The 72,089-nt window shown below is 43.2% G+C and overlaps 2 protein-coding genes across 2 annotated transcripts; both read left to right on the top strand.

The window, feature by feature from the left end:
• Positions 1 to 15,217: 15,217 nt before the first annotated feature.
• On the top strand, positions 15,218 to 37,848 carry LOC140105609 (uncharacterized). The gene is made up of 3 exons (XM_072129604.1): positions 15,218 to 15,387; positions 34,729 to 34,783; positions 35,983 to 37,848. Exons 1-3 carry the CDS (start codon positions 15,357 to 15,359, stop codon positions 37,838 to 37,840), a joined length of 1,944 nt encoding a protein of 647 aa, XP_071985705.1. The 5' UTR covers positions 15,218 to 15,356; the 3' UTR covers positions 37,841 to 37,848.
• A 1,848-nt stretch (positions 37,849 to 39,696) lies between these two features.
• LOC140105610 (uncharacterized) lies at positions 39,697 to 60,026 on the top strand. Its single transcript, XM_072129605.1, has 6 exons — positions 39,697 to 40,800; positions 41,804 to 41,956; positions 49,913 to 50,054; positions 51,265 to 51,401; positions 52,505 to 52,609; positions 53,676 to 60,026. Exons 1-6 carry the CDS (start codon positions 39,700 to 39,702, stop codon positions 53,739 to 53,741), a joined length of 1,704 nt encoding a protein of 567 aa, XP_071985706.1. The 5' UTR covers positions 39,697 to 39,699; the 3' UTR covers positions 53,742 to 60,026.
• Positions 60,027 to 72,089: the final 12,063 nt, after the last annotated feature.

Below are 72,089 nucleotides of genomic sequence, written 5' to 3'. Positions count from 1 at the left end.
CAGGTACAGAGTCGCTGCATAGTGCCCGGCTCTTCTGTACAGAGTCGCTGCATAGTGCCCGGCTCTCCTGTACAGAGTCGTTGCATAGTGCCCGGCTCTCCTGTACAGAGTCGTTGCATAGTGCCCGGCTCTCCTGTACAGAGTCACTGCATAGTGCCCGGCTCTCCTATCGTGCCTTTTAAGTTTTTGCCCAAGCAGCGACTTAGGGAGACCTCTCTGATTTTTGCGTACAGTGCCACATGCCGCAGTATTTCTGGAAGCGAGGCACTTGAACAGTGTAGTGCTGGTGTAGAAATTGTCTAGGTAGAGGTGGTAGCCCTGGTCCAGCAGTGGGGGCACCAAATCCCACACTAACTTCCCTGTAACACCCAGGAAGGGGACGGGGGCATTCTGGGGGCACTATAGTGGAGTCCTTCCCTTCATATACCCTGAACTTGTAGGTATACCCTGATGAACTTTCGCACTTTAGCTTATACATCTTCACGCCATACCTTGTCCTCTTATTGGGCAGTTACTGGTGAAATTGAAGTCTCTTTGAATTGTACCAGGGACTTGTCTATGCTCACATGTTTGGCGGGGGTATATGCCTGAGAAAACTTGGCACTAAAATGATCCTATATGGGCCTGACCTTAAATAAACAATCATAACTGGGGTCTTTGCTTGGTGGGCACTGTTTTTTGTCAGTGTATTGCATAATCTTATGGATGGCTTCACAGCGCATCCTGCTCATTGCCATGCGGGACTTCAGGATGTGGTCCAGAATGTCTGTGCTCCAGTAGCCCCTTCTTTACATGCCCCATAAGAAGTTTTATGCCCCAATACTTCTCCATCTCTGCTGCAGTGACAGGGGTCCACCTGTAGGATTGTACATAAAATGATGAGAGGTTTTGGGCAAAATATTGTGCAGCGTAGAGATTGGTCTGGACTACAATTAAATTCAACCGCTCCTCATAAAAAAAAAGTCCACAGCTCTGAGCCCTGCCGTGTCAAATTTAATTCCAGGTTGGCCCAAAAAGTCAGGGACCTAAGGGGTATAATTATCTGGGGCTACCCATGTGAGACACCTCAATCGCAGAAGTCCCAGGCACAGGAACCCTACGGCACCTTCTCAGGGTCCTTTCAGGTCACTGGAAGATGAGCAGGAGGATGATGATAGGTAAAAGGGGACATCATCCCCACTAGCTGACTCGGTGTCGGCATGCTGTATGCCTCCAACACGGTGTACGTCTTCTGAGGTACTGCACACAAATAAATAAGAATGTGCACCAGAAAAAAACTAGAGAACGTACACAGACAATTGGCATAGATGGCAAACAAAAAAAAATAGATAAGTGCACCCTACTATGGGTACACCTACGGCACTCTGGAAAAAAATAATACCAGGTACCAAAAAGAAAAACCTACGTGCAACGCGCAAAAAGGCGCTACAGGTGCTGCTGGAGGAAGAGGAAGGAGTAAAAACACGTTTTTTAGCCCAAAAACGCTGCAATTGGCCAGTCAGGATTAACTGGGCAATTGCATTGATTGGCGGGCGGGACTGATCCGATTGGTTGGGTGACTGTGGTACTAACTTTTTTATGCAACAAAAAATTCAGTTTCACAGAATACATTTTGTAAATTTTGTATGACGAAATGCATTTTGTGAGACAGAATTAATTCTGTGTAACAGAATGCATTTTGTGAATTTTGTGTGACAGAATACATTTTGTGAGAAAAAATTAATTCTGTGTTACAGAATGCATTTTGTGAGACAAAATTAATTCTGTGTGACACAAAGCATTTTGTAAATCTCGTCTGACAAAATTAATTTTGTATGACAAAATAATATTGTATGTGACACAAAATCGTATTTTGTGACAAAAAATGACATTTTGTAGTCAAATAATTATATTTTATGACACAAAATACTTTCTGTCCACACAAAATAAACTGCATCACAAAATTATTTTTGTGCATTCTGTGAAAGTCTACCGGTAATTGATTTTTTGTACATAAAAATAATTTTTGTAATGACAAAAGGCAACTTGGGTCGATAAATATTACTTTTATAAGCACAAAATAGATTTTGTGATGACAAAATTGAATTCTGTGTCCTGAGTATGAGTTCTGTGATCACTAAATTAATTTTGTGCAACTGAACACATTTTGTTGCACAGAATTCATTGTGAACAAATGGCGCCCCATAAGAAAAGGCTAGGCCCCAGTGGGGGATGTTGCAGATGCAGAAGGGGAGAGAAGAGTGGAGCGGAGTCAGCGGACGCATCGATCATCGCTGGAGCCGGAGGACTTACATTCTGGTAAGTTAACAATTTACTATTTTTTCAAATTGTGGGGGCCCGGCTGCCTAATAATTAATAGAGGCTGCAGCCTGAGCAGGGATGGGCAAGTCAGTGGGCATAATAATTAATAGAGTTCACTGTTAAGGGGCCCACTGAGGCTCTTTCTCCCAGGGGCCCAGTGAAACCTGGAGCCGGCCCTGCAGCCATATGTGCCCATTCTATATCTATATGACATGCATTCTACATTGTTTAGTAGTTTTTCCCTCTGTTGGCTCTATGGGGGACATTGAGATTTTTTTTTTAGTTTTTTCTGCACCATTTTTCTGGCGCAGTTATTGACCTTGGGGCACATTTACTAAGGGTCCGTGGACCGCATTTCCGGCGGGCTTCCCGACTTTTTACGATTTGCTCCGCATTTAAGTGGGGTTTTTGGCGCACGTGATCGGATTTTGGTGCAAGCGTGCCGACTTGCATGCAACACAAATCAGAAAGCGTGGCCGACGGACAATCCGACTGATTCGGACTGAGAGCGGATTTACAATTCCAATTGTGTCGCACGACATGCACTTACATACACCTCATCGGAGAACGCACCTCGGGGATCTGGACAGGACCGGGTAAGTAAATCTGCCCCTTTGTCTCTAATTTGCCATTTTTTTTGGGTGTAAGCAAAAGTCCAGAACTTAGTGGTTTGGGTGTCTGCACCTTATCTGACATAGTGAATGGCTGTTCTGCAGATGTTTGCATGGCATCTACCATTACTTTGTACCTAAGAAGTCGGAAAAATACACTTGCTAAAGCCCAGCACTAAGTTATCACTAGCCCCAAATCAAATAGAGAAGGGGTGGGGGACTGTAGGGGGATTTTATTTAATTTTAATGGATGCAGAAGGAGGCGATTGGCCCCTCTTTTTTTTTGGGCAGTTACTAAAGGAGGTGGGGGGTCGGCTTGCAGAGCATTGGGGGCACGTGGGGGGGTCCTCTTTCCTTCTGCCTGGACAAGCGGCGAGAAGTCACCCACCCTGCCCTCAGGATATATTTCTTTTCAGGTTTTCTCGGCATTCCGGTTTCTGGCTGTTTTCTCTGTCTTTTCAGATGTCACAGCATTGGCGGAGTTACACATGCCCGTAGGCAAAAGGAAGGCCCCCACATGACGTCTGCTGTCCAGCAGCCGACATTTCGGGCGAAGGTTTTTTTCTACAAAGAATGTTTTTTCTCTTGTTTTCAAATGTTTTGCACTTTAAAACTAAGGTTTTTCCAAAAAATAAATGCTGTGGCCTACCCACATACCCACAACAATTTAATGGTCCCTGTCGTTCAATAAAGATTTATTTTGGGGCTTGCCAAATCCCCGGGTCAAGAGCATCGGTTTTTATGGTGCTGGTCTACAGATCCCTACAGTCTTTATAGAGATGAGTGAGAATACTCGTCCGAGCTTGATGCTCGTTTGAGTATTAGCGTACTCTAAACGGCTTGTTGCTCGGACGAGTATTTTGCCTCCTCGAGAACGAGCTTTCACTTAAGGAAACACAGTGAAGAACAGTGAAGAACACAGTGAACACAGTGAACGCAGGATCATTAAGGATCATTTAAGTGAAGAACACAATGAAGAACAGTGAACAGGGCTTTTTTACTATGAGAACGGTCAATCTGTTGAATAGCCTGCCTCAGGCGCTGGTCACAGCAGGGACAGTGGAGTGCTTCAAGAAGGGTCTAGATGCCTTTTTACACCTAAATAACATTGATGGTTATGTTATATAGAATTGTTTCCCCTAAATCTCTTCCTCATCCAATCCCTACCCTTCCTTGGTTGAACTTGATGGACAAGTGTCTTTTTTCAACCGTACAAACTATGAAACACAGTGAAGAACAGTGAAGAACACAATGAAGAACACAATGAAGAACACATTGCAGATCTTTCCGTACATCTGCTAACTTATCAGAAGACATTAGTGCAGAAAGGTGTTCTTCACAATAGTATGTGAAGAACAATATATGTGAAGAATCTTCACACGTATTGTTCTTCAATAGGGTTTGTTATTCGAAACGAGCACTCGAGCATCGGAAAAAGTTTGACTCGAGTAACGAGCACTGGAGCATTTTAGTGCTCGCTCATCTCTAGTTATTTATAAATCTCAGATAACCCCTTTAAAGCAACGTCGGTTCAGCCCAAATAGATTTGGATGCTAGTCGAATATTATGAAAAATTCTGCGATGCTTGATTCATTCATCTCTTCTCCATTCCCACTAAGCTCCAACTCACTCCCCTCCCCCACCTTCTCAATATACTTTTATATAATCTGACATATGACCTGCTAGGTCCGCCTTGCTGTATAAAGATGGACTGAGAGATTTTCAGAGTCAATGGTAAAGAGTCAAATAACTGAAGAACGATTCAGTAAGATGACTATACCTGATCTGGAAACACCTTAGGCTCTTTTTGGCTTCAGGTAGACACCTGTTCAGACCATGCACCTCATATACAGCCATGCTCTCACTATACATTGCAGATAGAGCCCTTTCTGAACTATTAGTGTAGTATTAGTCAGGACGGCTGAATATTATACTGATATTTGATATCACAGTGGCTGAGTGGGTAGCACTTCTGTCTTGCAGCGCTGGGGTCCTGGGTTTAAATCCACCCAGGTCTCTCCGTGTTTGCATGGTTTTCCTCTAGGTCGTCTGGTTTCCTCCCACACTCCAAAAACATACTGGTAGGTTGTTTAGATTATGAGCCCCATTGGGACAGGGACCAATTTGTCATGCTCTGTAGGTGCTATATAAATAAAGAATTATTATTGACAACCAAAAGGTCTCCTTATGGGTGAATAAACCTACAAGGCTTCACTTTACTTATCAGAAAGCAGAGCATAGCTTTTAATACTTGAATATTGGTAAATTACATAATATCCTGCCCCCCCCCTACTTATAAACGCATTACAAAAAACAAGAGATAAAGTGGCCAACCCCTTCAACACACAAACAGATACATAGGCATCTGTGTATGAAGACTGGAGGAAAACTGTGCAGTCGTATTCATGCAGCACATTTTTCCTTTTTTCAGTATAATATACCATTAACCCTTATGATTCTGTGTCGGACTTCTCAGACAAGCGTTGTTGATTTTTTTTCCTGCTTCTGCCTAAAGTTTTTTTTTTTTAATATGTACAATTAGGATTAACGGACCAGAAGTCTTACCTTGCAGAAGATTAACAGTGATTAATGTTCTGCTGGAGGAATATTGATTGCAGGACTCTGACACCTCGTCTTAGCAGAAGCTGATCTGTGTGTTAGCTGAGCGAGACAGTTTCATCCGGGAATGATGGAGCATGCAAACTAATCATCCTTCTGCTAGAATCCTTCCACTCATACAAAAGGCTTTGAAGACGACCTTTCACCACCTTAAACAAGCCTAACTCATTAAATCCTGTAATAGGCATTATTCCACTGATTCTCACACAGTTGATGAGTAGTCATTAATTTCAACACCTAATATCATAGTATCACAGTAGATAAGGTTGGAAAAAGACATCAGTCCATCAAGTGCAACTTACAAATCCTACAGTGTTGATCCCGAAGAATCCAAGAAAAGCCTACAAGGTTGATGCCAATTGGTCCAAAATAGATAAAAATTCCTTCCCGACCCCAATATTGCAATCAATATAACTCCCTGGAAAAGGGAATGGCAGGGGAAATCCTGGTATACAGTAACCCAAGAAAGACAACAATGATGATAGATGCTTCTGGATAGCGAGGCATAGCCACACAGAAGGGATAGTGTAGTCCAAACTGCTGGCAGGAATATGTCCCAAAACTATTTAGCTCGTGTGTGAAGGGCTTTGTAGCCATTGAACAGTCAGTGGTCATGCTGACTCCAGGTATTCATCCGAATGATACTTTGACATGTACATCCTACCTGAACAATATTGAAGATGAAGCGCAACACCCCTGCCAATGCAAGGGTTAAACCTGTCGTTGCGGAGCTAAATCCCTCTCCATGCCATAGGCTTCTAAGGAGCCTGATCAATTCACTAGGGGTCTCAAGTTTTCGGTAATGGTAATGTAGATGATAATTCTCTGCCTGAGGAGCAATGTTACTGATGATGACCAATCAAATGGCATGTTATGATTGTAATGCAAGGAGAGAGCTGGTGAAAACGAGCTTGCCCCCTCACAAGGGGAGCTTATAAAACCCTTTGTGGGTGAAAATTCCAGGACTTCTAGAGAGAGAGATGAATGGAAACAGAGGTGTCTGTGGCATGCTGCCCTGACACACTTGGCCAGTGTGTAGAACAGGCCCAAGCAGACCTCCACCCTTAGTACTACCTTACTGTTGAAGCAACCAACTATTCCTACCAGCCTGAAACTACCTTACCAGGCTGAGAGCAAACCTGTGGAACCGTATCCAACCAGCCATCTCTATTCAGCTGAAGTTTCTGCTGTTGTGGCCGTTGTGAAGTTCCACTAAAGGACTGTAAGTAGAATGTTTTACAAATGTTGAGTGATCCCTGTGCAGGCTGTTTACCATCAAGGGTGCCCCTTCCTACATCATCAGGGATCCCTTACTATACATCTGGGTTGCCCCAGGAAGAAAGCTATAATAATGCCTTCAGCCTCTCACTCCATTTTCTTATACATACCACATGTCGTAAACCTGCCAAGCTGTGGACAAGGCCTCCGTTTCCTGGTACCAATGGATAACACGAGTCCAATAAAAGGCCAAAAAAGAAAGAAAGTTCATCCAGAACTGTGTTAAAAGTTGAAACAAAAATCAGCTCCTCCATGTGTCCTTTTCAACTATATGAAAACACCCATCACTTGGCTTAGCGACGCCCCCTGCTCCTCTTCGGCCAATCCTGAGTTAGGGGAGGTATTCATATATTTGAAAAGGACACATGGAGAAGCTGTTTCTCAAGGGAAGGGGGAACTGCTCCTTTCCAGCCACTCCCAGGGGACGATTGCCTAGTCACACAGCACATGCTTATGAAAGGTACAATATAACATATCTTTTATTTCTGTGAAACCTATTTTTTATACAAAAATACTTTGGCAGTGTATGTACTATCCTCTGTGGGGACTGGGGGAGTGCTAAAAATGGGTTCCCTGGTGACAGGTTCCCTTTAAGTTTGATACGGTCACTTTAGAATAAACAGACATTTTAATATATTAATTACAGTAATTGGGACAATTGGATAGGAAGGAGGGCAATGGAAGTGGTCTTCAAGCCCCATATTAAAGATGGAGAGCATGAGAATTTGGGAACCAATATTTTTCAGATACTGACTAATAAACTCAATTTATTCCAAACTGTATAGATAAAAAAAATCAACTTAAAAAGTTAATTTATATTGTTTCCTTGTGATCCCACACAGGGCCATCTCTCTCTCTCTAGTCACCACAATTTGTGAAACTACAGAGAAAAGAGAACTGGACCTAAAAATTTCGCAAATTTTCCCTTTCCAGGGAACTCAATCTCATTTCGTGGCTTTTTATCCCCAGTCTGGTTGTATGCTGTGTATCCCTTCCTGGTACATTGTGACCTCATTTTTGATCAAAAAATGCTTACCAACTTCAACGACAAGCAACTAATCAAATATCTGACATTTGTCCTGTCCAGGCGCCTGTACATTTTTAATGGTCTAACAATGTTTTCTGTCGATAGCTTCTCCCGAGTCTCTCGTCCTGTCAGATATAATGCCCTGTCAGGTGTTTTCGCTGATCTCCTGAAAGCTCCAGTGATCAAGCTGACAAATAATACTTTCACACCAATAGATGGGGATTGTAGAAAAGAGAATGGCTACCTCTTTATTTATCGATTATTTATCCCCGATTTATCTGTGTGATGGAAGCAATCCAGCCGCCACAAGTTTGCTACACAGAAAAATACTTTAATGGTGCAGTTTTACAGAGCTCAGAAAGCGGAGTCTTAAAGGATCATTGCCGGGCTGCCGCCAGGATAGATCAGTGTTGGGTAATCTTTTAGAGGCCGAGTGCCCAAACTACAGCCACAAACCATTTATTTATCACAAAGTGCAGATAAGACAATTTAATCAGCAACTGATAGTTTGCTTATAAGATTTCATAACTGATAACATGCTATCCTTACCAATGACAAGGATCAAACACTGATGGCTCAGATTCTTGGTGCAATATGAGCCATGTAACCTACAAATCCTTTCCCTCTTAATATGTTTGGTGTCTTCAGATTTAGACTGGTGTTTTCTGTGTTTTCCATGTAAAGGGCACATTAGAAAGCTGTGGCTTCATTTATTGTTTCATTCATTCATTTCAGAAATGCCAAACTAGGCCAGCTAACTATGATCTGAAGGTCAAGGCAACAAAACTCACCCTGCCCTTCCCTATACAGAAAGGGACTTGTGAGATATTTCTTCCAGAAAACTCATACCTCCCAACCTGGGTTAAAGAAAGAGGGACAAAAAGATCCTTATCCCACCACTTAGTATGCCGATACAGTATAATACCTAGAATAATGGCTCTTAAACTATGTATTCTGACCCTGTACAATGCTCCATTCACCATCCCCTCTTATTGTAGTCCATTTCTCTGCTCCTCCTCTTATTATGAACCAGTCTCTGCTCCCCCTTCTCTGTCATTGGTCCCTGCTTCCCTTCCTTATTATACTCATTCACTACTCCCCTCACTTATTGTGCTCCCCTTCCTTATTGTGCCCTTTATCTGTCCCCCTTCTTATTGTGCCCCCCTTTCTGCTCCACTTTCTTATTATGCCTCTTATCTGTTCCCCATTTTGTGCCCTGCTCTCTGCTCCCTTTCTTGTTATGCCCCCTTCTCTGCTTCCCTTCTTGTTATGCCCCCCTCTCTGCTCCACTTCTCTTTATGGCTCCCACTTCTGCTTCCTGCTCTTATAGTGTCCCTTTCTCTGCTCCCAGTCTTATGGCCTCTCTTTTGTTGAATGAAAATAAACTGTGCTCACCTTTCCTTGTTCCCCTGCTGCTGTCCTGCCTCTTCCGTCAACGCGTCAGTACAACAGCAGTGCTGGGCCTGCGAACTGTGATAACGTCAATGCGTCTGCCAGCTCATTCCTCCTGCCCAGTGGGACAAAGACGGTTAGGAGGTATGAGTAAACTGTCCTGGAAGTCCCACAGAAATCAATGTGGATAGGACGGCGCATCCTGGAGTTCCCAATTTGCATGGGGGAGGTCATAGGGACTTTCAATCCCCTTTCTGTTTATTGCCAGTGGTCCCAGAGATCAGACCCCCAATGATCACATATCTGTGTGGGAAGAACAGACTAGACATGTATTGGTGGATGGTAAACTTAATTTTAGTGACCAGAGCCAGGCGGCTGCTACTAAAGCAAATAAAATAATGGGATGTATCAAGAGAGGAATAGATTCTCATGATAAAGACATAGTTTTGCCCTTATACAAATCCCTGGTCAGACCACACATGGAATATTGTGTACAGTTTTGGGCACCAGTGTATAAAAAGGATATAGTAGAGCTGGAACGGGTGCAGAGGAGAGCAACCAGGATTATTAGGGGAATGGGGGGATTAGAATACAATGACAGATTACAAAATTTGGGATTATTCAGTTTAGAAAAAAGACGACTGAGGGGAGACATCATTACAATGTACAAATACCTGAACGGACAGTACAAGGATCTCTCCAAAGATCTTTTTATACCTCGGCCTGTGACCAGGACAAGGGGGCATCCTCTACGCTTAGAGGAGAGGCGATTTTACCATCAACATAGACAAAGGTTCTTTACTGTACGAGCAGTGAGACTATGGAACTCTCTGCCGCAGGAGGTTGTTATGGCGGACTCTATGTACATGTTCAAGAGAGGCCTGGATGCCTTTCTGGAGAGAAAAAATATCACAGGTTACGGGGATAAAACATTTATTTAATTCTTAAAGGTTGGACTTGATGGACTTGCGTCTCCTTCCAGCCTTATACACTATGATACTATGATACTATGTATTTCAGGATTTATAACCCAAATTTTTGAGAGCGCGTGTGCGCAGGCTTAATAGCGGACGTGTTCTGCTGAGCTCAGCTCCCTCTGACTGCCCCATGGGCAACAAGAGCTATTAATAGCGGCGAACAGCATCCACAAGCTGTTCCATGGGTAAGGGATATCAGCGGGACAAAAACTATACCCGGGAGAAACCGGGAGACAAAAGAAACGGACCCGGTATTGCACCACCGACTTTGGCGCGAGAAGAGACCATGCGCTACAGCCAGATTACGCGAGCGGCACAGCCACAACCCCTACAAGGAGAGATGCATAATACAGTCTCATAGCACCCGGAGGAGGACTCATTAACGGGTACTGGAGGGACACCGGACCCGCAAGGTATACAGACAAATTTAGAGCCTCCTTGGCCTCCTCCACTGACCACACTATGGCGGCAGCCATTTTTAGTCAGAAGACCCCCAATTCCATAGGGGATCAAAGGCAGACCTCAGAAGCTCTACAAGCCCTCCTATATTCGGGCGACAGTGTGCTACTAGCCCGTTTTTCACAAAGTGAAATCAAAGTGAATTAGCAAAAGCGTGCTCACAAATTACATCACATAGGGTCCAGAATGGAGGCAATTAAGAACAAAGTAGATGAAACTGGAGCAAGGGTGAATCAGAACTGTGATTGCTGATACATATACCCAGCTGGAGGAAGCGCAACTTAAAATAGAGGACCTAGAAATATAGCAACACTGGGCTCCTAAATAATATATACCCCTCACAACACAACTGACCACACACTCCACATGTATAAAACATCCCTTCATTATATATATTCTACTGGAATTATAGCATGTACAGCACCAATCAATGTACAACACCCCCAATTTATAAATACAGACCCCCACCAACATTTGTTTTACATGATGAAAAGTAATCTATTGTATCCTATAACTAATATATCCCACCCTGTTATTATGTTACATGCATGCTACCCCGACCAATGTAAATATACAGCACCCCCAAATGAGTATATATATGAATATATATATATAGTCTTTATTTCTATAAAGCCCTGCTCTCATATATTTAAAGGCCTTGTTATTCACCCCCCCAATTATATACAGCTCCCATATACAGATCCCCTCTAGCCCCCAATTATATACAGCTCCCATATACAGATCCCCTCTAGCCTAGTAAAATACTGTATCCCTTATACAGCCCCCAGCTTAGTAATATACTGTATCCCATATACAGCTCCCCAGCTTAGTAATATACTGTATCCCATATACAGCTCCCTCCCAGCTAAGTAATATACTGTATCCCATATACAGCCCCCCCAGCTTAGTAATATACTGTATCCCATATACAGCCCCTGCAGCTAAGTAATATACTGTATCCCATATACAGCCCCCCAGCTTAGTAATATACTGTATCCCATATACAGCCCCCAGCTTAGTAATATACTGTATCCCATATACAGCCCCCCAGCTTAGTAATATACTGTACCCCATATACACCCCCCAGCTTAGTAATATACTGTATCCCATATACAGCCCCCCAGCTTAGTAATATACTGTATCCCATATACATCCCCCAGCTTAGTAATATACTGTATCCCATATACAGCCCCTGCAGCTAAGTAATATACTGTACCCCATATACACCCCCCTGCTTAGTAATATACTGTATCCCATATACATCCCCCCAGCTTAGTAATATACTGTATCCCTTATACAGCCCCCAGCTTAGTAATATACTGTATCCCTTATACAGCCCCCAGCTTAGTAATATACTGTATACCATAGACAGCTCTCCCCCCAGCTTAGTAATATACTGTATACCATAGACAGCCCCCCCAGCTTAGTAATATACTGTATCCCATATACAGCCCTCCCAGCTTAGTAATATACTGTATACCATAGACAGCTCTCCCCCCAGCTTAGTAATATACTGTATACCATAGACAGCCCCCCCCAGCTTAGTAATATACTGTATCCCATATACAGCCCTCCCAGCTTAGTAATATACTGTATCCCATATACAGCCCCCCAGCTTAGTAATATACTGTATCCCATATACAGCCCCCAGCTTAGTAATATACTGTATACCATAGACAGCTCTCCCCCCAGCTTAGTAATATACTGTATCCCATATACAGCCCACAGCTTAGTAATATACTGTATACCATAGGCAGCCCCCCCCAGCTTAGTAATATACTGTATCCCATATACAGCCCTCCCAGCTTAGTAATATACTGTATACCATAGACAGCTCTCCCCCCAGCTTAATAATATACTGTATCCCATATACAGCCCTCCCAGCTTAGTAATATACTGTATACCATAGACAGCTCTCCCCCCAGCTTAGTAATATACTGTATACCATAGACAGCCCCCCCCCCCAGCTTAGTAATATACTGTATACCATAGACAGCTCTCCCCCCAGCACCCCACCCCCCACAGTATAAAAGGATTCTGGCCCCTTATAAAATACACAGCACCCCCTCCCCCCTGCAGCATCAGTATTGCAGAGTATTATCATGAGATGATTGCTTGTTCATGTCCCATGGTGGAAAAAGTAAAAAAGTTAAAAAAAAAATGTTATTCAATAAAAAATAAGTTTAGAAATCAATAAAAATGCCCATAAGCCCCAAAACATATAAAGAGACATATAACGCTCAAAAAAGACTAAATCAGAACACAAACCCCACAAATATAGTATCACCCCGTAGAATAAAATTATATAATTATTGAACCCTGTACGATGAACGCCGTAAAAAAAACTTTTAAAACACGCCAAAAATTTGGATTTTTACCTATTGAATCCCACAAAAAATGCAATTAAAAGTGATCAACAAAACATGATACTGGTGCAAAGTACAACATGTCCCGCAAAAACAAGCCATCAACCAGCTCTGTAGCCAAAAAAGTAACAATGTTATGCCACTTGGAAGACGGCGATGCAAACATGATAGATTTACCCCCCTCCTTTAGGGTTTTATTTGGCAAATTTTGTAAAACATAAGAAAAAATATTCATGTCTGGTATCCCCGTAATCGTATCGACCCATAGAATAAAGATAACATGATTATTAGGCTAAACGGTGAACACGAAAAAAAAACAGTAATAAATCCAGTACAGAATTGATGCTTTTCCAGTACAGAATTGACGGCAAAAAAAGTTCCTAAATTTTCAACAATAGGGGATACCAACCCCAAATTGGTAACACTGAAAAAAAGCATCTCATCCCGCAAAAAAAATGCTATCACATGGCCCCAATAACAAAAAAGCTAACATTTTACAGCCTACAAAATTGGCCAATGAGAAAACTAAAATTCTGGCAGCTGCAGGGTGCTCCTTCCCTTCTGCGCCTTATTGTGCGCCCATAAAACAAGTAACGTCCACATGTGGGGAGTCTCTGTAGTCAGGAGAAATTTCATAACAAATTGTATGGTGGCTTTTCTCTTTTTATCTTTTGGAAATGTGTAAATTTTAGGGCTAAATGAACGTATAACCGACAAAATATGACCATTCTAAATTTCACCTCCATTTTGATTCAATTACTATGAAGATCTCAAGGGGTTAACGATCTTCCTAAAAGCTGTTTCTGATAGTTTGAGGGGTGCAGATTTGAAAATAAGTTGGTTATATAGGGGATTTTAATGCTAAATTGGTAAAATTTCATTCAAAACTGTATTTATCCCCAAAATAGTAAATTCTGAAAATCTGGAAAATCAATAATCTATTTGTAAGCCGCGTGACATCAAAATAAATTATCCAGACATTTCAAAAATGATGAAAATGTAAAGTAGACATATGGGAAATGTTATTCAGCAACTTATTTAGGTGGTAAATCTATCTGCCTGAAAACGTGATGATTTCGAATTTCGAAAATGGCTAATTTTTCAAAAAAATTTTCATCATTTTTCTTTTTATTGTAAATAAATGCAAAACTTATCAGCCAAAATTTACCACTAAATTGAAGGGGAAAAAAACAATCTCAGAATCACTTTAATAAGTAACAAGTTCAAAAGTTATAACCATATAAAGCGACGCATGTCAGCATCCAAAAAAATGGGGCTGAGCCTTAAAGGGGTATTCTCGTCTGGGCACTTACATTCAGTTTCACTAATCTGCCATATATAAACATTTCTTCAATTGGATGTTATTAAAAAAAAATGTTTCTGTGTGGAGATAACTTCTCATAAATGTAGTCATTCTGTCCCTTAGAAACGAGATAGCTTCCTCGGTTACGACCACGTCACACTCTGGCAGCGGTGGCCAGACTTGGGCTATAGAGTCCTGCCGGGCCACCAGGATTTGGCAATCATTACCACAGGACTGATGTAGGACATGCAGTAACTCCCGGACATTTCATATACAAAACCTTTTTGTTTCTTTGTGCAATCACTCCAGCAGAGGTGGCCGTGTCCGAGGAAGCTATCTCGTTTCTAAGGGACAAAATGACTACATTTATGAGAAATTATCTTCACACAGGAACATTTTTTTAATAACATCTAATTGAAGAAATGTTTATATATGGCAGATTAATGAAACTGAATGTGAATGCCCAGACGAGAATACCCCTTTAAGCTACAAAATGGCTGTGTCCTTAAGGGTTAAACAGCTTTTATATGTTCCCCTTTCCCCTCCCTTTTTTTCGGTACCCTACCTGAAAACTTTTAAAAATTCAATAAAAACATTGTGAAACAGTAAAACAAATTTTGTAAGACTCTAGCAATGAATCTAGAAGCATTGATGGGTCATGTGATCTTGCTAACAGGTATGGAAAGGTAAGTTAATGAAATCTTTTATGAAAATGTTATGTTTTTTTTTATAAGTGGAAAGGCTTATAGTTGCCAGATCAGCTGTGTGGTTTCTGTGGGAGTTTAGAGAAGTGACACCAAAGTTTTGTCGAAGTTTCCTTAGTTTGGAGCATGTACAGTGTCCATCTGCACATGCTCACAGGCACTTTCAGTTTCTATGCAGCTTGTAAACAGAGCAATCAGGAAGATCTCTGCTCACTTTAACTGTAATCTCAAAGTTTTGGAGAAGTTAAGAAGGACAAGAAGAATGTTCTAGGAGCTTTGGAGGCGACTCTTTCCTGACCTGGGACCTGGTTCACACGTGATGTCAGTCATGGCGTTCCATACATGTGAAGGTAGGTGCTATCTGTATGTGTTATCTCCTGGCTTCTCGCTGTCCTGTGTAACCTGTTTTATGCAGAGTCCTTGACCATGTTTGGAAGGAGATTTATTTGAAGGATTTGCAGTTTTTACCACCTGTTATAGGACTACAGAACATGCTGAGAGTTGTAGTCCTGCAGCAGTGTCCAGATCAGTGATAGAGTCAGCAATGTTGATGAGTGTATAATATGGATGCTTTATATGTAAGTGTATTCATGAGGTACATTTTGGGTTGCCTTAATATGTCTCCATATAACTGTAGAAATATAATATCACCTTCGGAGACTCCCTATGAATAATATATTCTGGATTCTATACAACTGATTTTGTTTCCTCAACGGATTTTGTTTCACTCACTTCCTTTAATGTTAGGAAGCAAAGCCAAGAGAATGAGACTCACGTCAGAATGAGAAGGGAGTGGTCCTGATCATACTATGTTAGGTGACTGCTTTCTTAAAGGGTTGTACAAGGAAATACTAGTCTAATATATAAAGCTGGATGTATGTGTGTGTATGTATGTATGTATGTATGTGTGTGTGTAAGTATGTATGTCCGCTAAAGGAATCCGCACAGTCGCATTCATAATCACCAAATTTTACACAGCCGCTCTCTGTGACTCAGGGAACGTCATAGACTTGGTTTTGAGCCGAAATTTTCACCCCACACACACTTTCCAAAATCCATTTATTAACCCCCATATACATGAGCCATTGCTGCTGTGGCAGTTAGAAGCTGAGCCGTGATTGGCTGCTGTTCTGCCACAGGTCATTAATATGAGCTCTGAGCTTTGATTGGTTACTATAGGCAATGAGTATAAGATGCTTATGTGTGAGGTAAGATGGATAGGGATACAGAGATAGGGGGAGATGTATCAGAAACGTCTGAGGTAAAACTGTTCCAGTTTCCCAAGGAAACCAATAAGAGATCAGCTGTGAGAAAATTAAACTTGAGCTCTGATTGGTTGCCGTGGCCAACTACAACAATCCTGGTCTCAGACAGTCACAGTCAGAGACAGATAAAAACAGAGTCCTAAACAGACACAGATAAACAGAGACAGACACAGACAGTTGGAGACAGAGACAGTCAGAGACAGACAGACACAGACCGAGACATTCAGAGACAAAAACGGTCAGAGACAATCAGAGACAGAGACAATCAGAGACAGACACAGATAGTCAGAGACCGTCAGAGATGGAGACAGTCAGAGACAGAAAAAGTCAGAGGCAGAGTCACTCAGAGACAGAACCGGTCAGAGACAGTCAGAGACAAAGAAAATCATAGAGACAGTTAAGACACTCAGAGACAGTCGGAGAGAGTCAGAGACAAATACAGTCAGTCATAGAAAGAGAAAGAGACAGTCAGACAGATAAAATATTTTTTGTTAACCCATTCTATTTTGTTATAGCTAAGAGCAGTTACAATATAGCTACACCTAGTATTTTATAAAAGAGTATTATACCACTCCCGGTTTTGGTTCACAAAAACTGATGCAGAAACTTGCCCTTAAAGGGAACCTGTCACCAGGCATCCTTTTTGAGCCTTCGCCATATCGCACAGACAGTAAATAGCTTGTCCCCAAACCCTTTTTTTATAAAACAAAGTTATATTAAAGTTTGCCTGGCTCCCTGACAGCTTGTGTCCTGGGTCCCCGGGGTGTGTTCCTCATGGTGCCAAGTACCTCACCCCACCTCCTCTGGAAAATACTCAACATCAGTGAGTATGAAAAGAAAAAAACTCGTCCCTCCCTCCTCCTAGTCACTCCTTGCTGCCTCCTCTTGCAGATACAGGGGGGAAAGACGGCATATCTTTATTGCTACATACGTATTTGCCGCATCCAGTGCAAAAAGGTGCATGGTGACATGTTCCCTTTTAAGGGGTCACTCCTTGTCCGCGCCTCTGCTGTCATCTTTCGCAGATACAGTGGAGCACATCTTTACTGATATCTGCACATGTGCCATATCGAGTAGGGAACCACACTACCACAACGCGCAAGATTTAACATTTAGAATTGTGTCGCAAGACATGCACTCACATACACCGGGAAGAAGAAGGTGAGCTCCGGTGGACCTCAGCGGGGAATCGATGGCTGCCGGAACTCGGGCGTATGATCTTCATGAATCGCGCCGGACTTCATCCTCGTTGGACCGTCCGAATCGGGGGTTGCGACAGGACAAGGTAAGTAAATTTGCCATTCAAGAAAAAGAATTCGATGCAAACAAGGCGGGTGCCGTGCCGACTCCAGTGTGTACTTAGAGATGAGCTGGGATTCTTTTTCATTTCTTGCTTATTTAACAAGTAAATTTGCCCCATTATGATAGATAACCCTCAGTGTCTCTATACCCTAACATAAGAGTAAAGAGAAAAAATACACAATGTCCCAGCGGTCCCACCAACCTACATTCAGTCTTGCCAAATTGAGTATACATTATAATAAGCTATTGTTAGATTGTTAAATTCAGATAAATGTGCACCTCTGTACAGGCAGTTACACATTTGTCAGAACTAGTCTGTACTATGTGCAGTTTGCCTGTGTATAGTGCAGAGTGCGCAAGACTCATGAAAACTGGCGCACGGTCTCCATGAATATGGCGCCCCTTGCACTGCTCAGGAGCTCAGGTCTCACCATTTTTTTTGGTGCACTTTGTTCACGCTGCAGAATTCTGACGCACATCAGTGATAAATGTGGCGCAAACTTCGAGTAAGCAGTAGTTTTTAGGTGCACATTTTTTCTGTCTTGTCGGACAAAAAACTGGTGCAGACGCTTTATAAATACACGTGCAAGCAGTTTCCATGTTCTTTTCAGTGCAAAGTCAGACAGAAAACTGGTGCAAACACTCTAAATCTGGGCCACTGTGATTTGCCAGCTATAAAAAATATATATTTTACAAGGCTCAGTATGGCGACCCCAACAGTCAGATTTATTAAAAACTTGTCTCCGATCCCTCTTAATCCTTACTTCCTGTTGTCTTTCAACACAGGCAGAAGAAGCCTTTGAATGGCTGTATCACAAGCTGTAGCAGTGACCCAACATGGCCAGCGATTACTTATAATAATAATAATAATAATAATCTTTATTTATATAGCGCCATCAAATTCTGTAGCGCTTTACAAATCATAGGGGACATATACAGATATAATATTACATTACAAATAGTCATATGGAACAATAGGAGTGAGGGCCCTGATAAGTTTACCTAAAGAGATGGGCCCCCCACCAAATGTATATAAACAAAGATGGCGGCACCCAGCCACTAGCGGCGCAGCCATCTTTGTTTGCAGCAGATATCCACCGCGAGGGAAGCTGAGTACGACGCGCATCGGGGGTACGCTGGAACGTGAGTATAATTTTATTACTTTACCTAGGACTGTATATATTTATTTTAGGGGGATTGTATATATTTACTATGGGGGACTGTATATAGTTGTTATAGAGGGATTGTATGTAGTTAGTTATTGTAGGGGGACTGTATATAGTTATTAGAGGGGGTGAATATAGTTATCATATGGGGACTGTATGGAGTTATTATAGGGAACTGTATATAGTTATTATAGGGGGTGTATATAGCTATTATGGGTGTCTGTATATAGTTATTATAGGGGGGTGTATATAGTTATTATAGGGAAGGTGTATATAGTTATTATAGGGGGTGTATATAGTTATTATAGGGGGTGTATATAGTTATTATAGGGAGGGGTATATAGTTATTATAGGGAGGGTGTATATAGTTATTATAGGGAGGGTGTATATAGTTATTATAGGGGAGTGTATATAGTTATTATAAGGGGGTGTATACAGTTATTATAAGGGGGTGTATACAGTTATTATAGGGAGGCTGTATATAGTTATTATAGGGAGGCTGTATATAGTTATAGGGAGGCTGTATATAGTTATTATAGGGAGGCTGTATATAGTTATTATAGGGAAGGTGTATATAGTGTAGGAGATTAGCTCCGGGGATCGTCGTCTCCTAAGCAGACGACCAGCACACACAGGGAATTCACACAATGTGAGTAAGGTAAAGACTGGCCTCAGCCAGCTTTATTTGGCAGTACACAAACTCAAAACATAAAAATAATACCTAAGCCTCTCCGGCACTAACTAAACATCGAGGTTCCCTACCTCACCAGGTGCTGGCCTACTGCCAGCCACCCCAAAAACACAGCAACAGTTCACTGCCACCGCTCCACAGGCCTTTGCCGTAGCCTGTCTCTTCCCCAGGGTGGAGCCCAGTGTGAAGTCTGCCCCATGTATTAGTGCAGCCCCTCCAGCTGAAAACTAATTAACTTAATTAGACAGACCCAACTTTTCCAGGTCTGTCTTCTACTCAGCTTTTCATAAGGCAAAATGCACATTTTATGCCCAAAAGCTTCTCTAGTGGCAGACACCCTGCCACATATCCTCCCCCTGTGATCAAGGCCGTAGGCCTGATCAATAAGCTTAATTCTCCCTCCGGGGTCAAAGCTCCTATATTGGGGTCTAATCCCTACGGTTCCTAAAAGCACTGCAGAGACCCTACTATCTACTACATCTTCTATACCTGGAAAATGACAGCTTTTTTCCTTAACTGCAGGAGACACAGACAGCTCAAAATTAGTCCCAGCATCTCTTCCTTCACACAACTGATCATCTTCAATCATGTCTCTATTAACAATGATAGATTTTCTTCTCCTCTTTCTCTTGCCTTTTACTGGAGACTCCACATACCCCTCAGGGCTTGGCATGGTTAGGCCCCATCTCTTCATCACCTTGTGGATGCCGTCACACCGGTTACCATCCACTGAGGCATATGCACTGTGCTTATTCCCCTTAGCATTGCACACGACACGCACGGGTTTGCCCGTTTTCCAGTCTTCAGCTTCGGCACCTTCTTTGGCATTGAAGGGGGCATTACCGTTCAGAACCAGGGCACGATTCACATTGGTGAGCTTCTTGTCACATGTCTGCAAAGCTGTGCGCTTGCTACCTCTGAGGTCACAACCTCCGCTCTCGGTGTAGGTGAAACTCATCTCAACATCAGCATCATCCTCATCACTTCCAGCTAACACTTCGGACTTCGGACCCAAGTCCTGGCATGGACTTTCCACAATGGCAGCCTTAAGCTCTTCATGGCTTGCACTAGGTTCCTGGCTGACCTCTTCCTCGGTCAGTCCTTCATACGCCTTGCTGGCCTTCACCGAGTCTTTCCTGTGTAGGAATTTCGAGGGCTCTGCTGACATTATATCAGACACCGTCTCCTCACATCCACTGCAGTCATCACCCGGTATATCTTCAAGGCACTTCTCACCATCCAGACCATCTTCACTTTCGCTCTTCTCCACAGGTTCAGCAGGCTGAGACAGCTCTTCACCTGTCTTCGGGAGGTAACCATCAACCCATTCTTCGGATTTTCCCAAGACTGTATTCAGGCTACTGGTTATAAGCGATCCCACTTGGGTGGCCATCACGGTTGAGACTACAGACTTAGTCACACCCACACCGCCTTGTCCTGCACCAGCTTCCCAGCCCAATATACCGGACATCGCACCTGTAATAGTGTCTCGGGCACCAGTCACTGTATTTGTCTTCAAAACGGCTTTTCCAGCTGGCTGCTGAAGAAAAGCCAGGTTGGACTCCTGTTTCCCCAAACCTTTGCAAGCAAAGTCATTACTTGTGGCAACCGGTGGCTCCAGAATGCCTATGAGAGGCCTTGATCCAGTCACTGTAACGTCAGTCAAGGGCTTCTCCTCCTTCTCAGCAACATCACGATCACTGCGGATGCATGGGCGACCTTCCCTCACAGAGTTGTAGACTGCACTCACCACACTGCAGGCAGAACTACCAAAGGGCTGGTGCATCACATGTTCCACCACCTTCTGGGGATCTTGGGTCCCCTCATCCGTAGGTGTATGATTAAGAGTGGCGCTTCCACCCTGTTCACACACAATTTCAGTCAGCACGCCATCATGCGTATTCTGCGGTTCATCAGCAGGTGTACAGGGGTCTGGTTTACGCCTGGTCTCCTTCCTAGGACACTTCTGGTGCCACATCACGACAGAACACACCTGGAGGTTGGCATCACCATTTTGGCACTTTCTTTTGTTCCCCGAACACGTACACATGTGAACCTCCCATTCACTTTTCTTTGCAAACACTGTATCACAGAAAGGACAGTACGAGATATCAATCTTCAACTCATGTTTCTGTAATATATGTCTCTTTAGGTCATCTTTTCTTCTATAAGACACGTGACAATTGTAGCATTTATACCAGTTATTCCGCAAACCAGTATTCACATGACGCTTCAGTTTATTGATGCTTCTTCTGGCCTTGTTCACACACGAACTCAGTACATCAATCTCCTCAGAAGCCTCAGGTGTATCAGATGTCTGGTCTCCCCCTGACATTTCCTGAACACTGATGTGAGACTCCTCCACAGGTGACTGACACAGGCTATCCCCACCTCCTGCAGGTTCTGAGCGAGTAGCTGCTTCTCTAGGGCTCTGTTCACACTCACTGTTTGTGTAACTCTGGGCTGAAGGGAAACCACTAACAATCAGGATCTCATTATCTTCACCTGCCCTTGCTATGGCGGTATCCCTATCTGAACTGCCATTAGCTACATTACACCTCTCAGGCTCGCTACCTGTGTCATTACAACTCACAACCTCTAGGGGCACCTCTGAGCTAACTCTCTCAGTATCTAGGGCTGCACCTAGTTCACACTCTGCATAATTCTGAACAGACATTGTAACGCTATCAGATGTTATCGGCATTGCAGAATTGTCACATGTTACAGGTAGTGTCATATAATCACAGTTAACACTATAATCACAGGTTAGAGGCAGATTATGCACAACATTACACTTTTCTGGTTTAACTTCAGAAATTAAGGCATCACAAATATTATCATCATCACATAGTCCATCAGACTTTATCAGTCTCAGTGGCAGAGTCTCCTTCTGTGGGATTAAGACCCCTTGGTCACAGTTCAGACTGCAACCTGTTGAGACTCCACCCACCAACACCTCAGGTCGCTGAGACTTCTCCAGATCGTCCTTTGGGGAGATTGGGACTGTACCCGATGTCAGAGGGGTCTCCCAGGAAAAGCAGCTATTCCCACTACTTGGAATACTTTCCCACAAGTCCCAGAAAAAAGGGAGGTTTTTCCCCAGGATGAACTCCACCTCCAGATCTGCACAAATCTCCAGCTTATGTGTCACAATCGCAATATCACTTTCAAAGTCAATCCAGACAGTCTTACCCTTCCCTGGCTGGTACTTCAGGAACAATAAGATGTCCGGTTTAACTCTGGAGACATCCTGAGAACAGTCCAGTTCCACCGTCAGCGGGATTCCACCCACTATCATCTCACAGGTCTTGACTGGCAACTTCTCTGGTCTCCTGACCAGAGGACAATGAGGTGCACTGACCTCACATGGCACAGCCGCATGCTGTCGCCGTTGGTTGCCCCTAGCAACCACATCTTTGCGCTGCTGCATACACGCTGCAACACGTGGCCACTTGGCCGCAGGACATTCCGCCACACACCGGTTCATCCGTAGACATCTGCAAGGCTGCTCCCGTCGTTTGCCCCCGGCAACGGCACATAGCAACCTCTCCTCAGGAACTGCAGACCGATCACAGACATCTCGAACCATCGGCTGGGATCCGCTCGGCTTGGCAGTTGGGGTCTCCATAACCCGAATGGCTTCTGGCATTCCAAGGTCCTCCCACATCATCTGCCGGCAGCGTCTCTGGAACTCATCCATCGGACCCATGGCGATTACTCCCACAGCAAACAAGCAGTCTCTGTATATCTCTCACACCAAGACAAATCTTCCCGTGACCACAGCGCCTCCAGCAGCAGGAACAACAGTCTCTCACATGAGGGTTACTGGCCCTTTAAATCTCGCTGTGTGTGCTGATTTCCATGCCACAGCATACCGCCACCATATGTAGGAGATTAGCTCCGGGGATCGTCGTCTCCTAAGCAGACGACCAGCACACACAGGGAATTCACACAATGTGAGTAAGGTAAAGACTGGCCTCAGCCAGCTTTATTTGGCAGTACACAAACTCAAAACATAAAAATAATACCTAAGCCTCTCCGGCACTAACTAAACATCGAGGTTCCCTACCTCACCAGGTGCTGGCCTACTGCCAGCCACCCCAAAAACACAGCAACAGTTCACTGCCACCGCTCCACAGGCCTTTGCCGTAGCCTGTCTCTTCCCCAGGGTGGAGCCCAGTGTGAAGTCTGCCCCATGTATTAGTGCAGCCCCTCCAGCTGAAAACTAATTAACTTAATTAGACAGACCCAACTTTTCCAGGTCTGTCTTCTACTCAGCTTTTCATAAGGCAAAATGCACATTTTATGCCCAAAAGCTTCTCTAGTGGCAGACACCCTGCCACAATAGTTATTATAGGGAAGGTGTATATAGTTATTATAGGGGGTGTATATAGTTATTATAGGGAGGGGGTATATAGTTATTATAGGGAGGGTGTATATAGTTATTGTAGGGGGTGTATATAGTTATTATAGGGGGTGTATAGTTATTATAGGGGACTATATAGTTATAGGGGGTGTATAGTTATTATAGGCAGACTGTATATAGTTATTGTATATATTGTATATATATACTGTATATAGTTATTATAGGGAGGATGTAAATAGTTATTTTAGGGGGCTGTATAGAGTGATTGCTGGGGGAGCTGTATACAGTGATTTCTGGGGGAGCTGTATATAGTGATTGCTGGGGGAGCTGTATATAGTGATTGCTGGGGGAGCTGTATGTAGTGATTGCTGGGGGAGCTGTATACAGTGATTGCAGGGGGTGTTTTAAATAGTGATTGCTGGGGGAGCTGTATATAGTGATTGCTGGGGGGCAGTATATAGTGATTGTTGGGGGAGCTGTATACTGTGGTTGCTGGGGGCATTATATAGTGATTGCTGGGAGAGCTGTATATAGTGATTGCTGGGGGATCTGTATAAAGTGATTGCTGGGGGAGCTGTATAAAGTGATTGCAGGGGGAGCAGTATATAGTGATTGCTGGCGGAGCTGTATAAGTTATTGCTGGGGGAGCTGTATACAGTGATTGCTGGGGGAGCTGTATATAGTGATTGCTGGGGGGCTGTATACAGTGATTGCTGGGGGAGCTGCATATAGTGATTGCTGGGGGAGCTGCATATAGTGATTGCTGGGGGAGCTGTATATAGTGATTGCTGGGGACGATGTATTTAGTGATTAATGGGGGAGCTGTATACAGTGATTGCTGGGGGCAGTATATAGTGATTGTAGGGGGAGCAGTATATAGTGATTGTTGGGGGAGCAGTATATAGTGATTGTTGGGGGAGCTGTATATAGTGATTGCTAGGGGAGCTGTATATAGTGATTGCTGGGGGAGCTGTATAAAGTGATTGCTGGTGGAGCTGTATACAGTAATTGCTGGTGGGGCTGTTTATAAGTATTGCTGGTGGAGCTGTATATAGTGATTGCTGGTGGAGCTGTATATAGTGATTGCTGGGGGAGCTGTATACAGTGATTGCTGGTGGGGCTGTTTATAAGTATTGCTGGTGGAGCTGTATATCGTGATTGCTGGTGGAGCTGTATATAGTGATTGCTGGGGGAGCTGTATACAGTTATTGCTGGGGGAGCTGTATAAGTTATTGCTGGGGGAGCTGTATACAGTGATTGCTGGGGGAGCTGTATATAGTGATTGCTGGGGGGCTGTATACAGTGATTGCTGGGGGAGCTGTATATAGTGATTGCTGGGGGAGCTGCATATAGTGATTGCTGGGGGAGCTGTATATCGTGATTGCTGGGGACGATGTATTTAGTGATTAATGGGGGAGCTGTATACAGTGATTGCTGGTGGAGCTGTATATAGTGATTGCTGGGGGAGCTGTATACAGTTATTGCTGGCGGAGCTGTATAAGTTATTGCTGGGGGAGCTGTATACAGTGATTGCTGGGGGAGCTGTATATAGTTATTGCTGGGGGGCTGTATACAGTGATTGCTGGGGGAGCTGTATATAGTGATTGCTGGGGGAGCTGCATATAGTGATTGCTGGGGGAGCTGTATATAGTGATTGCTGGGGACGATGTATTTAGTGATTAATGGGGGAGCTGTATACAGTGATTGCTGGGGGCAGTATATATTGATTGTAGGGGGAGCAGTATATAGTGATTGTTGGGGGAGCTGTATATAGTGATTGCTGGGGGAGCTGTATATAGTGATTGCTGGGGGAGCTGTATAAAGTGATTGCTGGTGGAGCTGTATACAGTAATTGCTGGTGGGGCTGTTTATAAGTATTGCTGGTGGAGCTGTATATAGTGATTGCTGGTGGAGCTGTATATAGTGATTGCTGGGGGAGCTGTATACAGTGATTGCTGGTGGGGCTGTTTATAAGTATTGCTGGTGGAGCTGTATATCGTGATTGCTGGTGGAGCTGTATATAGTGATTGCTGGGGGAGCTGTATACAGTTATTGCTGGGGGAGCTGTATACAGTGATTGCTGGTGGAGCTGTATACAGTGATTGCTGGGAGAGCTGTATACAGTGATTGCTGGGAGAGCTGTATACAGTGATTGCTGGGGGAGCTGTATATAGTGATTGCTGGGGGAGTTGTATATAATGATTGCTGGTGGAGCTGTATATAGTGATTGCTGGGTGAGCTGTATACAGTGATTGCTGGGGAGGTTTATATAGTGATTGCTGGGGGCAGTATATAGTGATTGCTGGGGGGCAGTATATAGTGATTGTTGGGGGAGCTGTATACAGTGGTTGCTGGGGGCAGTATACAGTGATTGCTGGGGGATCTGTATATAGTGATTGCTGGGGGATCTGTATATAGTGATTGCTGGGGGAGCTGTATACAGTGATTGCTGGTGGAGCTGTATATAGTGATTGCTGGTGGAGCTGTATATAGTGATTGCTGGGGGAGCTGTATACAGTTATTGCTGGGGGAGCTGTATACAGTGATTGCTGGTGGAGCTGTATACAGTGATTGCTGGTGGAGCTGTATACAGTGATTGCTGGTGGAGCTGTATACAGTGATTGCTGAGGACGCTGTATTTAGTGATTAATGGGGGAGCTGTATACAGTGATTGCTGGGGGAGCTGTATACAGTGATTGCTGGGGGAGCAGTATATAGTGATTGCTGGGGGAGCTGTATATAGTGATTGCTGGGGGGCTGTATACAGTGATTGCTGGGGGGGGCTGTATATAGTGATTGCTGGGGGAGCTGTATATAGTGATTGCTGGGGGAGCTGTATATAGTGATTGCTGGGGGAGCTGTATACAGTTATTGCTGGCGGAGCTGTATAAGTTATTGCTGGGGGAGCTGTATACAGTGATTGCTGGGGGAGCTGTATATAGTGATTGCTGGGGGGCTGTATACAGTGATTGCTGGGGGAGCTGTATATAGTGATTGCTGGGGGAGCTGCATATAGTGATTGCTGGGGGAGCTGTATATAGTGATTGCTGGGGACGATGTATTTAGTGATTAATGGGGGAGCTGTATACAGTGATTGCTGGGGGCAGTATATATTGATTGTAGGGGGAGCAGTATATAGTGATTGTTGGGGGAGCAGTATATAGTGATTGTTGGGGGAGCTGTATATAGTGATTGCTGGGGGAGCTGTATATAGTGATTGCTGGGGGAGCTGTATAAAGTGATTGCTGGTGGAGCTGTATACAGTAATTGCTGGTGGGGCTGTTTATAAGTATTGCTGGTGGAGCTGTATATAGTGATTGCTGGTGGAGCTGTATATAGTGATTGCTGGGGGAGCTGTATACAGTGATTGCTGGTGGGGCTGTTTATAAGTATTGCTGGTGGAGCTGTATATCGTGATTGCTGGTGGAGCTGTATATAGTGATTGCTGGGGGAGCTGTATACAGTTATTGCTGGGGGAGCTGTATACAGTGATTGCTGGTGGAGCTGTATACAGTGATTGCTGGGAGAGCTGTATACAGTGATTGCTGGGAGAGCTGTACACAGTGATTGCTGGGGGAGCTGTATATAGTGATTGCTGGGGGAGTTGTATATAATGATTGCTGGTGGAGCTGTATATAGTGATTGCTGGGGAGCTGTATATAGTGATTGCTGGGGGAGCTGTATACAGTGATTGCTGGGGGAGCTTTATATAGTGATTGCTGGGTGAGCTGTATACAGTGATTGCTGGGGAGGTGTATATAGTGATTGCTGGGGGCAGTATATAGTGATTGCTGGGGGGCAGTATATAGTGATTGTTGGGGGAGCTGTATACAGTGGTTGCTGGGGGCAGTATACAGTGATAGATGGGGGATCTGTATATAGTGATTGCTGGGGGATCTGTATATAGTGATTGCTGGGGGAGCTGTATACAGTGATTGCTGGTGGGGCTGTTTATAAGTATTGCTGGTGGAGTTGTATATAGTGATTGCTGGTGGAGCTGTATATAGTGATTGCTGGGGGAGCTGTATACAGTTATTGCTGGGGGAGCTGTATACAGTGATTGCTGGTGGAGCTGTATACAGTGATTGCTGGTGGAGCTGTATACAGTGATTGCTGGTGGAGCTGTATACAGTGATTGCTGGTGGAGCTGTATACAGTGATTGCTGGGGGAGCTGTATATAGTGATTGTTGGGGGAGCTGTATATAGTGATTGCTGTGGGAGCTGTATACAGTGATTGCTGGGAGAGCTGTATACAGTGATTGCTGGGAGAGCTGTATATAGTGATTGCTGGGAGAGCTGTATATAGTGATTGCTGGGTAAGCTGTATATAGTGATTTCTGGGGGAGTTGTATGTAATGATTGCTGGTGGAGCTGTATATAGTGATTGCTGTGGAGCTGTATATAGTGATTGCTGGGGGAGCTGTATACAGTGATTGCTGGGGAGCTGTATATAGTGATTGCTGGGGGCAGTATATAGTGATTGCTGGGGGGCAGTATATAGTGATTGTTGGGGGAGCTGTATACAGTGGTTGCTGGGGGCAGTATACAGTGATTGATGGGGGATCTGTATATAGTGATTGCTGGGGGATCTGTATATAGTGATTGCTGGTGGGGCTGTTTATAAGTATTGCTGGTGGAGCTGTATATAGTGATTGCTGGCGGAGCTATATATAGTGATTGCTGGGGGAGCTGTATACAGTTATTGCTGGGGGAGCTGTATACAGTTATTGCTGGGGGAGCTGTATACAGTGATGTATGGGGGAGCTGTATATAGTGATTGCTGGGGGAGCTGTATATAGTGATTGCTGGGGGAGCTGTATACAGTGATTGCTGGGGGAGCTGTATATAGTGATTGCTGGGGGAGCTGTATACAGTGATGTATGGGGGAGCTGTATATAGTGATTGCTGGGGGAGTTGTATGTAATGATTGCTGGTGGAGCTGTATACAGTGATTGCTGGGAGAGCTGTATACAGTGATTGCTGGGAGAGCTGTATATAGTGATTGCTGGGGGAGTTGTATATAATGATTGCTGGTGGAGCTGTATATAGTGATTGCTGGGGAGCTGTATATAGTGATTGCTGGGGGAGCTGTATACAGTGATTGCTGGGGGAGCTTTATATAGTGATTGCTGGGTGAGCTGTATATTCTGATTGCTGGGGAGGTGTATATAGTGATTGCTGGGGGCAGTATATAGTGATTGCTGGGGGGCAGTATATAGTGATTGTTGGGGGAGCTGTATACAGTGGTTGCTGGGGGCAGTATACAGTGATTGATGGGGGATCTGTATATAGTGATTGCTGGGGGATCTGTATATAGTGATTGCTGGGGGGCAGTATATAGTGATTGCTGGGGGGGCAGTATATAGTGATTGTTGTGGGAGCTGTATACAGTGGTTGCTGGGGGCAGTATACAATGATTGCTGGGGGAGCTGTATATAGTGATTGCTGGGGGAGCTGTATACAGTGATTGCTTGGGGAGCTTTATATAGTGATTGCTGGGGGAGCTGTATATAGAGATTGCTGGGGAGCTGTATATAGTGATTGCTGGGGAGGTGTATATAGTGATTGCTGGGGGGTAGTATATAGTGATTTCTGGGGGGCAGTATATAGTGATATAGTGATTGTTGGGGAGCTGTATACAGTGGTTGCTGGGAGCAGTATACAGTGATTGATGGGGGACAGTATATAGTGATTTCTGGGGGGCAGTATATAGTGATTGTTGGGGGAGCTCTATACAGTGGTTACTGGGAGCAGTATACAGTGATTGATGGGGGACAGTATACAGTGATTGCTGGGGGAGCTGTATATAATGATTGCTGGGGGAGCAGTATACAGTGATTGCTGGGGGAGCAGTATACAGTGATTGCTGGCGGAGCTGTATATAGTGATTGCTGGGGGAGCAGTATACAGTGATTGCTGGGGGAGCTGTATATAGTTATTGCTGGGGGAGCTGTATACAGTGATTGCTGAGGACGCTGTATTTAGTGATTAATGGGGGAGCTGTATACAGTGATTGCTGGGGGAGCTGTATACAGTGATTGCTGGGGGAGCAGTATATAGTGATTGCTGGGGGAGCTGTATATAGTGATTGCTGGGGGGCTGTATACAGTGATTGCTGGGGGGAGCTGTGTATAGTGATTGCTGGCGGGCTGTATACAGTGATTGCTGGGGGGAGCTGTGTATAGTGATTGCTGGGGGAGCTGTATATAGTGATTACTGGGGGAGCTGTATACAGTGATTGCTGGGGGAGCTGTATATAGTGATTGCTGGGGGAGCTGTATACAGTGATTGCTGGGGGGCAGTATATAGTGAATGCTGGGGGAGCTGTATACAGTGATTGCTGGGGGGCAGTATATAGTGATTGGTGGGGGAGCTGTATATAGTGATTGCTGGGGGAGCTGTATATAGTGAATACTGGGGACTGGTATGTAGCGATTGCTGTTCCCTGTCTAGACTACATTCAATGGGGGCCCCCACCATATTTTGCGCCCAGGGGCCCCCACCAACCTTAATCTGGCCCTGGTCTGAGATTCTGTGGAAGGGCGTTCCAGAGAATTGAAACGACTAGGGAGAAGTCCTGGAGACGTGCATGAGAGGTTCGAATTAAGGAAGAGATTAATCTAATATCACTGGCAGATCGAAGAGCACGGGAAGGGCGATAGACTGAGATGAGAGAAGAGAGATAGGGAGGTTCAGCATTATTCAGAGCTTTGTGGATGAGGGTTATTATTTTAAAGTGAATACAGAAGGAGACAGGTAGCCAGTGGCACAAACTGGAGGCATCCGTGTAGCGTTTGGCCTGAAAGACGAGTCTGGCAGCTGCATTAAGAATAGATTGTAGAGGAGAGAATTTAGTCAGTGGAAGACCGATAAGTAGGGAGTTACAGTAGTCTAGTCGAGAGTGAATAAGTGCAACAATTAGCATTTTAGAAGTTTCAATTGTTAGAAATGGTAGGATTCTGGATCGGAGATGCAAGCGGCAAGAGCGAGCAAGAGATTGCATATATGGTCAAAAGGAGAGGTCAGAGTCCAGCACAACCCCAAGACAGCGGGCCTGCTGCCTCGGTGCTATAGTGATCCCACAGACCGAGATGGAGAGGTCAGGGGTGGTTTGGTTAGTAGATGGTGGAAAGATAAGAAGTTCAGTCTTAGAAAGATTAAGTTTCAGGAAGAGAGAGGACATGATGTTAGAGACAGCAGAGAGACATTCACTAGTGTTCTGGAATAAGGTAGGGGTGATGTTACGTGCAGAAGTATATGGCTGGGTGTCATCAGCATAAAGATGATACTGGAAACCAAACCTGCTGATAGTTTGTCCGATGGGGGCAGTATAGAGAGAGAAGAGAAGAGGACCTAGGACTGAGCCCCGAGAAACCCTGACACTGAGAGGAAGTTGAGAAGAGAAAGATAAAGAAAAGGAGACACTGAAAGTGCGATCAGAGAGATAGGAAGAAAACCAAGAGAGTGCAGTGTCCTTTAGGCCAATGGAGTGAAGCATCCTGAGGAGGAGCTGGTGGTCCACAGTATCGAACGCTGCCGATAGGTCCAGGAGAATGAGGAGAGAATAGTCACCTTTGGATTTTGCAGTGAGGAGATCATTGGAGACTTTAGAAAGAGCAGTTTCAGTGGAATACATAGAGCGGAAGCCAGATTGCATGGGGTCAAGGAGGGAGTTAGCTGAGAGATAGCGGGTTAGTCGAGAATAGACCAAGCGTTCCAGGAGCTTGGAGATGAAAGGGAGGTTAGAAACTGGTCGGTAGTTAGTAGCATTGGATGGGTCCAGTGAAGATTTCTTTAGTAGAGGGGTAACAACAGCATGCTTGAATGAAGAGGGAACGACACCAGAAGAGAGAGAGAGATTGAAGATTTTAGTGAGGTGAGAAGTGACTGCTGGGGAGAGAGACTGTACCAGATGTGAGGGGATGGGGTCACTGATGCAGATAGTGGGGCGAGCAGTGGAAAGGAGCCTGGACACTTCTTCCTCTGTGACCGGCTCAAAGGAACAGAGTAAACAAGATAAGGTACCAGAAGGAAGGAGATTAGTGGGGTGAGAGGATTGAGCAACTATTTCCTGACGAATGCAGTCAATTTTGTCCTTAAAGCAGGCAGCCAGATCTTCAGCCTCAAGGTCTGTGGCAGGTGGCTGCACATTTGGTGTTAGTAAGGAGTGAAGAGTATCAAAGAGCCTTTTGGGGTTGTTAGAGAGAGAGGATACGAGATTAGTAAAATAGACCTGTTTAGCAAGGTGGAGGGCAGAGTTATAAGTTTTTAGCATAAATTTGAAGTGTAGAAAGTCTGCAGATGTGCACCATTTTCTCCACAGACGTTCAGCAATCCTGGAGTACTGCTGAAGAATACGAGTTGGTTCGGTGTGCCAAGGTTGCCTACATCTGTGTTGAAAATTTTGGATAGTGAGTGGTGCCATCTCATCTAGGGCGCTTCTGACAGTGTGATTATAGTGGTTAGTAGCCAGGTTTGGACAGGTGAAAGAGGAGCTGGGGGACAGTGCAGACTGTAAGTTTTCTGTGAGTTGATGAGTATCTATTGCACCTGGGTTCCGGTATGAATGATGGGTGAAAGGATTCTGAGAAGGTGAAGGATTATTGAAAGTAAAAAAAGGAGGTTATGGTCTGAAAGAGGAAAGGAAGAATTGGTAAAATTAGATATTGAAGATGGTCGGGAGAAGACCAAATCGAGGATGTTTCCCTCACTATGAGTGGGGGAATCGCAGAGTTGTGAGAGACCTAGAGTCGTTAATGCTAAGAGCTGAGAGGCAGTAGGGGAAATGGGAGTATTAACAGGGATGTTGAAGTCTCCCAATGATAAAAGGAATGTCACAGGATAAAAAGTGAGAGAGCCAAGAGGCAAAGTGGTCAAGGAACTGATAGGGTGAGCCAGGAGGACGGTATAATACAACCACACGAAGAGAGAATGGGCGGAAAAGTCTAAGGGTGTGGACCTCAAAAGATGGGAAAGTAAGAGATGGTAGAGGAGGAATGACCTGGAAGGTGCATTGTGGAGAGAGGAGTATGCCTACCTCTCCTCCCTGCCGATTCTCAGGTCTGGAACAGTGTGAAAAGTGTAAACCGCCATAAGACAATGCCGCAATGGAGGCAGAGTCATCCTGCTGGATCCATGTTTCCGTAATGGCAAGCCTGTCAAAAGACTTAGAAAGAAAGAGGTCATGAACTGATTCTAGTTTATTACACACAGAATGGGCGTTCCATAGGGCACATTTAAAAGGGGTTACTGATGGAGGAGGAGAAGAGGGGATACACTGAATCTTTATAAGGTTAGCAGGGTTTCTGTGTGAAGTGTTAAAATAAGCAGAGTGTGGGCTTGGGTTAGGAGAGATGTCCCCTGCAGCAAGCAGAAGGAGAAAGAGAAGAGACAAAATATGCTTTAGAGATTTATAAGAAGTTATTTCTTGCTTCACAGCAGAAGACTGTGATAAGTTAGTCTGGTTACATAACGTATAGAGTGTGTGAGTGGTATAGAAAGGCGAGTGAAGAAGTGAGGCATTGATACGGATAGTTGTTACTGGTGGAATAGATGAACGGTAGGCAAGTAAAACAAGCATAGCAATCAGAGCGAGAATGGAAAACATTTTTAGACAAACATAATTGTTAATTTTTCCCTGCCATTTCCTGCCCTGTCTAACTGCAATGTCAAACTGCACCATACTTGTCAGAATATTACTATACTTAGCAGAATATTATGCTAAGCAAACCAAGAATGCAAGCATCTAAGAATGCAAGCACCCTAAACTACAACTAAATTTATACCCAGAGAAGACAAGAGACCAGGCCCTAATTTAGCTTGTAAAACAATTAATCTAGGAGACTTAACACATGTGGATCAAGTTCTGAACAGAGAAAAAAAAACTCATTGAGGGGCATAGATGGGACATTAAATCAGATAGGACAGAAAAGGGTCAAATGTTACAGAAAGAAACAGACACATGCAATACCAGGGCAATTAATAGCTGTATACCATTGCAAAAAGTGAGACTGGATTCAAAGACACAGTAGATGGGTGAAAAATGGATTCCTTCTCTTGGAATTTCCATTTTGCTTGGAATTATCAGGATGTAACGACCAGCAGGGGCCCAGGCAGTGCCAGGTCCAGACTGCGTTCTGTCTATATGGGTATTACAGATGTTTTTCAGGAAACAAAATGAGTTGCAAGCAGGGAATTCTGTTAAAAATAGGAGTGCTATACACCTCTACTTCATACTACCTAGGAACAAAAACAGGTTTGTTGTTTTGTTGCATCAGCACCTATACCCTTCTGTGCCTCCACATGGCTTACACTTCTCTTGTTGCTAAGGGCTCTCTGTAACGTCATACCAATCGTCTATGGTATGAATATACTAAATTGCCCCTGTAATCCTTATGGATTGTTTGCTGACACTAAATTGTCCTCCTGGTGTCCCATCTGACCTAATATTTTTATAGTTATTTACATAATTTGCAAACAGTCCAGCATTAGCTTTTTTGTGGTTGATGGAATTGGAAACAGAGACTTCAGCACAGACTGTGACCCAGGAGAGCTGACGATGGAATTCATCAGCTTGTTTTTGTCTGGTGCTCTCTTTGTATTGTAATGTCTGGCTGCTCAGCTAAAACCTCAGTTTGTTCAGGAAGCCAAGTGAAATACTTAATGTTATCTGTAATGGGATGTGAATGGTCATCCTATACCTTTCACTGTAAGACACTTTTCAATTACAATCTTGTAAGCCATCTTGTAGGAAGTGTCAGAGACGTTCAAATTTTATGGCATTTTGTGTATGTATTTGTTAGTGTGGATACCTTTAGTAGGACTGTCTTTAGAGTATTATAGAGAATGTTATTCCATTAATGTTATTTAATTAACATAAAAATTGATTTTATTCCTGAAGATCTACCCAGTGAGACAATCACAAGATCTGTGAAGCAGATGACGTCTACAGCCAGGTGAGACCATTATTATACAGCATATGTGAAGCAATAATCATTTTATCGACCCCTTGATACTCCCATTCCAGGACTGATCAGGTCCCCACTAGTAGGTGGTCTCCATTTGATATACAGGTCCCCTCAACCAATCAATGTATGAGGTGACTTACTACTGCAGCCAGATTGATTGGCTGTGTGATCATTTCCTGTACGTTGAGAATGAACAGAAAGTAGTAGGAATTCAGCCCATGACCATGGTATTGTTGGATTGGTAATGTTGGGTGTTCAATGACTCTTTAAAGGCGCATAACTCAAGGGAGTGCAGAGAGCGCAGTCATGTATAGGCGCTGAAGCTGTGGGCTCCTATAAGTGTCTCTTCTCTATATGAAGAGGTCAGTACTGTAAACACTACATTTGGGTGCCTTGTACAAATTTTGTATTAGACATTTCCATTTACACTTCTGCTCAATCTTCATAGTTTTTAACTGATTCTAAGTCCTGTCGGTTCTTTTCCTAGTTTGAAGGTCAACAGTGATTGAAGGGAGGTGGGAGACATTGTAAATGTTCCACCTCTATGTCCTTTCATCCTTACACTGGAGCAACTACAAACCAGGTTCAAAATTCCACTTAACATTCATCAACTGGTTCTATTACTTTAGGTGATATGATGGTGAAAAGTTAAAACTGGTATTTTGATTTCATAGTGTTAGAAGATTTTTTATGCATAATTACGTTAGATCACACACAACTTGAGCTCTTTATAGAATGTCCAGATTAAGCATATAGCACCAGAGGTCACACATGTCTAGTAGCTTAATCCCTCCATTGCGATCAATTTGAATATATGGGTTCAGTGTTTTATATTTTTGTTTACGCAGTGGCGTAACATGAAGCTTTGGGGCCCCAGTGCAAAATGTTTGCCAGGCCCTCAATTATACTGTATTGTTTATAGTAATAGCCTTCTCATATAGGAAAGTAGACCATATGGGCGCCGTAGGTCTCTTGGGCCCAGTTGCTACCACTCTGTCTGCAATCCTCAAGTTATGCCACTGTGTTTACACCAGTCAACAACAGTCAGCAGCCTTGGTTATTCACTGTTCAAGGAGGACCAGTATTGTTCCATACTAAAAAAGAAAGTTTTATTTGCCTGGTCTAAAGACTTGATATGTGTTTATTAACATTTTACTATATTAATAGAAATACTTTTGCATTTCCAGGATTGAATCACCAAATAACAATATCCACAACCATGAATGCAGCCAAATTTTTCATCAGGACTTGGAGGCCCATGAATCAATATCAGAGACTGATATTGACAACACTGCTGAACTTTTGCCATCTGGAAAGATACAAAGTCACCTTAAGGGCATAAAAACGGCAGTCAGTGAGACATGTTTGGTTTTGAATCCAAAAGTCAATGTTGACTTAGCTGAAAACAAGCTAAGTTGTTCACCACTTAAATATTCTCACGGGGAACACTTTTCTCAAGCCATCAGTCCAGAATCAACACACAAGTTGGTTCGGCCAAGTTTGGAAGGTTTACTGGACATGCGTAAAGCAGACTCTCAAGATAAAGTCACCATTGATCTCTACAGTGATGGAACGTATGAAGAAAGTATGGAAACTTCAGAGACCTTTCAAAATCTTAAGAGAAAATCAGATGATAACGATGATGAAGATCTTTACACTGATTCATCTCTCTACAATGCTAAACACAAAAGCAGAGGAGTCCAGAAACAAACTGGAGTTATTGGAATTTCACTGTACAAAAAAGTATGGAATGTAGATTGGATTAAATTAGAATCTGGGAACCACTACCAGATGGGATCTACTGAAAGAAATCATGGAAAGACTGATGAAGAAACCGTGATGTTCAAAAATACAGAAAATGGACAACATGCAACTAGTTCCCAAAAGTTTCAAAGTGCTTTCACATTATATGAAAGTGATGTGTGGGATGACATAGAAGGGAAAAGCAAAATACAAGACAATATGACAAGAGATAATAATATTACTGTAAAAGATGATAATTGCTATGAAGAGTTAACACAAAAGGACGACTTAGAGTGTAAGAAAATAAATTGTGAAGGAGAAGCAGTGAACAATGAAACACAAAAGGAAGAAGTTTACAGTAAAATAGTTAACAACAATCAGAAATTAGAAATCAATGCAAAATTTGAGGAGAGCACAAGTTCCATAGAAAAAGATTCCATTTGTGGTATTACAAGTATGTGCTTTCTCAATGTCAGCAGAGTTCCTTCAGCCCAATTTACATTCATTTCTAAAGTTAGCAGCAATGACAGTAGGGACAAAGCTCCACAAAGTGTTTCCAAAGAACCTTATGATGGGGAAAACCAAACATCTACTCAACCCAACTTAGCAATTTTGTCTTCACAAGAAGATAAGGCATTGTCTTTAAAAAAAGACACAGCATATAAACCTCAAATTTGCACAAAGAAGGAAGATGACAGCTTAGAACATGGTGGTGACAACAACAGTGCTAGAAAAAAGAAAGACTCAATTGAAATCCAAAACTGTAGAGAAAATTTAGCCATGTATCTTGAAAACGTAGATGCTACACAGTCAACACCTGAACTAAAAGAACTAATAACTTGTCATTCAGATGAAGTTGATGGCATTTCTCCAGAACTAACGTCTACTGATTTTGGGACTGTCAATAGTGGAATCACAGTGGACAGATGTAGCAAGAGTATAAAAAACTACTGTGCCGGCACAACGCAAGTGAATTTGACTGATGAGTATCATGTTAAATATGAACCCACAGACAGATACCAGGTACCTTATTTTGAAGTCTGTGACCCTCGTGACCAGGGCTCCTCAAATAAGAAAAAGCATGCTAGGGGAAATGAGAATGCAATTATAGAAGGGGGCAATAAATTATTGCATATACATGACCAAAACATGGATAAACACTCCCCTGAAAATACTCCCAACAGGATACTGACAACCAAGTCAAGCAAAAACAACAAGGATATTGGTTCAGGTCTTAAAATAATGACTAATGAAACACAAATCACAAACAGGTATCCACCAGATCTTCTGAGCCATCAATAGAGGCTTCTAAGCTGCCCAACAATTCCGCATATAATTTAACTAATTCAAAGAATCTTTTAACAAGTGTCATACCATATTCATCACACCCAGTCGAAACTTTTGCATCAGGCCATTCCTGTGAAGACACAGCTATGTTTTCTACCTTTCCCAACCTGAAAAAAAATACTTTTCCTGAATGCACAAATTTTACTTCTCTTGACTCTCATGATCACAATCAAACCACCCTCCAAAATTCAATATATCAGTCAAACAGCAATTCATCTGGTTTATCCTGTGGGTCTAAAATTACTTTGCACAATTCACCTAGCGAATTTACAGCCACCATTTCATCTGATTCTTCCTTCCTGTGTTCAAATGCCTCTTCAGATGTATCTGATCTATGCAATGAAACCACAAAGGATTCTTTTAACCAGGAAACAAATAATTCTCCATCTGAGGAGAGTTCAACCATTATTTTAGATTCAACATCTTTTAGTTCGTCTTACCACGTCAAGAACAGCCTACTTGATTCCTCTATGATATGCACAAAGACCTCTTCCGATCCTTTGGAGCAATGCAAACCTACCACTTCAGATTCACCTTATAGAGGAAAAAATAATTCTCTAGATACTTCTGGTCAATGCTCAATCATGATTCCAGATTTAACATCTCATAGTTCAGCCCACCAGGGGGAAAACAAATCATCAGATTTCTCTACCTCTGCAGAGTCATATAATCAGGGAAAAACTGTTCTATCAAATTTACCATATGAGGGCAAAGATTATTCTCTAGATACATCTGATCAATGTTCAACCATGATGCCAGATTCATCTTTAAAGTACAATACCACTTCTCTTGATCCATCTGCTCAATGCAAATCATATTGTTCTGATACAACCAACAAGTGCAAAAATAATTCTTTTGATTTGTCATTTGTTTCCTCTACCCAATGTATAATGACTTCTTCAGGCCCATCTTATCAGTGCAAAACTACACTAGCAGAATCATCTGACCATGGCAAAATCAGTTTTATGTATACAAATACTACAGATAAGTGTACAAACATAATTCCAGATAAAACAACCAGTGTCACTTCTCTAAATCCATTGGATCAATCCATCGGATCCTTTACTGATTCAACCAGTTATTGCAGAATCAACTCGACCGATGTGACCTATCATGTCCCATCATTTACTAAGTGCACCACTAATGATCCAGATGCCTCTGGTGAGTGTACACCATGTATCCTTGATTCAACTCACAAAAAGAAAAATGACCCATCTACAATGTCATACACCTCTGATTTCTCTCATTGGTTCACAGTAGCCTCTTCAGACCCTTCTGATCAATGCAACTCAACCATACCAGAATCACCTGTCCATGACAAAATTAATGTTTTAGATACATCAGATGATTGTATAGCCATGATTCCTGGTGCAACACTCCAGAGGAGTGTCACTTCTCAAAATTCATCTGATCAATGTACAATTTCCATTTCTGATACAAGTGCAATTACTTCTTCAGACCCTTCGTATCAATACAATACAACCATGGCAGAAATATCAGACCAGGTCAATTCTTTATATATATCAAATCAACATGCAATGATGATACGAGATGCAGTACTCCAGAGTACTGATGCTTCTGGAAATTTATCTGATCAATGCACAACTTGCTTTCCCCATTTATCCAACAAATTCAACAGCTCACCTAACTTATCCTACCAAGGCCCAATCATCTCTTCTGATCCAAGCAATTATTGTCCACTCGTTGTTCCTGGCTCATTTGGAGAGAACCATCATTTTGGAGACTCATCCAACTCAACCAACTCTTATGGTTTAAATAACTAATGGACAAATGATTTGTCAAACCCGGGTGCAATGGATTATTCAGCTTCCTCTACTGCTTCTGAGTTATCTGATCTACAGAAAGTCCCTTCTATAGATTCACCCAATCAGTGCAGAATGATGACTTCTTATTCAACATATCAATTAGAAAATACTTCATCTGACTTATCCTACCAGTATACAATGGGTCAGCCTGATCCTTGTACAACCATAACATTCAATAACTGCAGTAAAATCTCAGATAAGTCCAACCAAAATCCTTCACCTCCTGATGTAACCAACCATCACACAAGTTCTCAAACTCCCCACCATTTCATAAATAATTCTTCAGATTTATCTGATCAGCATACCAATAACGCTGGAGATCCATCTTGTGTAACTAACGGTACATTGCCCATTGTACATAACCAACATGTAACAAACACTCAAAATCCACCAGTGCTGCATCAAATCAACAATGACCAGTCCTTAAAAGTTTTGAATTCCGAAACTGAATTATTAGATTCTTGCACAAATCTTAGTTCTTTTCAAGTTAATAATTGCAAAACCACATCTTCAGATGGTTCAACCTTTGAGAAAATGTCAGCCTTTAGTAATTTTCTAACTCAACACGATCAGTGTATTGACCCGAGCAACCAACGGACAGACTCTACTACTAATCCACGCCACCAGAGTGTAATTACTTCTCCTAAGGCTTCCTGTCACTGCACTGTTTGTCCTTGCTACCATACCATCCCTAAATCTGATAAACACAACCTATCTACAACTACTTCACCAAATTTAACTCAACAGAGTTCTACTTTACCTCTAGATCTTTGTGCATCCGCCACCAGTCCTGATCTACCTGACAGGCCTACAGCCATCATTGGTGATACAGACGTACCATACCCAACCATCTCTTTAAGTAATCAGATTGCAGTTGACATCTCTGTGGCTTTACAGTGTGAAAATAATATAAAAGAACCAATACAAGATAATTATGGGGGTCTTATAAAACAGTGTGAATATTCCTTTTTAGAAGAAGTGAGGAAAATATACTTGGACAACCAGGGTCTAGGATTTTCACTGTTAGACTCTGGGATTATTTTAACAAGAAGAATATTTCCGGGGAAAAATTTTGCGTTGATGATCATGGTAAGTTCCCTTCTCTATTTCTACTACTATTACTAACATTTGTACTATAGCATCCTCAAGTACCTGAGCGCCATGGTTATTGTTAATAACATTAGCCATTAAAGTGTCATCCCGCATTTGATGGGCACATATTGCAAACCATTCACTGGCTAGTAATGGGGTCCAAAAGAAGCTTCAGTGGAGGCTTATAATACCAAACATTTTTCCAGGATTAATCTCTCCATAGGTTAAGCAGGCTATACATTTCATATTGGTAGGGGTCCTTCACCAGATCTGCCCCACCGATCAGCTACCTATAGCTGTTGCTGGTGCCAGAAATAACAGAGAATAGAGCCAGTAGTTGTGTTCCATTAATGGTGTAATCATGCAGAGTTACATATTTATGTCCAAAAGTGTGAAACCTATTGCAATACAGTCTGATGGATACAATGATGGGACCCCCAAAGATCACGTGAAAGGGGATCTGCTGTGTCACCATTGTATTCCAGATGAACAGCTGGTCACACACGCTTCCTGTTGCTCTATTGCTTTCTATGGCATGGATGGAGATAGCCAATTGCCATACTCTGCTATTGCCATCAGTTCTATAGACAATGTATGTGTAACTGTCCACTCCATTCTTTTGGGGTAAAACAGGGAACGACGGAACTCCATTCTCACGATCCATGGGGGTACCATCACTGAGACCCCTCGATCAGCAAGTTAACCCCCATCCTGTTGATAGGGGCTAACTTGCAGTGACTGGACAACCTTTAGGTGTTTATGGGGGTTTTAAATTGATGGGGTGCATCAGGATGCCCCATATGAAAGGTCCATTATCAAAAATGACATACTATATGACATATGACATAATATAATAGGAAGGTCCAATCCAGATTTTGGATTGGCCTCACCAACATAATATAGTTAGAAGGTCTGGTACAGAATTTGAATTGGATCTCAGGAGCCTCAATGTATGTTTCTCCCCATGTATATCAAAAAAATCTAATTGTTGTCGCTCTAGAGAGACGGGAAGGAGCTGGGAGCCGTGATCCGGAGTTCAAAGCTTTTCCTCTACTACCAGATGGAGAAGCATTTTCATGCCACACAACAACTGGACAAAGACTGGTACCAGACGCAAGACCGCATAACCAAAGTAACCATGCTGATGAAAAAGGTGAATATATACATGGATGCAAAAATATATGCTTCTTTCTGATAAATATGGTTCTTTAAAGGAAACCTACCACTTGTAGTGGCAGGTTTCCGATGGCAATACCGGGCACCAGCTCAGGGTATCGCGGTTTAAAACACTTTTTAAACGTTATAGCCGGCGCAGGCAGGTACGCGCTCGGCGCTTACCGTGCACGCGGCTCTCATTCACTTCCTATGTAGCCGCGCGCACGGTAAGCGCCGAGCGTGTACCTGCCTGCGCCGGCTATAAAGTTTAAAAAGTGTTTTAAACCGCGATACCGCGGTTTAAAACACTAACTAAAATAAGCTCCGGCACCAGCTTACCCTGAGCTGGTGCCCGGTATTGCCATCGGAAACCTGCCACTACAAGTGGTAGGTTTCCTTTAAGATTGGGTGAGGCTTAATTTGTATAAAATGCCTTCAGTGTGAACAAGTACATATCAGTGTTGAAGCTACACTTTCTCTTATATCCAGGCACTGTGACTGTGGTAATCTTCTGTTATCTTCTGTTATCCATGGCCTACTTCCTTCTAAACTTTCAAAATTATGTTAATGAGCCAGAAGGGCTCTGGGAGGCAATACCAGAGAACTTCAGTTAACAGGTGAAACTAATTTGTTTCTCCATAGTCTGACATCCGTAACTTTTTTGGCGTATGGAGCTGGATAAGGTGTACATTTTTGCAGGACTAGGTGTCATTTTCACTGATAATATGTTGAGATCTGTATGACCCTTTGATCACTTTTTGCCATTTTGACACTGATAAAAATGTGGTTCAAAATGAAGATTTGGACATTTGGATTTCCTTTACAGTGCCCACCACACAGTTATTACAATTGTATTGCAGTATACAGACAGTCCCTGACTTAAGGACACCTGACTTACAGACACTTAAAGAGAACCCGCCAGGCAAAATAACCCCCCTAAACTAAATATATTTTCATAAACTGCCATTAGAAAGCATTGCCTCTATCCCTTCATTGTCCCTCTACATACCGGTAAACCTAAGCAATGAGGTCCTAAAGCTGTATGCAAATGACCTGTGAAATGTCCAATGAGTCATTAGCATATTCAAGCTGTCCGGCTTATTCATGAGTGGGAGGCACAGCCACGCCCCCAGTGCTTGACTGACAGCCTGTATAATGATGTGAGGTATAATGGTGTAATGGCTCCTCCATGTGCTTCCTGGTGCTGGCGCCCCCTGCAGCCTGTGTGTGTATAGGAGAGATACAACAGCTCCAGGCAGCCATGTTATAGCAGAACATGTCAGGTACTGGTGTAGCTGATGTCCGTGTCTCTGTGTATTAGGAGGATGCAGCATGTCTGCAGATGCAGCACAGACACCAGCAATGCTTTACTATACATTACACACAGACATGAGCAGGGGGAGGAGAGGGGAGGGGGAACAGCGGTGATATCACTGCCTCTGACCATGTGACCAGCCTAATTTACACAATAATGATAATGATTTTATAATGATTAATGTATGAATTGACTAGATAAAGGCTGGGATGGATCCTTGTGAGCTGCTCCAACTGGCAGTGGTGACAGAAATAGTGACACAGACCTGATGACAGGTGTGCTTTAAAATATATAAATACAAACATACAGGACACTGGAAGATAGAAGCATCATGATGCCAACACTAGTAATTTCAGGGCCCACCTTAGTTTCCCATCTTAAAGTACTTTTTACAGTACATACACAGCACATCACATGGACACATATATACAACACAGGCACATATATGCACATTTCACATACAGAAAACATTACAATTCACTGCACCTGTATAAAGCAGGGCTGCATTGGCAAGTGAAGGGTGGAAACCGTTTCAGCCTCTGTGTACAAGCCCCAAACATCCCGACCTCCATTTAGGCTCTGGACACAGAGCTCTTAGGGTAAAGCCTCAAGGACCATCTCTCTAGGAGGGGGAGGGGTAACTAAGGCAGCAGGACCTCAGAGCTACCTTCAGTGGGCGAGTCCGACTACAGGACCCCTCACACAGCTCTACTGATTAGTGCCGGCTCTTCTATGTGAAAGATGGGAGTGGGCTACCTGCAGTGAGCCGGTGGCTCTTTTAACCCCACCCCCAATCGGCTCACCACGCCCCCTTTAACTTGATAAAACTGAGTTAAAAGTTTTATGGAGTGGAGGGACGGAGGCTCCATGTTATACATTTAATAGGGAGCCATTCAGGAACCAGAAGAGCCGGCTCTTATTATTGAGCGGAGCCTAATTCAGCTATGAAGAGCCGTATTTCCCATCACTACCGCTTATAGCTGGCAGTGCACATTAGGCCACAGGAAGAGAACTGCTCAGGCCACATATAACAAGTGAGTTATTAATGGCAGCACCAAGTTTGTTGCACTTTTACGACCAGCACCTCCAGTGTGTCCTCATGGTGTGGTCCGGCTCTGTCCTGCTTCTCCCTAGTTCTTACAACTAACAGCGCTAGGGCACTGGGGAGAAGCAGCTGCCTGGATCCCAAACCTGATATCTAATATTTCCATCCCCTGATGACGGCCCTGCACCACATGAAGCTTTGGTCCCTCTCCGTAGCAGGCCTCTCTGTAGCAGGTAATGGTCCATGCCTGCATGGTGACCAAAGCTTGGGAGAGATACCATCCTCACACAAGGGAACCCATTACTGCCATGTGTGCATGTGTGCCATCAGTGCTAATTCAAGTTAGTCTGCGCTATGGACTGTTTTGGACAGCCATGGGTCCCTGGGAGCAAAAGGCCGTGCAGTCGCCCATACCGCCTATATTAGGATCCACCTTTGGCTGTAATGTATCTGTAATGAAGCTTTATTGATAAATCCTTCTTCCCATGAAAATCCAACTGGGACAAAACAATTTTTGTCCGGAGGTACAAAATATTACAATATATTACGAGGTGCATACTAATTCAACTTAAGAACAAACCTAAAGAACTCGGGACTGTATTGGGAATATACACTCACCGGCCACTTTATTAGGTACACCTGTCCAACTGCTTGTTAACACTTAATTTCTAATCAGCCAATCACATGACGGCAACTCAGTGCATTTAGGCAAGTAGACATGGTCAAGACGATCTCCTGCAGTTCAAACCGAGCATCAGTATGGGGAAGAAAGGTGATTTGATGCCTTTGAACGTGGCATGGTTGTTGGTGCCAGAAGGGCTGGTCTGAGTATTTCAGAAACTGCTGATCTACTGGGATTTTCATGCACAACCATCTCTAGGGTTTACAGAGAATGGTCCGAAAAAGAAAAAACATCCAGTGAGCGGCAGTTCTGTGGGCGGAAATGCCTTGTTGATGCCAGAGGTCAGAGGAGAATGGGCAGACTGGTTCGAGCTGATAGAAAGGCAACAGTGACTCAAATCGCCACCCGTTACAACCAAGGTAGGCAGAAGAGCATCTCTGAATGCACAGTACGTCGAACTTTGAGGCAGATGGGCTACAGCAGCAGAAGACCACACTGGGAGCCACTCCTTTCAGCTAAGAACAGGAAACTGAGGCTACAATTTGCACAAGCTCATCGAAATTGGACAGTAGAAGATTGGAAAAAACGTTGCCTGGTCTGATGAGTCTCGATTTCTTCTGCGACATTCGGATGGTAGGGTCAGAATTTGGCGTCAACAACACGAAAGCATGGATCCATCCTGCCTTGTACCAACGGTTCAGGCTGGTGGTGGTGGTGTCATGGTGTGGGGAATATTTTCTTGGCACTCTTTGGGCCCCTTGGTACCAATTGAGCATCGTTGCAATGCCACAGCCTACCTGAGTATTGTTGCTGACCATGTCCATCCCTTTATGGCCACAATGTACCCAACATCTGATGGCTACTTTCAGCAGGATAATGCGCCATGTCATAAAGCTGGAATCATCTCAGACTGGTTTCTTGAACATGACAATGAGTTGACTGTACTCAAATGGCCTCCACAGTCACCAGATCTCAATCCAATAGAGCATCTTTGGGATGTGGTGGATTCGCATCATGGATGTGCAGCCGACAAATCTGCGGCAACTGTGTGATGCCATCATGTCAATATGGACCAAAATCTCTGAGGAATGCTTCCAGCACCGTTTTGAATCTATGCCACGAAGAATTGAGGCAGTTCTGAAGGCAAAAGGGGGTCCAACCCGTTACTAGCATGGTGTACCTAATAAAGTGGCCGGTGAGTGTATGTTACAAATATGAAGAATGATAGTTTCACCTTAGGCTGTGTTTGTGTGCACTGGATCCAAAACCTCTGTGTTTGCTCTAGTGTGGTAATCATGTTCTTCTCAGAAATTATGGCGTTTACAATAAAGAGGTTGGCCACTTGTCCTAAACTTTAACTTATACTTACTCTGTTAAAGTTCAGGATTCAGTGCTGGGAGCAGCGGGTCAAGTGACCTTATGGGGGCCTTTAGCTAGCTGTCATTTGTGTGGTTAGCTCACAATCCCATATATAATCATGTGCATGAGAACGAAGTATAACATGGATGACCCTGTTGTTGCCAACTCCTTTAAGTGGTTAATAGATTTTGTAGGATTCACCACAGTCAAATACATATTTTAAACACTGGTACAAATCCCCCAAACTTCTAGTCGAAATTGAATTTCTGGCAAGGGAGACATGCTAGTCGGAAAGTTTCACAGAAGTTCCAGCGCGCGGTTTACCTCATAATTGGCATCATAAATTGTACGAAAGAGAAAATTCAGCAAGTGGAAGAGAAGAAGGAGAAACAATTCTGTTTGGCTTCCTTTATTTAAAATTATTGCTCATATTCATCTTTTTTACCCTCCTCCTCCATAACTACATCTCCCCACTGCATTTCCCTAATCATGATAAATTCATACTCATATCCTCTCCCATCTCAGACACGATAGCTCAAAAAGGAAGTTTTGTTCCCCCTCGAATGTCTCAGCAGCCATTTGGCTGTTTGCCGTCATTATTTCTTTAAAATATTTACTCATGAATATTAAGCACTGCTATTAACAAGGGAACCTGCTGACAGATCCGAGGATAATGGAGACCATCATTTCTGGATATTCTCAAGCCCAACGGGAGTGTGGCAGGCTGAGGAGGAGGGAGCATTTGTAATTAAAATTTGAGATTTTCAGATTAACTTGTGGTTATAGTTGTCCCTCTTTACGCTGACTCAAAATACCCATCACAGTGATGCACTTGGGCTGCTCGATGTAAAAGATGGTTTCCGAGGCGCAATCCGTTCTCTTTCCTCTCTTGATGGAATCATTTTGCTGTAAAGCTTTGTTGTTGCCTTTCATTTACCGTATATACCGGCGTATAAGACGACTTTTGAAGACAGAAAAATCTTCTGTCTTCTCTGGGGTCGTCTTATACGCCGGTAATCGTCTTATACGGCGGCGGTCCCGGTGCATGGAGAGGGCTCACGGGCTGAGCCCTCTCCATAGCCGGTAAGTCTTTGCTGCACCGATCGCGGGTGTTTGCACAGCGATGGCTGCCGGCAGCCTCAAAAAGACATTGGGGGAAAAATACTCACCCTCCGTTGGCCCCGATGTCCGCGCTGTGCTGTCTTCAGTCTTCCGCGCCGTCTTCTTTCTTCTGCTGGGCGCAGCCATGTCTTTCCCCGGGTCGGCGCCTAGTATGACGTCGGCAGCGGCGCGTCATACTAGGCGCCTGCCGGGGAAGATCAATGGCGGCGCCCGGCAGAAGAAAGAAGACGGCGCGGACATTGGGGGAGCATCGGGGTGAGTATATGTTTATTTTTTTTTTTTAATGCTGGGCTGTATACTACTGGGGGCAGTGCTGTATACTACTGGGGGCTGTGCTGTATACTACTGGGGGCTGTGCTGTATACTACTGGGGGCTGTGCTGTATACTACTGGGGGCTGTGCTGTATAGTACTGGGGGCAGTGCTGTATACTACTGGGGGCTGTGCTGTATACTACTGGGGGCTGTGCTGTATACTACTGGGGGCAGTGCTGTATACTACTGGGGGCTGTGCTGTAATGGTAATGTTGTTGTTGTATGCCTATGTTTATGAGCGACAGTTTTCCTGCTATATACCTGCATGTCATAAGAATTTACATTAAAAAAAGGACCATGTTAAATTCAAATCTGTTTTTTTTTTATTTTTACCGGTGTTTTGTATGCATTGGAAAAGGGGTAGTCTTATACGGCGAATATATATCTTAAACTCTATATTTTAAACAGGAAAGTAGGGGGTCGTCTTATACACCAGGTCGTCTTATACGCCGGAATACACGGTATGTCTCTATTGTACGTTTTTAACTCCTTGACTGACTACGTCAGTTACCATGCTGGGTATGTGCACACAGGGCCGGATTATAGGTAGGGCTCCAGAGATGCATTCCCAGGGACCCCAGCACTGTACTCATAAGGAGGCCCCCACCAGCAATGTCCGACAATCAACGCACTGTTTACCAGATCTGTGAGAGGAGGAGAGAGAACTCTCAGGGAAGCAGTGGCGCGTGGTACTAGCATGGGGACTGCGAGTATTCAGTACTGCATTACTACTGCCTCTGTGCCAGCTTTGCCAGCAGCTTGGCTAACGTGTAAGTAGGAGAAAGTGTAGAATATTAGTGATAATTTCGAATAGTAATATGTACCACAGTTTGGGCCCCCACCAGATTTCACAACCAGGAGACTCCACCTATCTTAATCCAGTGGGGGCCCCCACCAGATTTCGTGATCAGGGGCCTCCGCTTCCTTAATCCAGCCGGGTATATATACGTAGATGAGCATGAATAAAGGCACAGGTCCATCAAGTCTATTCTGATGTCTTCAGAAATTAGCCTCGTATGGCTGGTGACAATTAGATAAATTTTAACTTTTAGATTTTTACCTTTTGGAGGAAAAAGCCAGAGATTAAATCAGTCATATGAACGTTAAGACAAATGCTTATGCAAATATCTTTAAGCACACTTGTATAAATGCAGCTGTCAATCACTGATTAGAACCACCCACATGACTCCTATACAGTGAAAGAGCAGGAATTGAAATAAGTAACTCATTCTACAGATTTTCAGCTACCCCTGCTCTATAACATGCCATTTGCTTATGTACAAACAGTTCTAGTTTAATGAAAATACAATCTTAGTTGTTATAGAGCAAGAGGTGCTTGGTAGATTGTACACGTTATAAATCAGGAGAAGTGGATCAGATCTCACCACATTATGATGATTTCTCTACATAAGAATTTAAAAAAAAAGATACAGTAAATATTTTTTAAAAATCGATTATTCAATTGTCTCAATTCCTACTGCTCCATAACATAGATTAATGCAGATAGGACACTGAACAATCTATTTAGCACTTATTGCTCTATAACATGCTGCCTGCAGATAGGATACTATGGGGGATTTATCAAGGCTTATACACCTGAAAATGTATAGGAGAGTTGGGTGCAGAGAGGACAGTGCTGGGCTGTGCACTAGATATAACCTGTGCCATGTCCAATCTTCATAGCTCTTTCCATCCAATAAAAAGCTCCCTATACTATATACAATCTGCTCAGCTCCTCCTGATCTATAATATGATCCCTGCATATAGGACACTATGTACACTCTACTCAGCTCCTCCTGCTCTACAATATGCTGTCTGCAGATAAAATGCTATGTAAAAGCTGCATGCACTTAGGACCTGCTGTACAATCTGCTTAGCTCGACCTGCTCTATTACATGCTGCCTGCAGATAGGACACTATGTACAATCTGCGCAGCTCCTCCTGCTCTATAACATGCTGCCTGTAGATAGGACACTCTATACAATATGCTCAACTCCTCCTGCTCTATAAAAAGCCTGCACTTAGGACATGCTGCACAATCTGCATTGCTTCTCCATCTTGTTCTCTAATTGGACTGTAGTCTTTATGTGCTGGGGATCCCTTTAAGAGATGATTGCATTAATAGGACATCTGTCCAGGGACTCTTTGTAGTTATTTAATTTTAAGTTTCTCCCTCAGGTTCCATTGACGTCCAATTGGTTGAAGACATTACGTAACTTTTTGTGTCTTCCAAGCGATTTCAGGCTACCGACCCCCTATGCTGTAGTCACTGATCGGAACGGATCCGTCCTCTTCTTGATGGAAGACAGAGAAGTGCTAGGTAAAGTGTTATTTGTCTGTCATTTTATTAACTTCTTTTTTGTGGTAGAGTAAAAACTTCAACACTTTGGTCTAGATCGAAAAGTTAAAGTTTGTACAAGTTTTAAAGGAGCTCTTCAAGATTGATAGATAATTACCTTTCCTTATTTTTGGTCATTGATTGAGATCCATGGCACTTCCTGCCCCAGAAACAGGGCATGCCTGGCATTGGCCTTGTATGGTAGACGTAAGCTTCAGTGCCTTAGGTTGTTTGGTCCTTGAGCAGAAGGTTCCAGTACAGGACAGTAGTACTAAAGATGTCACATGTTCAATGTTGGCACATAGTGGACATATGGTTTTATGAAAAAAAACATGAGTAGAAGTCTTGGCTCCAATAGTAGGTGTCAACTTCTAAGCATGACCCCTTTTTAGTACACATGATCCTTCTAGGGTTCTTAAATTTATATTGCATTGTCTACGTAGCTGCTAAACATTTGCAGAGTGTCGAGGGGTTGGTGTAAATTTTTTCCAACTATATTTTTATTTATTTTGCATTACTTCGGTGATCACATTTGGTTAAATGATTCCACTCTGTACAGTCATGGGTCTTGTTTTGTTATGAAAGGGATGTTTTTATGGAATTTAAATAAAAAAAAATATTGTAATTGTATGGTCAATGAGACACCCCAAGGTTCCCACAAAGACCCAGGTCTACCTGCTCACATAGGTTTATCATGGTTGATAGAATGTTAAGAGAGGACCTTAGATTAGTAATAATTCCACAAATTTATTAAAGGAAATCAACCACATGCATTTAGTGGTTTTAACCCAAGGATACTTACCCCCTGGTGTGTGCCCCCGTAAACAGGAGCCATTCTTCATTCAGTTATTAATTACTTATTTTTCATGAAAAGGATCTTTTAAACATATGCAAATGATCCTCAGGGGCTCCTGTTTATGTCATAGAAGCCTCGTTTGGCTCTGTCGGGTGCTAATTATTCACACCTTCCTACCAGCGTATGACCACCACCTCCTCCCTCTTTCTGCCAAAGAGCCAGTGATAGCCGATGGAGCCAGAAAGGGCTTCTGAAATGTACACAGGAGCCCCTGTGGCTCATTTGCCTATTTCAAAAGTCCTCAATCACAAAAATAATCCATAAACATGAAATGAAGGACAGATCTTATTTCACTCTTTAAAATTAAAAAAAAGAAGTTTCTCCTTCACTCTGCAGGTGTCGGTACTCCACCATCAGGACATACGTTGAATACACTGAGAAACCTATCTAAAGTTTTATACTTCATGAGGTTTTGCAGACTTTACAAAGTGTTACCCAGAAAGATAACAACGTCCATTTTATACACCCCACAGGTCAGTAAGAGTTTATTCACACGTGTAGGAACAGTTTTCATGGCTTTTTATATAAACGTTAGACACAACTTCTCCTGTTGATTTACTTGGTATTAAAGCGGTTTACACTGGGTATGCCTGTCTTATAAGAGTGTAGCGGGGGCGTAACTACAGTGGTAGCAGCCATAGCAACTGCTATGGGGCCCACAGTGTCAGGGGGCCCCTGCATCCAACCTGACACACTAAAGAGTGGAGGATGTGCATCATTATATCCATATTATGCTGCAATTTGTACATCATAATATGTAAAGAACATATATGTGATGTATATATGCTGCATCTGTGATGTGTATATGTTGTATGTGTACACGGTGTATGGCGTCTGCATATACTGTATGTGTGTATATATGCTGTGTGTTTGTAAATGTCACTGTATGTGTGTGTATATGCTCTATATGAGCATATATGCATAAGTGTACAAATGTGTGATTGTAACTTGCATGTGTGAGTATACAAATATGTATAATTTTCAAGTGGGAAGGGAGGCCCCATGCCGAAGCCCAAAGCCTGCTATGGGGCCCTGCCTCTTCTAGTTACACCACTGGAGTGTAGACTTATATTGAGGGTCTGAGAGGGCCACCAACAGTAGGAGCTCCAATGTATTACAGAAATGGCCACTGCACTGAGAACAGAGCTGTTCATCTATCTCCTTTCTCTGTCAGATGATTGTAGGGGCTCGGGTGTCAGTTCCCCACAAATAACATATTAATGACTTATCCTTAATATCCTGCATGTATGATGCAACCTCAAGTCCAATATCCTACTGAAGGTGTTTGTGGTCGGCGTCTGGAAGATTTCCTCCAAAAGTAGCAAAGATCTCTCACAAACACTTCATAGAGATGGGTTGGCGAGGTTAGATCACTTGCACAGTGCCGGTTAGCACTAGTATATGGTCTACCGGTACTTTCCCTGATCCCTGGATTGCTCCCCTTCTTTTCAGGTCTATTTGAGCAGGGTTTTCTTGTGGTATTGGTGTAACTTCCATTACATTGAAAAGTATTTCTAACTAGAATTCAGTTTGGTACATAATCATACATGATGTAACAATATATTTTTTCCCCCAGGGGATTTGCTTTGACCCCAGCAGTCTTTGTAATAATGAAGACCTCTGCGAGTTTAACAAGTGTCTGAAAGAGTATCTCTGGGTATTCCTGTTTAATAGACAGCAGGTATGTGACAAAGTATTGCTAAGCAAAAGCATAGGATAAATGTACCACCATATTCTGTTTTAAAGGGGTTTTTCTAAGCATTACCCTTAAAGGACTAAAGGATCTTTCACCAGGATCACGGATTGTAAACCAAGCACACTTACATGCTGCTGTGTGCCCCCTCTGGCAGGATCCACTCTCAGTTCAGATTCTCATTCCCCTGTTTTACAAAACTTTAAAAATTATGCAAATAAGCCTCAGGGGCTCCATGTTCTATAGCTGTTAATTGTGCTTGGAACCCTGAGGTTCATTTACATAATTTTTAAAGCCTTGTTTTGTAAAAATGAGAGAATGAGAAGCTAGGTGGGGGCTGAGAGCTGAGGAGTGAGCAGCACATGTCACATGTTTTTTTTTTAATGTTGCCAAAGTTAAACAAACCTGGGACTGTGCAAATGCACAGAAAAGGCAGAAAGACATCTTTGCAATACAGGTGTAATGAGTTTCTGCAAACTGTCATTAGTAAAAATTAGGTCCCTGGTGACAGGTTCCCTTTAAGCTGGAGACTTGCTGAGGGGGCTGGGCTTAAACAAGGGGTGGGACTTTCTGCTCCTACTAGAGCCAGTTCACTTTTATCCAAACACACAACAGTGAAGAGGAGGACACGGAGAAACATACCCGAACCTCTAGAACGCAAACAAAACTAATTTTTCGTACATTTTTTTAGCTTTTTATTGTAATTAAATATGAAATGATAAAATATAACCAAAAGATTGGGATAAGAAAAGATGCAGTAAATACCAATTTTCTTTAAAGGACATCTACCACCAAATTTACTGTCACCAATGTTACTGTCACCAGTGATATGCTCGTTACCTTAGGGGTATAAGCATCACCGTTTTTCTTATCTTTTGGGATATGCTTTACACCAATAAAACTTTATAAAAATATTATAATGAGCTGGAGATGCTCAGACCTACATCAGCCTTTGTGCAGACGGCTGGAGACCAGTTAATTGATTAATTGATTACCTGATCAATATAATTTGTGTCTACAGGTAGTAGTAACCAATATTTCCAATATTCTCTAGGAGGACTTTGATGGAGCCGTAGAAGTCTTACTTGATAGAGCTCAACTACTACTTGAGGAAGACTAGGCACCACAAATTTGTCAAGCAAGACTTTTATCTACACCTACACAAGGAGCTCTGCCGTTTAACCTTCCTTCTTGCCAAGGTGAAAACTAGGCAGATCCAACTAAAGATATCAATGACAACCCTGGGTTGACCAGCATTGGGTATTGCTCAGTGTAGGGGCTGACAGAGCCTCTTTATACTGATTTCATATTTTGATTGATCACAAAATGCATTATTTGTTTTATTTTTTACAATTTTTGCCTAAAAAACTTTGTTTATGCATTAATGTTACTATAGCACATGGTAGATGTGTCCTCCCTTACTTTCCCCTTTCTAGGTATATGGGCAAACATGTGCGATTTGAGATGATCAGATTTGTTTTGTAATGTGTGTATATGTTTTTTGTAATGTGTGTATAAGTGTGAGGGGCGGGATTTCTTTCTTGATATGTAAATTGAACCCTCCTTCCTTTTACCTCATTGGCCAGATATTCCTTTCCATAAAATGGCTGCAGATGGAGAGTCATGGAATGATAAGATCACATGACCCTCCATCTTCGGCCATTTTATGGTCAGGAATTTCCGGCTGATGAGGATAAAGACAGGAGGCATCACTTTAAATATCAAGAAAGTGTAGAAAATTTAATACATGTAAATTTGTAAATTACCTAATATCCTGCCCCCTACACTTATACATATTACAAAATCATGAAGTAAAGTGGCCAACACTTTTAAGAATTTTGGGGGGTAATCCTATTCTGTAATAGACTGTTATACATGCGACAAATGGACATACATAGAAGGTTTCCAAAAGGTTTCCAGTTACTCAGTAAGACTATCCACTGGACTCCCATACAGATGATAGAAAACTTTTTAATAAACCTTAACCGCTTAGCGCTCCATGTCCGATATATCAGACGCTAAGTGCAGTGACTTAGCGCTCAGCTACCGATATATGGGACGCAAGAGCTTCCTGTGTCTCTGACATCACCTTGTCTTGCGACAGGATGGGGATCACAAGGCAACACCTAATTTGATTTGTCCTGCAATGTTGATCACAGAAACTGGCCAGTTACAGTGATGTAAGTCATGACAGATCATGTCTATGTAAAAGTCAGGATTCTGTAGGTACTGTTGCCCCGTATTGTCCGTTTTCCCTTCTCCCCAACCGCAAGGAAGTGCGTTGTAATAGTAGAAGTAGGAGTAGTGCATGTGGTGTGCAGAGGATGTAGTAGTGCACGCTGTGTGTGGAGGATGTAGTAGTGCATGCTGTGTGTGGAGGATGTAGTAGTGCATGCAGTGTGCAGAGGATGTAGTAGTGCACGCTGTGTGTGGAGGATGTAGTAGTGAACGCTGTGTGTGGAGGATGTAGTAGTGTACACTGTGTGTGGAGGATGTAGTAGTGCACGCTGTGTGTGGAGGATGTAGTAGTGCACGCTGTGTGTGTAGGATGTAGTAGTGCACGCGGTGTGCAGAGGATGTAGTAGTGCACGCTGTGTGTGGAGGATGTAGTAGTGCACGCTGTGTGCAGAGGATGTAGTAGTGCACGCTGTGTGCAGAGGATGTAGTAGTGCACGCTGTGTGTGGAGGATGTAGTAGTGAACGCTGTGTGTGGAGGATGTAGTAGTGTACACTGTGTGTGGAGGATGTAGTAGTGCACACTGTGTGTGGAGGATGTAGTAGTGCACGCTGTGTGTGGAGGATGTAGTAGTGCACACTGTGTGCAGAGGATGTAGTAGTGCACGCTGTGTGTGGAGGATGTAGTAGTGCATGCTGTGTGTGGAGGATGTAGTAGTGCACGCTGTGTGCAGAGGATGTAGTAGTGCACGCTGTGTGTGGAGGATGTAGTAGTGAACGCTGTGTGTGGAGGATGTAGTAGTGTACACTGTGTGTGGAGGATGTAGTAGTGCACACTGTGTGTGGAGGATGTAGTAGTGCACGCTGTGTGTGGAGGATGTAGTAGTGAACGCTGTGTGTGGAGGATGTAGTAGTGCACGCTGTGTGTGGAGGATGTAGTAGTGCACGCGGTGTGTGGAGGTGGTAGTAGTAGCACACTCGGTGTGTGGAGGATGTAGTAGTGCACGCTGTGTGTGGAGGATGTAGTAGTGCACGCGGTGTGTGGAGGTGGTAGCAGTGCACGCTGTGTGCAGAGGATGTAGTAGTGCACGCTGTGTGTGGAGGATGTAGTAGTGCACGCCGTGTGTGGAGGATGTAGTAGTGCATGCGGTGTGTGGAGGATGTAGTAGTGCATGCGGTGTATGGAGGATGTAGTGGGGCACGCCGTGTGTGGAGGATGTAGTAGTGCATGCGGTGTATGGAGGATGTAGTAGTGCACGCCGTGTGTGGAGGATGTAGTACTGCACGCCGTATGCAGAGGATGTAGTAGTGCACACTGTGTGCAGAGGATGTAGTAGTGCACACTGTGTGCAGAGGATATAGTAGTGCACGCCGTGTGTGGAGGATGTAGTAGTGCACACTGTGTGTGGAGGTGGTAGTAGTGCACGCCATGTGTGGAGGATGTAGTAGTGCACACTGTGTGTGGAGGTGGTAGTAGTGCACACTTTTGGTTGGAGGTGGTAATAGTGCACTCCGTGTGTAGAGGATGTGGTAGTGCACACTGTGTGTGGAGGATGTAGTAGTGCATGCGGTGTGTGGAGGATGTAGTTGTGCACGCCGAATTCAGAGGATGTTGTAAAGCACGCTGTGTGCAGAGGATGTAGTAGTGCACGCCGTGTGTGGAGGATGTAGTAGTGCATGCGGTGTGTGGAGGATGTAGTAGTGCATGCAGTGTGTGGAGGATGTAGTAGTGCATGCGGTGTGTGGAGGATGTAGTAGTGCACGCGGTGTGCAGAGGATGTAGTAGTGCACACGGTGTGCAGAGGATGTAGTAGTGCACGCAGTGTGCAGAGGATGTAGTAGTGCACGCGGTGTGCAGAGGATGTAGTAGTGTACACGGTGTGCAGAGGATGTAGTAGTGCACGCAGTGTGCAAAGGATGTAGTAGTGCACGCAGTGTGCAGAGGATGTAGTAGTGCACGCGGTGTGCAGAGGATGTAGTAGTGTACGCAGTGTGCAGAGGACGCAGTGTTTGGAGGTGGTAGTTGTGCAAGCCTGTATGGAGGATGTAGTGGTGCACTGAATTTGAGAACTATAACCCTTTTAAAATTCGTAAAAAATAAACTAATGTAAAAAAAATATGGAAATAGAAAGAAGACAAATGGCAAACGTTGTGCTATGACTTTATGTAAAAAAAATAGAACATTTGAAAGTTAAAAAATTGTAATTATTTCACATTTTTCCTAAAATGTTGAATTTTAACCCCCAAAAACCCAACCAGTCAGCAAAATTATACTACTAATACAAACTAAAATGTTTCATGAGAAAACAGTCTCAAAATCAGTATGATAAGTTAAAGTGTTAAAAAGTTATTATGACACAGAGACACTGGTCAGATTTTAAAAAATAATGGTCCGAGCCTTAACATGCAAACTGGCTGCGTCCTTAAGGGGTTAAGGAAATTTTTTTAGTTTTTAGTCTCACTTTCTTTTTGCATTTAGCACTGTCTTTTAATCACCTCTAAAACAATCTTGAACAGAATGTAAAGAGAATGTAATGCCGGCTCAGGGAACAAACAGTTAACACAGACAGTCGGCCATAAGACTGTGGCCACAGTTGTCCCTGCCTAATTGCTTCACTTACGTAAGTGGTAAGGAACAACTAGTTGAAGTTCCATTCCTGCACCAATGTTCAAAACACAAAGAAGAAGACAAGACAGAAGAATAGTCTCCAGAGCTAAGTCAAAAACAAGAAGAAATATGCAGTACAAAATCACATGGCAAAAGGATAGTCTGAATACAAGCACAGGGTCCAAATAGGCGAATAGCAGAGTACAGAAATAAAAGGATACCAGGAACTTACTACAAATTTACCGTATATACTTGAGTATAAGCCAAGGCCCCTAATTTTACCACCAAAAACTGGGTAGTATACAGCCTGTAGTATACTGCCAGCCAGCCCCCTGTAGTATACGGCAAGCCCCCAGTAGTATCCAGCCAGCCAGCCCCCTGTAGTATACGGCAAGCCCCCAGTAGTATCCAGCCAGCCCCCTGTAGTAGCCAGCAAGCCAGCCCCCTTTAGTAGCCAGCAAGCCAGCCCCCTTTAGTAGCCAGCAAGCCAGCCCCCAGTTTGCCCAGCACATATAAATAAAATAAACTTACATACTCACCTTTGGGCTGTCCCAATGCTCGGTGCGGCTCCACAATGCTCGAGTCACCGTGGCTCCTGTTCTTTCTTCTCTCTGCTGTAACAGCCAGCAGAGACGCGGCCATGCGCTCTGCCGGCTTATGCACACCATGACGTCATCAGCGGTGACACCACCGCATCATAGTGTGCTCCGGCTGGCAGAGCACATGGCTGCCGGCTGTTACTGCAGACAGAAGAAAGAAGAGGAGCAGCAGTGATGGGAGCATCACGAAGAAGACAGAAGAGGAGACGCGTCAAGCATCGGGGGCGCCGGGAAGGTAAGTTTATTTTTTATTGACTCATGTGTAAGCCGAGGTGAGGTTTTTTTAGCAGATTTTTGTGCTGAAAAACTTGTCTTATAAACAAGTATACATGGTAGTATATAGCAGGCAGAGAAATAAATGCAAACAGACCTTTTATGTGATATGAGCCCCGGCTCCAGGAATGATTGAGGCAGAACTCTTAAAGGGAACCTATCAACACCTTTTTCATAAAAATAGGTATAGACAGGTTTACATATAGCCCTTATAGATCCAGAGCATACTTATTAAGAAACCTCAACTCAGAATCCAGTTAATGAAATTTAATTCTCTGTCATACGCAGTGAGCGGCTGAGTGGGCATGCGTCCTCCACCGGCTCACTGCATATGCACGGCTTCCTGCACATCATTGCTAAACAGTGAGTGGGTAAAGGAGGAAAACCTGCTACGACGCTCACTGGCAGATAACAGGAGCGAATTTGGCTGACGTGGGAATTTGGCCAGCCGTCCAAATGACCTTGATGAAAAGGTGGTGGCTAACCCTGGGAAGACAGGAGGAGACAATAGACTAGGCCGTGGAGGCCACGTTTGTTCGACTCACTAGCTCGTCAGCCTGAATACCAGCTACATAATAAAACTTCATTTTATCGGATTCTGACTTTTTTTTTTTTAGGGAAAAGAAGGATGCCCTTGTGCTGCTAGGACTCTATTGGAAAGCTGTCAATACTGTTTTTTATGAAAAAGTTGACAATGGTTTCCTTCAAATCCAGACAACAGAGAAGGGAAATATAGAACACAGAAATTTTCTTTAAAAACATGTATTACAATGTTTACTATTCTATATAGGATATGTTTTTTAATGCTTTAAATGTTATTTTCAATTTATGTGGTCCTTGACTTCACTTCTATATTGCTGACACATAGTTTATGTGAATATAGTCTAATGGCTGTAGTATGTTGTTTTAAGGGTGAAGGGCTTTTAAGATTTATATGTTATAGAATGTGATGAATTGTAATATTTACAGATTTGTTTGAATTTTGCATATAAACTTTAGGCAAAACCAAACATTTTGATACTTGTTATCAAAAACACATACTCACCTCCAGCCCTCTAGATAACTTCTGAATGGGGCCCCACTAACCACTTAAAAATATACATACAGTGCATACATACCATATACAAAGACATACAGCATATACACATCACATATGCATAAACATTTAGAGCATATACACATCACAAATATACAGCATATTGACATGAAAAAGCCCCCTGACACTGTGGGCCCCATAGCAGCTGCTATGGCTGCTACCCCTGTAGTTACGCCCCTGCTCGCCTCCATGTAAAATCCATACACTATTCAGATCCATTGAGCTGGGGGAGGGAGGAATGTACTGATCAGCCTCCACCTTCATGAGTAGATAATCAACCAGTATTTACTTCTTCCTCCCGCAGTAGCTTTCCACTTGCCACCTCCCACTTTCCTCCTGAGAAGATCCATACTCCAATTATTTCTATGGAGGAGAGTAATGCAGGGACAGATCTCAATTGTGAAGGGGTCAAGGGAGGCAACTATGTTTTAACAATTTATAAAAATGAGTTAAAAGTTTAGTTCTGCATTTAAGTAAATATGTAAAAGACAAACAAATACAGGCGTAAATATATTTAATGTATATCAGGGGGAGATCATTTTTTTATGTCCTTCTACCCCTCCCCTTTGATAGACTTGAATGTTGTATTGATATTCCTAGTACGGGTAAGAACAATTATAAAAAAAGTATATAGGTTGGGAAAGGAGACAGTTATCTCTTATGAGAATAAATTGAAATTTCTCTAACCTTTAATGCTTCAAAAATAAATACTTCTTGCATGCAATAACAGTATCCAAGATGTCATTCATTTATAAATAAACATTCCCACCTTTCGTTTTCCATTCATCAGTTTTCCACAAGGGGATTGTGGGAAATATGCAAATAAGTTTTCCAGGATGGTAAAAGGAAAATCACACCTCTGTTGCTACCTTGTAAGGCAGCCTCCTTACCATCAAGCATGACTTTCAGGCAGTGGCCGATTAAGTGTTCAATGGGTCCTGGGCTGTTCACACAACTAGGGTCCCCTCAGCATCCTAACCAACACGCGCCTGGATGTTAGGACTTAAGTACTACTCTATGGGGGTCATTTACTAAGGGCCTGATTCGTGTTTTCCCGACGTGTTACCCGAATATTTCCGTTTTGAGGCGATTTTCCCTGTATTGCCCCGGGATTTTGGTGCACCCGATCGGATTGTGGCGCATCGGTGCCGGCATGCACGCGACGGAAATCGGGGGGCGTGGCTGAATGAAAACCCGACAGATTCGGAGAAACCGCCGCATTTAAAAAAAAAAAAAGTGTCACTGGACTCGCGCTTCACCCACGATGGCTCGGTGAACTCCAGTGCGTTCTGATGCTCTTCAGCGCAGCAGCGACACCTGGTGGACGTCGGAGGAACTGCCTTAGTGAATCCCGGCCGGACCCGAATCCACCGCAGAGAACACGCCGCTGGATCGCGAATGGACCGGGTAAGTAAATCTGCCCCTATATCTGTATTACTGAAATGTTCACAGCTGAGCGCCTCTTGAGACAAAAAAAAAGGAGCCACAGGAAGACGAAGCCTGAGGCGGGTATAGATTTTTTTTTGTAACACTGATGGGGGATCTTCATATAGGGCCTGGGCGTAGGTGCCACAGAAGCAAAAGGCCCTGGGCGCCTGCCCATATGGCATATATGAAGATCCTCCATGGCTTTCAGAAAACCCAATGACAAGCATCACTCTTTACATATGAAAAGATGGTCACATCTAGCGATGAGTGGGTCCAAAACGACTAAATTCAGGTCCATGCCAAACCTTGCAGGTTTTCTTCAGTCAGAGTTTGGGTCCGAGTTCGGACCTCCCCCCCCCCCCCACGCGCGCGCGTTGGTAACACCACCATCAGTGCCACATCATAGGGAACAATGATTCCACCCCATGAAAATGGAGCCCTCATACCCACCAGCATTTAGTGGATTAACACCCGTGATTGGTGCCAGCACTGATTGCGGGTGTAAGTGTTAAGGGCTTGGGTTCGGTACCACAAATAATTTACAAGTTTGAGCTCTGCAAACTCGGATGGACCTCAACTTTATCACGTCTATTCATCACGAGTCACATCTTCAGGGCATGGAATGTGACTGCATTCACTTACTAATATACAAATAAGATACCTGGGCCAACAAAAATTATCAGGATAAACATAGAAAAATACAGTAAATGTAGATCTTTTATTTTATATAAAAGTAAAAAACATAACACAAACCAAACATAATATACAATATATACAAAATATATATATATATTCTTACCTGCTGGTCCAGCCACATTCACACCTAGCAAAAACAATAACTTAAAATACACCAAAATGAATAAACACCAAATACCACAACCCCCACCCAACCGATTATCACATCCTAAACCAAACCAATAAACAAAGACAAGCCACACCCACAAATAAACATAAATGACCATAAATATACATAAACCCACCCCACACCCTCTAATAACAAACCACCCCACACCCATTTTTTAAAAATATATAATAACAAACACAGAATACACATAACACTACACTAAACTAAATCCCTCGCCCGCACCCTCCCCTTTCCCCCAGACAACGGTCTAACGTCCAAAGTTTGCGTTAAGTAGTCCAGACCAGTTCACAAGGTCAGTTCATAAGTCCCACCACCATCAACCCCCTCCCAACCTAACGCTATGTCCCAAACACCACTATATACAATATATACACTGATTACAAAATGACTTGAATAAAACATAATACAAATAAAACCTTAACAACATCAATACAAACCACATAAAGCCCAGGTTCGGCGCCTGCAAGCCCTACATCACTACATGCCCAGAACACAAAACAAAAATCTACTGTGCAGCTTCAGCCCATCACCAGGAGAGGAGACGACAGACTAAGGGACACTAAAGGAGAACCCCCTCCAAAGGAGAGAGGCCCTCCCCGTGCCCAGCCTCTCATACTGTAATACGCCCCTAAGTCTGAACATGTATTTATACCTAAATGTCCGTAAAGGAATGGATTAACTTGATTAATGGATTAATTTAACTATCAGTCACGCTAGGTATAGTAATGTGTGCATCTGGACTTACCGTAGCCCGGTGACGTCACCATACGGAATCTTCCAGGACTGTGTACCGAGTGTTCAGACGACGGCCGGCGCTGCACTCCGCACACAACAAACACTTTCAAGCCTGTAAAACTTTTCCACCAGTGGATTGTCTCTTGGATGCTGCAACCTGAAGGACTCTACAGTTGCTGTATTTTTCTATGTTCATCCAGATAATTTTTGTTGGCGCAGGTATCTTATTTGTATATTAATTTGCATTTAGTAGTTCCCTTTATTGTAGGTCGGGTGCAGGTCACCAACTATTATTTCCAGCGACACTACTAAAACTTGTAAATATTTTGTAAATTTGCGCCAAATCCAAAAACTTTTTAAGTACTATTTACTCATTTTTATGCATTCACTTACATTCATGAGTCACATAGTAAATGCTAGTCATGGCCAAAATTGATATGTATTAGGGGCGTAACTACAGGGGTAGAAGCCATAGCAGCCACTATGGGGCCCACAGTGTCAGGGGGCCCTGTCATCCCACCTGACACTAAAAAGGGAAGATGTGCACCATTATATACATATTATGCTACACATTTTACAGCGTAATATGTATTGCACAGCATATATCAATCACATATATAAGTTTTTATGCAGTTGGGGGACCCCTTTCAGAAGTCTGCTATGGGGCCCTGCCTTTCCTAGTTATGCCCCAGATAACCTTCAGCTATTTCTAAAGAAGCCCCTGACTTTGATGGCTGAAAAATGCTGCATATGTTTAGTATTAGGCATAATACCAACATTTCCCTTTAAGATTACATCAGTATATAATACTTCACTACCAAGACATATTTAAAAGGCAAAAAATATGCTCCACCAGCAGGACTAGTACAATATACTCTTAAGTGCAGATTAATATGGTGAACGTGAAGCGGCTGCTACATATTGAGCTTTCTCTTTGTTAATGACTATGAAATAAGAATAACTTTATGGATATAATCTTCATTTGAGTGCGGCGTCCTGCCACTTTGTGCTGTTTTCCAGAGAATGGGATTGCCATGGTATGAATCATTTTAATAAGTTTTAGAAGACAATGTTATCTAATACTAACATCGCTGGTGAAACCTAATTATCTCATTTTTTATTCCCCCGTATATAGCCGAAATTCCTATTAATATCACAACAGGAAGGTAAATAGTTTTTTTTGTTTTATTAAATTATTACATTTTAAGATTTAATCTAAGTTTCTATTAAAACAAATCTGCAGCTGGTTTCTTGTCTGGGTGACAGGGGTTTTGTTTAGAGATTAGACGTTCTCTTTAATGTTATCCATGTTGCTGTTATAATATATGGATATATAAAATCTTAAATGGGTAAATTTGGTAAAAGTGATCAATATTGCATTGTTGGGGGGGGGACCCATTTCTCAATCAGCTATCTGCATCGCATTGCTCATGCCTTTGTGTATTCATAACGTGACCTGTTAATGTGTCTGAGCTGCAATACCAGGCACAACCACTATAAAATGTGCAGCGCTGTGCTTGGTAAGCAACTAAAACACTGTATCATTGACAAGTATAAGCAATGTCATTGACCTGTGAAGCAGAGCAAATGCTGTAGCCACTTTAGAGTCTGTGGGGGGTCTAACGTCAGACCACCAATGATCTGATCCTATTAAACTATCTTCAATATAGCTGATCAATATTAAATGGAATTATACCAAGTTTGATTGTTATGGCCTATCCACAGTCAGACCCCCAAACGATCCGTGCTGGCGAGCGTGTTAACCCTTTAATTGCTGGCGCATGTGGGCACCGGCAATTTGCTTTTGATCATTGTTAACTATGACATCATCAGGTTGGGGAAGCACGATCAATTGCCATGATAGCCTGGAGTCTATATAAGACTCCAGGATCTGTCATTGCTGCAGATCTGTAACAGTGTGCCAGTGGCATACTATTGCAGATGTAGAGCAAATTATCCATATATAGTAGTAGAAGTAGTAGTAAAAAAAAAAAAACTAATGTAAAAACCCAAGTTCAAATCACCCTCATTCCCTAGAACTGATATAGAAATAAATATTTAAAACACATTTGTGTTGTCACCATAAACATATGTTGTTGCCACATATCCAAAGTTCTCATTTATCAACATCAAAAAAGGTTATTCACGGCCTTGAATCCCACAACAGAAATAAAGCTCCCAAATGTCTGAAGCGCCACTTTTTCGTCATTTTGCAACACAGAAAAATGAGACCATAAATGGAAGCAATGAAAACATCAGCTCATCTATCAAACAATGATACAGCTCCGTACACCGAAGTAAGAAAAAGTTATTAGCATCAGAAGACCTAGATTTTTGTCAGAGCATTTACATTTTTTAAACTGTATTAAAACACAATAAAACCTGAATAGATTTGGTACACGTGTCATTTGGAGACCAAAGTGATTGGACTGCTGAATGTTCCTGCTTCCCAGTACACAGCATTGAATATTAATTACCGTCACTATGAAATAAAATGTCTTACGCCAGAAACAAGACCTCACTTGCTCTATGCATGGAAAAATAAAAAAGTTATAGATTTTTCAAGGTGGGGAGTGAAAAATGGAAACACAAAAACAAAAAAGGACCAAGTTGTTAAGGGTTAAATCCCCTGAAATACCTTTTCAAGCATTTCTTGCATTATAATTTTAATGATTTTTTTTATTTTTAATTGCCATAAAAACAAAATCATAAACACATACCAAAAAAGGAAAAAAACATTTATTTGAACCTGTCTAGCGGATGTCCTGGCCTTTCTTTGAGTTCTTTTTACAGATTGAGCAGCAGATGGAGCCAGAGGACAAGGTTAGTATTCGGGATCCTCGCTGCATATGGTGACACTCGATGTATGTGCCCCCAAAACAGCTTGAAACAAATCTTTGCATTGCTCGGAGGTGCTAATATGTATAGCAGACTCTAAATTATTGCTACTTTGTTTCTATATGGCTTTTTTAGTATATTAGTGTTATAGCCTGGTATCCACTATATATGGCTGATACATGGTTGATATATATTATAGATCTATACAACCCCTGTTCATATACTCGATAGGTCCTATGCTGTTAGGATGGTCTCACCCTCTGGAGGACCTGGATTGTCCTTGCATTAACCTGATGGCCCTTTGGCATCATGTAATGCAACATTTCTCCAGCAGAGTTCAGCACCAGATGTTCTGTGAAGGGGAAAGGGGCTCATTTTTAACACCATAACGTCATTAGTCTGAGGTCCGCATTCACCTACCACCTAACTTCAAGGGGTGGCACTAATAACCAGCACCCTCGAACCATCAAACACTGTACAGCACAAAATGCCAACCAAATACTGCATTCAAGTAATAATTTATAAAGCCCCAAAACTATTCAACAAATTATAATACTGATCTCAAACTAGGCAACTAATAATAAAACATACCCAATTGATCTGTGCAGCAGGACGAGTTCTATAGACCCTTCAGACACTATCTATCACCAGATCACCAAAAAACGATGATGTGCGTCACGTTCTTGTGGGCTCAGATTTTACGACTTTCGCTCTGCGCTCCAAATAACACCTCTACTTTATTCTTTGGTTCGGTGCGATCGCGGCGATACCAACTTTATACAGGTTTTATTGCGTTTTAATACATTTTCAAAAATTAAATGAATATGTACGAAAAAGGAAAAAAATGTTGCCATCTTCTGACGCTAATAACTTTTTCATACTTTGGTGCACGGAGCTGGGCGAGGGGTAATTTTTTTTACGAAATGAGCCGACGCTTTCATTGCTACTATTTTAAGGACTGTGCAACATTTTGATCACTTTTTATTACATTTTTATGTCATGTAAAAAGGTGTAAAAGTCGCATTTCTGACATTTGGGCGCCATTTCCCATCTTGGAGGTCACCGCCGGTTATAACAGTTTTTATATTTTTATAAATCGGGCATTTTGGAACGCGGCAATACCTATTGGGGCAGATTTACTTACCCGGTCCATTCGCATTCTCTGCAGAGGATTCGGGTCCGCCCGGGATTCATTAAGGCAGTTCCTCCGACATCCACCAGGTGGCTTTGCTGCGCTGAAGTTCCCCGGAATGCACTGAAGTACACCGGCCTATTCCTAGTGAAGGTAAGCGCGAGCCCCGCAACACATTTATTTTTTAATATGTGGCATTTTTTCCGAATCCGTCGGGTTTTCGTTCGGCCACGCCCCCCGATTTCCGTTGTGGCATGCCAGCGCCGATGCGCCACAATCCGATCGCATGCGCCAAACTCCCAGGGCAATTCAGGGAAAATCGTCGCAAATCGGAAATATTCGGGTAACACGTTGGGAAAACGCGAATCGGGCCCTTAGTAAATGACCCCTATTGTGTTTGTGATTTTTACTGTTTATTATATTTTATATCAGTTCTAGGGAAAGGGGGGTGATTTGATGATGTTCGGGGGAGCGACGATCGGAGGAAACCCCATGCACCGTGCTTTCAGTGCCGCCGGCAAAGAAGAGGTTAAAACCCGCGGTTGGTGCAAGCAAAGCCCATCTCTGTATGAAGAGGGCTCAGTCCGTGAGCCTTCTTCATACACCCTACACGGGATATATCCGTCACAGAGTGTGAAGGGGTTAAACAACTGATGTATGATGTAATTGTTGGACGTATTAGCCCCCCGTTCTGGAACGTATGGGCCAAGGCAGCTCTGTAAAGTTCCCCAGAGTACCCAGTAAACCCTGTTAATGAGAATCCTGAGGGATTAGGGGAGAATGAAGAAGAATCCACTTTAGAAGAAGCTGTCCTTGATTTAAATGTATCCAGGGGAAACGGTGTAACAGTGTTAAATGGATACAGCCCATTTCCATATGTTGGGAGGTCACAATTGGCGTACAAAACACTTGAAAGGGTACTACAGCGATTATATTGCCTAGGATGTTACCGCAAGGTCAGGGATTTCCGCAGCCCTCTGGTCCCTTTGCCAATTATTTAGGTCCCATTTGAAAGGATTGCAATGTACCTTTTAGGACCATTAGTGAAGTCAGCTCAAGGGCACCAGTACATCCTGGTCTTTGTGGATTATGCCACCCATCACCCAAAGGCTGTCCCCCTAAGGAACCCATTCTTCCGAAATATTGCCAGGGAGTAATTATATGTTCTTTCACGCACAGGGATTCCCCACGGAGATCTTAACTAGAGATGAGCGAGCACTAAAATGCTCGGGTACTCGTTATTCGAGACGAACTTTTCCCGATGCTCGAGTGCTCGTCTCGAATAACGAGCCCCATTGAAGTCAATGGGAGACTCGAGCATTTTTCAAGGGGACCAAGGCTCTGCACAGGGAAGCTTGGCCAAACACCTGGGAACCTCAGAAAAGGATGGAAACACCACGGAAATGGACAGGAAACAGCAGGGGCAGCATGCATGGATGCCACTGAGGCTGCTTAATCGCACCATTATGCCAAAATTATGGGCAGCAGCATGGCCATGACAGAGTGACCGAATGAGGCTAGATAGCATCTAAAACATGCAATAATTGACCCTGACACTATAGGGGACGGCATGCAGAGGCAGCGGCAGCAGTGGCAGGCTAGAGAGTCTCATGGCGACATACCCTAATTGGACTCAGGTTTCACCAAAGGAGGTGAAATGATTTCCTATGTGAACAAAAGGTTGACGGTATATTTAGTCGATAACACAGCATGGTGGCGACATAGTGACCAAGTTCCATAACGTATCTGGTAAAAAACACCCTAAAAATGAGCCTGACACAGCTCTTTTGATAAGGGGACAACATGTGGAGGCAGCCATGGAGACGACTTCCATGATTAAGAGCGATAGTATGGGGCATTCATATTGCGCTGCTATGATTGCAACTTCAGGTCTCCAGCATGGCGGCGACAGATGGGCCGAGTTCCACTATGTATCTGGTTAAACACCTGAAAATTCTGCCTGACACAGCTCGTTTGATAAGGGGACGATGTGCACGACAGATGCGCAAGAAGCGCTGAAATAATATTGGTAAATGATAAAAGTTTGCCAGTATATTTTGTGGATTACACAGCAGGGTGGCGACAAAGTTAACAAGTTTGATGTGGAAGCCATGAAAACAAACCAAAGTTCTGCCTGACACAGCTCGTTTGATAAGGGGACGATGTATGGAGGCAGTGAACTAGTAGTAGATTAAAGGTGCTGCAGTTAAAACTATGTTAGTCGGATCTTGAGATGGAACTGGCGCTCCGCTGCCAGGCGAGCTTTCGCCAATCCAAGCCCCTGTCTCTAGGCTACTCCCCAAACAGCACTTCTAAGAACCTTTTGTATAAGATCAAGTGTAGTAGCGTTCTTATAAGTTTAGGATATGGCGGGTGAGGGGAATGTAAACAGATGCGCAAGAAGCGCTTAAATAATATTGGTAAATGATAAAAGTTTGCCAGTATATTTTGTGGATTACACAGCAGGGTGGCGACAAAGTTAACAAGTTTGATGTGGAAGCCATGAAAACAACCCAAAATTCTGCCTGACACAGCTCGTTTGATAAGGGGACCATGTATGCCTACAGTTCATGCCAGTCGCTGCACTGGCTGCCAGTCTCCTTTCGAATACAGTTTAAAATAATAACCCTCATCCATAAAGCTCTGTATAATGCTGCACCCCCCTACCTCTCCTCTCTTATCTCAGTCTATCGCCCAACCCGTGATCTTAGATTAACCTCTACCCTAGTGTGGACCTCCCACTCGCGTCTCCAAGACTTCTCTAGAGCTGCACCAATTCTATGGAATGCTCTGCCCCGGACTATCAGACTAATACCTAACCTCCAAAGTTTCAAACGTGCTCTTAAAACCCATTTCTTTAGGCAGGCCTATAACACTCATTAACTGCATGAAGTTTTAACTCTTCTACTAACCCGTCCTGTGTCGTCCTCCCATCTGTTATCCAGCAACCAACAGGCACCAGACTTCTCTGCAGTCCCATTCACCCTGGACCTGGTATATAAGATGACGGCTGAGTGGTTCAAGCGACAGCAATTCCATTTATTATATTTTGTTCTATTCCCTAAGAAGAATGGCTTGACCATTAAATATTCTTTTACCTCGTGTTACCCCATCATCTTCATAAACCGTAAGCTCTGGCGAGCAGGGACCTCACTCCTGTTGTTCCATACAAATGTTGTGCTCTGTTACATTACATTTGTATTTGTTTCCTATGATTTGTAAAGCGCTACGGAATATGATGGCGCTATATAAATAAAGATTATTATTATTATTATTATTATTATGGAGGCAGTGAACTAGTAGTAGATTAAAGGTGCTGCAGTTAAAACTATGTTAGTTGGATCTTGGGATGGAGCTGGCGCTCCGCTTCCAGGCGAGCTTTCGCCAATCCAAGCCCCTGTCTCTAGGCTACTCCCCAAACAGCACTTCTAAGAACCTTTTGTATAAGATCAAGTGTAGTAGCGTTCTTATAAGTTTGGGATATGGCGGGTGAGGGGAATGTAAATAGATGCGCAAGAAGCGCTGAAATAATACCGGTAAATGATAAAAGTTTGCCAGTATATTTTGTGGATTACACAGCAGGGTGGCGACAAAGTTAACAAGTTTGATGTGGAATGCCCTGTAATAGCTCTTGGGCGGTGTGCCTTTTATCGCCTAGGCTCAGCAGTTTGAGCACCGCCTGCTGTCGCTTAGCGACGGCACTGCTGCTGTGCCTAGAGCTAGCGACTGATGGCGCCATGCCCACGGATGGTAATTCGGAGGAGGAGGAGGTGGAGGAGGGGTGGGAGGAGGAGGTGGTATAGTAGGCCTTTGAGACCTGTACCGAGGTAGGCCCCGCAATCCTCTGCGTCGGCAGTATATGAGCAGCCCCATGATCAGACTCGGTCCCAGCCTCCACCAAGTTAAGTGTAGTAGCGTTCTTATAAGTTTGGGATATGGCGGGTGAGGGGAATGTAAACAGATGCGCAAGAAGCGCTGAAATAATATCCGTAAATGGTAAAAGTTTGCCAGTATATTTTGTGGATTACACAGCAGGGTGGCGACAAAGTTAACAACTTTGATGTGGAATCCATGAAAACAACCCAAATTTCTGCCTGACACACCTCGTTTGATAAGGGGACGATGTATGGAGGCAGCTATATGGACGACTTTTGGAGGTAGCAATGGAGACAACGTGTGGAGGCTGCTATGGAGACAATTTAATTTGGATAGTGCCTGTATGTGGCAGTCCAAAAAAGTTTTCAAACCAGAGGAGCAGGTAGGTGGCCCTCCAGAAAAATGAAATAGATTGAGTGCCTGTATGTGGCAGTCCAAAAAAGTTTTCAAACCAGAGGAGCAGGTAGGTGGCCCTCCAGAAAAATGAAATAGATTGAGTGCCTGTATGTGGCAGTCCAAAAAAGTTTTCAAACCAGAGGAGCAGGTAGGTGGCCCTCCAGAAAAATTGAATAAATTGAGTGCCTGTATGTGGCAGTCCAAAAAAGTTTTCAAACCAGAGGAGCAGGTAGGTGGCCCTCCAGAAAAATGAAATAGATTGAGTGCCTGTATGTGGCAGTCCAAAAAAGTTTTCAAACCAGAGGAGCAGGTAGGTGGCCCTCCAGAAAAATTGAATAGATTGAGTGCCTGTATGTGGCAGTCCAAAAAAGTTTTCAAACCAGAGGAGCAGGTAGGTGGCCCTCCAGAAAAATGAAATAGATTGAGTGCCTGTATGTGGCAGTCCAAAAAAGTTTTCAAACCAGAGGAGCAGGTAGGTGGCCCTCCAGAAAAATGAAATAGATTGAGTGCCTGTATGTGGCAGTCCAAAAAAGTTTTCAAACCAGAGGAGCAGGTAGGTGGCCCTCCAGAAAAATGAAATAGATTGAGTGCCTGTATGTGGCAGTCCAAAAAAGTTTTCAAACCAGAGGAGCAGGTAGGTGGCCCTCCAGAAAAATTGAATAGATTGAGTGCCTGTATGTGGCAGTCCAAAAAAGTTTTCAAACCAGAGGAGCAGGTAGGTGGCCCTCCAGAAAAATGAAATAGATTGAGTGCCTGTATGTGGCAGTCCAAAAAAGTTTTCAAACCAGAGGAGCAGGTAGGTGGCCCTCCAGAAAAATGAAATAGATTGAGTGCCTGTATGTGGCAGTCCAAAAAAGTTTTCAAACCAGAGGAGCAGGTAGGTGGCCCTCCAGAAAAATTGAATAGATTGAGTGCCTGTATGTGGCACTCCCAAAAATTGTTTAAAACAGAGGACCGGGTAGGTGGCCCTCCAGAAAAATTAAATGCATAAAGTACTATAGCTAGAGCCAGTGGGCCCTGTCAAAAAATAGCCAGTTTCCTCTGCTTTAGTGTACAAAGAGGAGAAGAAGGAGGAAAATGAGGAGGAGGAGTGCATACATTATTCAGGTTGAGCTTCCTTCACCTGGTGGAGGTTGGAAATTATGAGAAATCCAGGCTTTATTCATCTTAATAAGCTTATCGGTGATGATGCCACCAGCTGCACTGAAAACCCGCTCGGACAACACGCTAGCGGCAGGGCAGGCAAGAACCTCCAAGGCGTACAGCGCCAGTTCGTGCCACATGTCCAGCTTTGAAACCCAGTAGTTGTAGGGAGCTGTGTGATCATTTAGGACGATGGTATGGTCAGCTACGTACTCCCTCACCATCTTTCTGTAAAGATCAGCCCTACTCTGCCGAGACTGGGGACAGGTGACAGTGTCTTGCTGGGGTGACATAAAGCTGGCAA

This window comes from Engystomops pustulosus, chromosome 11 (assembly GCF_040894005.1).
Source record: "Engystomops pustulosus chromosome 11, aEngPut4.maternal, whole genome shotgun sequence".
NCBI classification, from domain to species: domain Eukaryota; kingdom Metazoa; phylum Chordata; class Amphibia; order Anura; family Leptodactylidae; genus Engystomops; species Engystomops pustulosus.
Note: the sequence above shows the minus strand (reverse complement) of the source record. Positions and strands in the feature narration are given on the sequence as shown.

Excerpts from the sequence above, each read along its gene's own strand:
- LOC140105609 (XM_072129604.1), top strand. The coding sequence starts at position 15,357 with ATGTCAGTCATGGCGTTCCATACATGTGAAG. Across the intron at positions 15,388-34,728 it reads GGCGTTCCATACATGTGAAG|ATCTACCCAGTGAGACAATC; the intron begins GTAGGTGCTATC and ends TTATTCCTGAAG. Across the intron at positions 34,784-35,982 it reads CAGATGACGTCTACAGCCAG|GATTGAATCACCAAATAACA; the intron begins GTGAGACCATTA and ends TTGCATTTCCAG.
- LOC140105610 (XM_072129605.1), top strand. The coding sequence starts at position 39,700 with ATGGATTATTCAGCTTCCTCTACTGCTTCTGAGTTATCTGATCTACAG. Across the intron at positions 40,801-41,803 it reads ATTTTGCGTTGATGATCATG|AGAGACGGGAAGGAGCTGGG; the intron begins GTAAGTTCCCTT and ends TTGTCGCTCTAG. Across the intron at positions 41,957-49,912 it reads TAACCATGCTGATGAAAAAG|GTTCCATTGACGTCCAATTG; the intron begins GTGAATATATAC and ends TTTCTCCCTCAG.